Raw genomic sequence first — 72,089 nt, 5'->3', positions numbered from 1 at the left:
ATAGGGTGCATTAATAACTCATTTTTTTTGTTGTTGTTACTGAGTTGTAGTTCATTGTACGAGTATACCACAGTTTGTTCATTCACTGAACTGATGGCTGTTAGGGTTGTTTCCAATTTACAAATACTAGATATTCATATACAAGCTTTTATATAGACATGCTCTTTCATTTCTCTTGAAAATATTTGGGAACTGAATGGCTGAATTACATGGAAGATGCAGATACATTTATTTATTTTTTAGGAAATAGCCAAACTGTTTTCTGGAACGGCTGTATCCTTTTACACTTCTATCAGCACGCTTATGCTTAAGTGGTTCAGTTGCTTTATATCTTTGTACTCACAATGGTCAGTCTTCTTGGCCACAATTTGAGGCATGTGGGATCTTAGTTCCCTGACAAGGGACCAAACCTTGGCCCAGGTGGTGAAAGGTCTGAGCGCTTACCATTGGACCACCAGGGAATTTCATGATCAATCTTTTTAATTTTAGTTATAATAACAGATGTGTAGTGGGATCTCATTTGTATAAAATTTGCATTTCCCTAATGGCTGAACATCTTTTTATGTGCTTGTTCATTCTTGATGAAATGTCTATGCTTTTTTGTCTATTTTATAATTGAGTTATTTGTTTTCTTATTCTGGTATGTGATTTGCTTGACTTTAATAAACCATATTCTTTTTTGTTGGCATTTGCTTCTTTTATTCTTCCTCTATACACTCTAAAAGAGTGAAATTAAGATATCATTTAAAAATAAATTTAAATTGAATCCACTTGGGGCTGATCAAATTTAGTACAAGTTTTAGCCAACAAGCAGATGCCTACCAATTTATTGTGGGAGGAGTATTCGTTTAGAAAACAGAGTGTGGCACTCCTGGTTTTAAGGGCTGAATGTTTTTATCTAGGACTCTTCAAATGCCCTTGATGAAGGGCTGTGTTGAAAGGTCTTCTCAGATAGATCTTGGGTTTGGATCAGGTGAGATAACTAGGTTTGCAGTTGCCCCTGGGGAGCCCGAGGAAGCGCAGCATCAGGTCTGAACTTGTGTGTGATCAGCAGATAGTAACTGCAACGACCCCACCTGCTTGACGTGGCAGAAAGTTCATGCTCTTGACTCCTCTGTAATGTCAGGCAGTTCCCAGGTGATTCATCTCCTTTTGGGCTATGTGCAGATTTGTGGGTCAAAGCACAATTGGCCAATGCGTCTATCATTCCTTATCAAACACTCCCTTCTTTTTTTCCTGTTTGTTTGACGTGGGAATTCTGGAATGTTTGTCAACCTCTTCTCAGACACAGTTTATCTAGTATGGATAATTCTAAGATGTAATTAATGCCACCTAATGTTTTATAGGGCTTCCCAGGTGGTGCTAGTGGTAAAGAACCCACCTGCCAATACAGGAGACATAAGAGATGCAGGTTTGATCCCTGGGTCAGGAAGATTCCCTGGAGGAGGGTATGGAAACCCACTCCAGTATTCTTGTCTGGAGAATCCCATGGATGGAGGAGCCTACAGTCCATTGGGTCATAAAGAGTCAGACATGACTGAAGCGACTTAGCATGCAAGCACACAATGCTTTATAAATATCATCTTATGCATATTCAAGTTTAAAACATGGTACAATTTGAATTATTAGAAAAAAAAATTAGGCACATCTGGGATTAAGGGCTTTCTGTGTGGATTCTAGTGCCCTCTTTGAACAACTGAGCAAACCAGACCAGACCTCAACCCAACATCCTCCACCTCCCAATCCCTTTCAGTCCCCCACTCCACCCTTTCCTGACTCCACCAAAAATGGCCCTGTCCTGAAAAACATGTTCTGGACCAAGAGACAGCACATTCACAGGTAAATTTCATCATTTAAAAGACAATGTTAGGGTCATATGGCTTCCCAGATGGTGCTAGTGGTAAAGAACCTGCCTGCCAATGCGGGAGACGTAAGAGACATGGGTTGGATCCCTAGATTTTTTTTTACAAAGCAGTAACAGTGAACAGATTTTTGGAAGTGTGTTATGAAGGTTGAGTAATTGCTGGAGGACTACAGGAAATGAGCTTTCAAGTTGGGTTTATCCTGTAAAACCTGGATTAAATGACTTCTGAAAATCATGTTACTTTGTGTTCATTAGCTGTTTCCCTGAATGCAAAGCTGAGGCTTTAAATAACCCCAGAATTTTGCTTCTGAATTTTAAAAAGACTGGACTATGAAAAACACGCTGTTTTATAAAAGGAGGTTTGGGGTCAAGCATGGCCTTTGCTAGTTACTATCTATGTAACTTGGTCTCCCTGAAATTTAGTTTTGTTCATCTATAAAAAAGAAACATTATTCCTCACATAAGATATTTGTAAGAGTTTTGTAACAGTTTTGTAAAGAAAATGCTAGTTATTATACACAGGGATTTTTTTTTAGTAGCTAGGGATGCCTTTTTTAAAATTTTAAATCATGACTTAAGGAAATGTATTTTATTCTAAACCCCTTGGAGTAACTTGGGCTTTGGAGTGAGCTCCATAGTATAGAACTGTTTGCTCAGTCTTGAAGTTAACACTTCCTCATGTTTGCTATCTCCAGTTTGGTCTCCTTACCCTGAAGGAGACATAGGTTAAGGAAGGCAGATCTTTGCCCCCTTTTAGTGCTAAGTTTCTCTGGTGTTTCAGACAGTAATGAATCTGTCAACAATGCAGGAGACCCGGATTCCATCCCTGGGTTGGGAAGATCCCCTGGAGAAGGGAATGGCAACCCACTCCAGTATTCTTGTCTGGAGAATTCCATGCATGAGGAGCTTGGCGGGCTACAGTCCATGGGGGGTCCCAAAGAGTTGGGCAAGACTGATCCACTAACACTTTCACTTTCACAGCAAAGAAGAAATGAAGGCATAATTGTTAAGTCACCTGACCACTGGAGAATCAAACTTCTTTTTACTCTAAATATCAGCTCTTGAGGCTTCAGCATTCAATTCTGTGCTTTTCCATTTGACCTCCTTAGTGTCTAATCTGGCTACACTCCAGAACCACACAACAAACCACAATGGGTAAAACCTATCTGAACATCATCTTGATTTCAGTGAAAAAATCTCTTTTGTTAAATCAGCATTTTAAACATCAATGTGTTTTATAATCTTAGCTACAATACTAGCAGAAGAAAAAAAATTCGGTGCACCCCACTCCAGTACTCTTGCCTGGAAAATCCGTGGATGGAGGAGCCTGGAAGGCTGCAGTCCATGAGGTCGCTAGGAGTCGGACACGACTGAGCGACTTCACTTTCACTTTTCACTTTCATGCATTGGAGAAGGAAATGACAACCCACTCCAGTGTTCTTGCCTGGAGAATCCCAGGGACGGGGGAGCCTCGCGGGCTGCGGTCTATGGGGTCGCACAGAGTCGGAGATAACTGAAGCGACTTAGCATAGCATAGCATAGCAATGCAATTTTATTTTATTTTTGCCAGTGCATGTATGGTAACTAATGCACTGACCCAACTTTTCGAGTTTAAGTTTGGACTTTTATGTCACACAGAATATTTTTCCATTTGTGAAGTACTTTCATATAAGCTGTCATTGTTTGATTCCTTCCTGAAGTGAGGGAGATGATTACTCTGTTTTAGAGATTTGGAACTGAGAATATGAATTGCTTAAGCTCTCACAGGCACTGAGATAGACTGAGACTAAAAAGAAAAAAAAATTATGCCAAATTTCCATCAAACTTCATTGTTTCAAGTGGCTGGGTAATGATAATGAAAGGGTCTCAGAATGACCCACTTATGATGTGAGATGAGAGGGAAGGATGGCCAGGCCCCCCTGCAGCAACTTGGCTCTTCTGGGTCACAGTAACACCCTGAAGTCATTGCAACTGAGGGTCAGTTCACTAAGGAAGATTGCCATGGTTTTCCACTTTATAGAGGGGAATCAGCACAGAAGGTTAAGAGAATGGATTTTTAAGTCACCATGCTCTTGTCCTATTAGCTCTGCACCTATTAGCTAATGTGCCTTGGGGAAGTCTAGTCTATCAAAGTCTGTGCTTCTGAAAAATGTTGAGGAGATTCAGAAGCAGTAATTACCAAAACAAACAAAACCTGACCTGGGTGTGCTGTAGAGTTCTTTTTTTTTAAACTTTTTAATTTTATATTGGAATATAGCCTATTAACAACGTTGTGATAATTTTAGGCTAACAGCAAAAGGACTCAGCCATACATATGCATGTATCCATTCTCTCCCAAACTTCCCTCCCATCCAGGCTGCCACATAAAGTTGAGCCGAGTTCCGTGTGCTATACAGTAGGTCCTTTTTGGTTATCCATTTTAAATACAGCACTGTGTACATGACCTTCCCAAACTCCCCAGCTACCCCTTCCCCCATCCTTCCCTGATGTAGAAATGGGAGGTGGGATGGAAGAAATGTGCAGCATTGTGGAGGTGTAGCGGATGGTTTGGGTTTGCAAAGTTGTGCCCTTTGGCTGAACACAAGCCACAGGTGTGCTTTATTTAGCTGATGGGGGGATGATCCATCTAGTATCTAGGATTTAAAACAACTTTTCTGAGGCAAATAAAATAAAGCCACGAATTCCTTGATTTCTGATTGAAAGATGGTGTGTTTTTATTTTTTTTTATTTTTTTATTTTTTAGTTTGTTAGTATGAGACTTAATTCCAGCATATTCTCGGAAGTTTGGAGGGGTGGTAGGTCTCTCTAAATTCTGTCCTGTCAGCACAAGAAAAGTATGAGAGAAATAGAAACAGGAGAAGACAGTGGAATAATTATGCCATATTAGTTATATCTTCTTTCTTTCAGTTGTTATTCTTTTTTTTTATCACCATAGTTTTTAGTGAAGAAACTTGTTTAAAATCATAAACAAACAAAAAAAAAGAAAATAGTGATGGGACAGAAAAATCTTAGCAGCAAATTGGTTAAGTAAACTGAAAATATTAATGCAGAAACATTAACATATTAAAGCATATACGTTGCACATTAAATGCAGTACAAAACCAGGAGTTGCACTATACTGATTAGTGCTCAACAGAAGAAATGATTTCATTTGTTCTTCCCTGAAGTATATACACAGCTCATTTTCACTGCATTTTCCTACCTAACCAGCAAGTTATTTTCTTCTTCTTCACACCTGCTCAAGCATGAATTATAAACGCAGCACTTACAACTATGAAAATTCAGTCACAAGGAAAACCAGTATTTTCTTTTTACCAATAAAAAGCAATTTTGAAAGTTAACAGTCTCTTCTAGGAAACCAAGTTTAGCTGAAAACTTCAGGGATGAAGATCATCTGGTATAACAGCATCCAAATGTATAAACAGTAAAAATAAGACTTAAAACTGCTGCTACAGTGTCATGTTATGGACTTGGTTCATCCAATTGATTTTTAGCACAAAGCTAGAAATAATTTCTTCTTCATAACATCTATAGTTATCAATAGATTTATCTTCTTTTCAACGTGCAATAACACTTCAAGATGATCTATATGCATAATGTTGTCAGTTCAAGCTGTCATACAAATGCTCTCCTAAAAAAAAGCATTTTTACAGTTATTTGTTATTCTTTATTGTCAGTCTTTGTGTCATTGTACAAGAAGCAAACAACATTACTACAGCTGTAGATAAATACAGCTGAGGGTATGATGAGAAAATATTTTGTCAGGAAAATATTTTTATGATTTTTTTTTCTCTCAAAACAAATTCAAGGAAAAAAAGATTGTAACTTGGCTGGGAATGAGGACGGAGGGAAGTAAAGAGCAAATATATAAACAGAGTGTATAATTTTTCCATATGGTGATGTCTGAAGGTCACATTCCTACCAAGAATTGCTTGTACCACCAAGGAATCCTTTCCACTTGTGAACTTTGGCTCAGTGCTTCAGAAATTAAATTTCTTCGTCCTGGACCAGACTACAGAGGTTTATCATCTCACACCACAGACAAATTATAACCTTTTAGGGTATACAGTGGTATGAACCTCTCCCCAGGGTAGGTAGGAGTAGTGTTGTAATACATACCCAGCCTTTCTTTAGCCCACAGGAACAAAGAATCAGATGCTAAATTTAGTCTATATTACTAGGCAAGAATTATTTTTGAGTGGTCTCAGGAAACAGCTTCCCTGGTGACACAAACGGTAAAGAATCTGCCTGCAATGCGGGAGACTAGGACTTGATCCCTGGTTGGGAAGATCCCTTGGAGAAGGAAATGATAACCCACTCCAGTATTCTTGCCTGGGAAATCTCATGGATAGAGGAGCCTGGCAGGCTACAGTCCATGAAGTTACAAAGAGCTGGACATGATTGAGCTTTCAGGAAAGGGTAGGTCAAGGATTCCCCCCTGCCTTTATTATAATTGTAGAAAGCTAACAACATGGATCTAAATGTGCTCAGTCATGTCCAACTCTTTCGCAGCCCCATGGACTTTAGCATGCCAGGCTCCTCTGTCCATGGAATTCTCCAGATGGTATTCTTATACTGGAGTGAGTTGCCGTGTCCTACTTCAGGGGCTTCCTGACCCAGGGATCGAACTCGCATCTTTTGAGTCTCCTGCATTGGTAGGCAGATTCTTTTTTTTTTTTCATGTATTTATTTTTAATTGAAGGATAGTTGCTTTATAGTGTTGTGTTGGTTTCTGCCAAACATCAACATGGCAGGCAGATTCTTTACCACTAGCACCACCTACCACCTGGGAAGCCCACTAGATGGTAAGAGAAAGAAGCTACCTGGCAAGGCAAGTGAGGAAAGAGCTCCTTTTGGCCACATGACTGTTGATCCCATTTGAACTTGACCTCTTATCATCCTGGTCAAGGAAAAGGAAATGGGTCCTAGACCCATGAATGAAAAGAATTGAGCACAAGGTCTATCTTGGTTGACCCATGCATGGATCAGCAGAGTTCCCAAGACACCACTCTATAGGGGGCATAAAACATCGCTGGGAATATTATAGGATGGAAAATATTTCATCCTTGGAATTCCTTCCAGGGAGAGAATTGTTAAAGGTTGAGAGGAACTGGGAGTGGGTGAGGGTGAGACTCCCAGAGGAAATGCTCCAGGATCAAGATATAATTACCAACCTTCTCTCTAAGGAGAAAGGTTGGCTTCAGCCACCATCTGCATACTGCCAAGTAGAGCATGCAAGTTTGGAACCAGATAAAAATTGTAAGGACGTTAGGGAGACTCCTCTTACCACCAAATGTCCTATTCCTTTGCCTTCCCCTGGAAGCACTCACTCAACCTCTGTCCACTGAAGTGCCAGGAATACCTTGGTCATGTGATCCCCAAGGGTAGCTGGCTGAGTCTCGGTCAGCCATGGCCATGGTTGCCTTGGTTGAAAGCAGTCATGCAACCTGGAAGGAGGTGTGAGCAGAAGGCCCAGTGTCTCTGTACTGCAGGGAGAATGAAGAAGGTGACCACCAGGAAATGGGGACCTGGTTTTCCCAACTTTCACTGTTGAACTTTCTAGAGCTGCAAGTAACTCCAAACGCTAGTTGCTGAAGTTGGCAGAACTTTTATCTATTTACCATGTATCCTCCTGGTGTTTGCTGGGGAGACTCCCCTCTCACACGTATTGCCTCCATTCCCACTGTGTGAGGAGGGCTGGGAGGGATGTGCCCTCATGTGCCCTTATGGCTACTTCTTTTTCTTCTTTCTGGGGGAGAATTCTGGCATGCTCCCTCCTTTCAGATCATGGGGCAGAGTGGCAGGGGCACGCCAAGGAAACCAGTTCTCTATTTGCCAATAGTGCCGTTCACGCAATGCTCATGTCTATTTGGCCTAGAGGGGAACTTGGGCAATAGTGGGTTATGTGCTCCAATGGCCTCTCACCCACCCGGCTTCTCAGACAACCATCGCTGAGTGTCCCATACTGACCTGGCTCCTCCATAGGCCTCCTGCCCATGCAGATCCTTTGGTAGGTTACTAGGATATTGTCTTCAGGCTTCAGAACTGAAAGCAGAGAGCAAGAAATGTTTATCTTATTAGGTCTGTATGAGATTTTAAAACAAAATTTAAATGGTTTAGAATCAATCATTTTTCCTTCTTTTTTTTTTTTTTAAGAATAGGGGAACAGGTCTTTTATTTTCCTTCCTATTATCTGAAGCTTATTTCATTTTTAAAAAATTTATTGGAACATAGTTGATTTAAAATGTGTTAGTTTCAGGTGTACAGCAAAGTGAATCAGTTAATCATATGGGAAGAAATTTTTCATTTATTTATTTTATTTGCCATGCCATGTGGTTTGAGGATCTTCCCAACCAGGGATTGAACCCGGGGCTACCTCAGTGAAAGTACCAAGTCCTAACTATTGAACTACCAGGAAATTCCCCAGCCATTTTTTCTTATAACAAATGTTTTATTTTATCATTTGACTAATAAAAGACTTGTTGTAGAAAACAAAATGGAAAAATATAATCTTATTCTTGAAAAATAAAAAATTAACATGTTTAATACAGATGTCAGCCAGGACCTCCTTGTAGTTTGAGAAAACACTTCAAGAACTGATTTCAGACTGAACTGAAACATTGGGTTGGCCAAAAAGTTTGTTTGGGTTTTTCCATAAGATGTTAGGAAAAAGCCAAATGAAGTTTTTGACCAACCCAATAATCGCTACTTTTATAGTTTTCTTTTGGACAGATAATCTAACTTCACAATAATGTGATATGATGCTTAACTTGGGGAACCACATTTTAAGAAAACCTATGAAAATTTGAGGCATATTCAGAGGAGGTGATCTGAATATGAAAATGATCAAGGGATACAAAACCACATTAAAGAAAGTTCAGGAATTAGATACCTCCTTCTAAAGGAAATCAACCCTGAATATTCAGTGGAAGAGCTGATGCTGAAGCTGAAGCTCCAATACTTCAGCCACCCGAAGCTCTTCTCTTCCATGAGAAGAGCTGACTCATTGGAAAAGACCTTGTTGCTGGGAAAGATTGAAGGCAGGAGGAGAAGGGGATGACAGAGGACAAGATGGTTGGAAGACATCACCAACTCAATGGAATGAATTTGAGCAAGCTCCAGGAGATGGTGAAGGACAGGGAAGCCTGGTGTGCTATAGTCCAAGGGATTGCAGAGAGTCAGACATGACAGTGACTGAACTGAATGGAACTTCCTAAAGAAATAACAAATGCTCCTGGGGGAAATGTTAGCTGTCTTATTTGAAAGAAAACTAGATTTATTTTGTCCATATTAGGAAAGCCTAATTATATCTAACAGACAGGGGTTAAAGAAAAGCGAGTTTGACTCAGTGTAAGGAAGACCATTACAGCAACTGGCATTTTTCAGAAATGAAATGCAGTGCCTAAGAAAAGAGTAAGTTTCCCTTCTTTAAAATAAAATCTTTCAATCAATCAACAAGTATTTTTTTGAATGACTAAGTTCCAGGTACTGTTTTAACTGTGATATAACCATGAATAAATACAAGAAAGGGCAGATAGCTTTTCTAGGATGTTGTAGGAGGCTTTTGTGTCTGAAGAGGAAAGTTATGTTATTTCTATGGGATTTTTTTTTTTTTACCCTACTCTCAAATTTGATGCTACTCACTTGAAGAAAATAGCGGCAGTAACAAAGTCTTATTCATTGTTTACCCTTAGATCTAGTCCTTTCTGGTTAATGACTATTGTCTTATTATTTCTCCCCAGTGCTGCATACTGTATAAAAATAAGTGCTTAGTTAGCTCTGGATGCTAGTCCTAGCAAATCCGAGGGAAAAGTAGCAATAGTAATGAGTTTTCTTTTTTTTTTTTTTAATGCAAATCTCATTTATTTTTCAGTTCTCTGTGCTGGTTGTAAAAATACCCTCCAGGCACAAGTACAATCAACTAGCAGTAGTTCAAAATTGTTTAAAAGAAACAATTTTGGGGTTGTGCATGGCCAGACAGGCATTATTACAATACCAGTTTGCTGCTGTGTTCCTCTTTTCTGTCCATTTCCTGGCCTAGTCTGTGTGTTTCCCACTTTCCCTGACCAGCACCACTTCTCTGCTTTTTTGATACAAGCTGGAAAAAAGAAAAACATTGGAGATGCCAATGAGTTGTTTTCAAACTGTAGATTTGAACCAAAGAGTGCTAAGTCCTCATAGACATGAGTTCTGTGTTATATAGTAACAAAGGGAAAGCAAGGTTCTATTTAGCATCTGTGCTAGATTGTGAGTCATTTTAGAGACTGAGACCTATGAATTGCTCTTATGGTAGTGTGTGAATAAGGATGTTACGCAGGTTTATACAAGCAGTTTATGCAAGAAAAAAAGGGGGGGCGAGATGATGCCTAAGGATATGGCGGGTGTCAAATATACACAGTGCCAAATGTCTTCAGATTTATACATTCTTTCACGCACAGACAGATGTATGTGAATTTCTTAGGGGATTCAGAACACTTGAAGTTAAATGTTGTATAAGGAGGTTATTTCCAATGGCCAAAGCATCAGCGATAACTCTCAAGAGAAAGTATTAAAGAAATATGTTCTTAAAATATATGTTCTGTTCCATGCTGTCCGGATGTCACATGGTCTCTTAAAGTGCTGTTTGTCCAACTAAGCAAGTTTTGTTACTGTTGTCATTTTAACAGCCTATTTTCCTGGGCTGGGAAGGTTATAATTGTTATTTTATGCTATATTATTTGGTTTGTTAGGGTTTGATTTTTCTTTTTTTTCTGCTGCTGTTTCTTTTAAACAATTTTGAACTACTGCTAGTAATGAGTTTTCTATCGAAGTAGCCCAGCAAGTCTGTCCTTTTACAATTGTTTCTGTCAATCAAGATGTTTTAAATCTAACCTTTCCTTTCAAACACAGTAACTTTGACCCTAAACTTTGAGCATCGGTACTTTTGATAACACGCCTTCCATATCTTCATTCAGAACACAGTAGATAAAAAAAAGTGTTCCTGCTGGCTTTCATCAAACTACTAATCCATGTTACTGTGCAAGCAGGAATGAAACTTGCTAACTGCAGAATTATGTACACAATTTAAAAAATCTTATTGACAGAGATATTATGAAAGATTTGGAGAAATGACTTAAAAAATATCAAGGCACTGCGTTTTATCATGGTTTGTTCTGGCTTATTAAAAACTATGATTTGTTTTTTAAATACCATGATCTCAAGATCACCATTTCATTTCCTACATATTCACAAATTGTATTTAAGAATTAATTTTAGCAATTTCCCTCAATCCAAATTTATTTATTTAAAAAAAAATTAGAACATCTAAAATCTTTGGTCACTCAAGCTAACTTTCTCCACTAGTGTCTCTAGAATTGAAATTATTTTCCTAAATACTCTTGATTTTGTTCCATGTCTTCTTTTCCATTAAAAAAATTCTATTAAGAATATATTTTAAAAATTATTCCAAACTGGAATTTAATAGAATAGCTATATTTTAAATATAGTATAAGATGTTGCATTAACTGAATTGATACTAAGTAATAAAGAATACTTATAGAAATAAAAATAATATTTGATAAGTCTCCTAAAGATATTAAAGAGTTAAAATCCTTAAAAGATGGAGAACTAGTTTATGACACTAAATACTTTCCATCATTACTATGAAAGTTTTATCAGTGACTGAATAAATTTTCACTTTAAAACTAGGTTTCCATTTTCAAGTGTTTATTATTAATTGAAAAAGAAAAACTGGAACCATTTGTCTAGAATTAGGACTTCGCATTTTAAAAACTTCCCAAAATTATTAAAATCAAATTTTCCAAAATCTGGGATTATTGTCCAACTTTTATGTTTATTGATTCACTCCCCAGCCATCAGAATGTCAGCTTTCTGAGGGGGTGGGACTTTGTCTTACTTATCCCATGCAGCTAGACTCTAGAACAATATCTGACAGAGAATAGCGGACAAATAAGAGCTTCCCAGGTGGTGCTAACAGTAAAGAACTTGCCTGCCAAAGCAGGAAACATAAGACAATCTCTGGATTAAGAAGATCCCCTGGAGTAAGAAATGGTAACCCACTTCAGTATTCTTGCCTGGAGAATCCCCATAGACAGAGGAGCCTGGCAGGCTACAGTCCCAAGTGTTGCAGAGAGTCGGACACCACTGAGCATAAGCACAAATGTATTTGGACTACCTAACTGACTCATAGTTAAATTCTCTGACTATTTTAAAAATTCAGACCATGTGGTCATTGTTTCCCAAGGAACACATGACTCCCTCTTTAGCCCACAATTTTCCCTCAGTCAGAAATGAGGCTGAATTTCCTCATTGCTTTTTAAAATATTTTGAGAGTGGAATTTGTCATCCAAGAAAATTCATAGAAAGAAAAATATAAAAGTGTTTGCCCTGACCTCATGCCACCTCAGACTCTGTAGGGGAGTTCAGACTGTGAGCCTGGACCAATTTGTCTGAGATCGTGGCCCTAGACTGGTTCTTCTTTTCAGCCCTGGGGGTTTGGTTAGGCTGAGTGCCTGACGATAGTAAATGGCGAAGGAGCCATCAAAAAGTCGATTACTTTTTCAGGCCCTGAACAAGTAGAAAGTGGCCACTGGAAAAAATGATGTTCCATCTTATTACTGGGAGACAAGCATAGCATGGGATTTCAATGATGTCAGCACATCGTAATGGGAGGAGCATGGGCTTCGATTCAAATCCTAACTCTACTATTAAGTACTGTGTGCCCTGAGAACACTACCTTGATCTCCAGTTCTTGGGTTCTCCATTTTATCCTTTTTGTGACGGATGACATAAGATTGTACGATATGTGCAAGGTATCTAGAGCAGTGTTGTGAACACAGTAGGCCTTCAAAAGTCGATTCCATTGTTGTAACATCCTCTCAGAGAATCCAGTCAGTGGTGTGTAGCTAAGCCAACACCCCCTTGGCATCTTCTTTGCTGTCCTCAGTAAGTTTAGAGGATGGCATTTGAGAGATCGCAGTGAACAAAACACAGAAAAAGGAAAATCACTGTCCTCTGTGGTACTTAACCGTAGCTTGGTCTCCACAATTCTTAACTTTTTCACAAATCACGCTTTTCTTTATCACACTGTCATCACCCTAGTTCCAAGCATTTTCTTATTTTGTTCCACAACTTTCTAACATGTCTCCTTTCATCTAGTCTCCAATTCCTCTCCCCACAGAAGCCTGCATGAATTCATTAAACTCCTAATCTGATCAAATGACTCCAGTTCAAGTCTCTTTAACAGTTTCCAATTGCCTAAGGATAGAACGTAATTTCCTTAGAATCATGCCTTGTGATCTAACCCTTGCTTCCTTTCCCGTTTGGTGTTGTAATGCACTCCCACCTTGGTACGACCTGTTCCTATGTTCTGAATGTCTTCCAATTGCCTTAAGGGGCCTTGCTCTCTTCCTCACACCAGAGAATTTGTCATTGTTCTCGCTGCCAGGAATCTCTCTCCCCACTCTCTACTGCTCTTGCTATTCCCATTCAGTCTTTGGGTACTGCTTACATGTCATCTTCTCAGGGAAGCCCTTCCTGAATCCTATAGATTGGTCAAGTGTTTCTGGGCTGAGCGACCCCGGTACCTCACCTCAAACTCCTCCTGATGCTTACCACACAGTACCTCTGGTGTTTGTTTGCTTGTCTGTGCTCCATCCCGTGTTGTACGAGCTGTATCACAGCTTGTTCGCCTTGTTCTCTGTTGTATCCTAGGACTCAACACATGAAAGGCCCAGAATAGACACTCATATATTTGCTACATGAATGAATGAATAAATACATAGAAAGTGAATAAAATGAACGTCTCGAACGGCAGTCCCCACACACTAGCTGAGACTATAAGGAGACAGGCAACTAGAAAACTAGGGACATAGAAATGATTCGATGAGATGGGAAGTGTTTGGGGTTTTTTTCCCCTCTTTTATCCAGAGTTGAACTATAAAGAAAGCTGAACGCCGAAGAATTGATGCTTTTGAACTGTGGTTTGGAGAAGACTCTTGAGAGTCCCTTGGACTGCAAGATCAAACCAATCAATCCTAAAGGAAATCAGTCCTGAATATTCATTGGAAGGACTGATGCGGAGGCTGAAGCTCCAATACTTTGGCCACCTGATGTGAAGAACTGACTCCTTAGAAAACACCCTGATGCTGGGAAAGATTGAAGGCAGGAGGAGAAGGGGTCGACAGAGGATAAGATGGTTGGATGGCATCACTGACTCGATGGACATGAGTCTGAGCAAGCTCCTGGAGTTGGTGATGGACAGGGAGGCCTGAAGTGCTGCAGTCCATGGGGTCGCAAAGAGTCAGACACGACTAAGTGACTGAACTGAACTGATCCAGAATGTTTAGAATAATCATAGGGAGGGGGAAAAAAAGAATAATTTAGTTGCATAATGAATGTTTATTTTATATAGTTCTTAGGACTGAAATGGTAGATTAATTTCATCTGCTTTATGGAAGAGGCCAGAAGTTCCCTTAACTTTGAACATACCTCTCCAAAATACTTCACCTTAATTTTCTGATTCTCGAATATTGAGATTCTCCAAAAGAATGATAGTAAGAGAACACATTGACTGTCATAGACTGAATTGTGCAACACACCCCAAAATTTGTATGTTGAAGTTCTAACCATCAGTAACCTCAGAATGTGGTTATATTTGGAGATACGGCCTTTAAAGAAGTAGTTAAAGCTAAATGAGGTCATATGGTGGATCCTCATCAAATATGACCTGTGTCCTTGTAAGAAGAGGGAGGGACACCAAGGCTGCTGACACACAGAGAAGAGGCCGTGTGAAGACACACAGGAAGACCACCATCTGCAAGCCAGCTAGGGAGTTCTCAGGAGAAACCAAGACTGCTGACACTTTAATCTCGGACTTCTAGCTAACAGAACCTCAAGAAAATTAATTTCTGTGGTTTGAGCTGCTTACCCTGTGGTATTTTGTTACAATAGTCCTAGCAAATTAATACAGTGACCTCAATTTATAATAGGGAAACATGGCTCCATAAGTTGAAAATCTTCAAATTGATTAAGGGATTGGAGCATCACTTCATTCTTGTATTGGATTATTTTGTCTTAAAAAAAAAAAAAAATGCCGTGTTAGGACAGAAAAGCCTGGTAGGCTGCAGTCCATGGGATTGCGAAGAGTCGGACATGACCGAGCAACTTCATTTTCACTTTTCACTTTCATGCATTGGAAAAGGAAATGGCAACCCACTCCAGTGTTCTTGCCTGGAGAATCCCAGGGACGGGGGAGCCTGGTGGGCTGCCGTCTGTGGGGTCACACAGAGTCGGACACGACTGAAGCGACTTAGCAGCAGCAGCAGCAGTTCTAATAAAGTGTAGAAAAGAGATGGATGAAGTACACTAAGTGTGTGTTTATCCCTCACCACACAACGGCCACAATTGGTTATTCTGTTCATGTTATAACATCGGCCCAAAGATCCCAGTATCTTCATGAAGTTTCCCAAGATTTCATGTTTTCAAAAGCACTCAGGCTTAAAATCTATGAATAATTTTGACTCATTTTTTTTTTTCTTTACTACCTACATATAGTCAATGACCAATTCTTGTTGATTCTTATTTCAAAATATATCTTTCATATACCCCATTGTTTTTCTTCTCTCAGTCATCAGGAAGACCCAGACTCTCATGATCTTACAGATAAGTTATTGCCAACCCTCCCACCTAGCTTTCTTTCTCTAATCTTTCCCTGCCATTCTACAACTACCAACACTAAATGTCATCTTATCAGTGACCTGCTGAGGAACTTCAGGGTGTCTTCTTTGTTAGAAATTAAAGAGTAAATGTTTGCTTCTGTAGTTGAAAGGACTCCTCAGTCTGGTCCCAAGCGAACTCAGCTTTCTTTCCCAGGATTCCATAGTATTACTCAACATTTCAGTAGGAGGGACAGTTTCCTCACCATTTCTTGCTTTTTTCCATGTTGCTGCAAATGATATTATTTTATTCTTTTTTTATTGTTGTTGTTGTTAAGTTGCTAAGTTGTGTCCAACCCTTTGCAACCCCATAGAAGGCAGCACACCAGGCTTCTTTGTCCTTCACCATCTCCCAGAGTTTGCTCAAACCCATGTCCATTGAGTTGGTGATGCCATCCAACCGTCTCATCCTTGTCATCCCCTTCTCCTCCTGCCATCAGTCTTGTCCAGCATAAGGGTCTTTTCCTATCAGGTGGTCAAAGTTTTGGAGCTTCAGCATCGGTCCTTCCAATGAATATTCAGGGTTAATTTCCTTTAGGATTCACTGGTTTGATCTCCTTGCTGTCCAAGTGATTTTCAAGAGTCTTCTCCAGCACCACAGTTCAAAAGCATCAATTCCTCAGCACTCAGCCTTCTTTATGGTCCAACTCTCACATTTGTACATGACTCCTGGAAAAACCATAACTTTGACTATATGAATCTTTGTTAATAAAGTGATGTCTCTGTTTTTGAATATGCTGTCTAGGTTTGTCATAGCTTTTCTTTTCTTTTTTGTGGACAAATAATATTCACTGTATATATATACCACATCTTCTTTAACCATTCAGCTATCCATGCATATTTAGGTTGCTTCCATGACTTTGTTATTCTAAATAGTGCTCCTATGAACATTGGGGTTCATGTATCTTTTCAAATTAGAGTTTTTATATTTTCCAGGTATATACTCAGGAGTGAGATGGCTGGATCATATGGTAACTCTACTTTTATTGTTTAAGGAAACTCCCTACTGTTTTCCATAGTGGCTACACCAATTCCCACTGTTGGTGGGGATGTAATTTACATTTCCTTTTAATTGGAGAGTTTCTTTTTAAACCCAGTAATATCAAGACCAACACGACTCTCTGAGGATTAGACTCAAGTAACAGTCTTTGAGTTCCCCAGGTGATTCTTTAAAAAATTCTCTTTATTTACTTTATTTATTGGCTGTTATTGGTCTTCGTTGCTGTGCTTGGCTTTTCTCTAGTTACAGGGCATGGACTTCTCATTGCTATGCCTTTTCTTGTTATGGACCGTAATCTCTAGGCATGTGGGCTTCAGTAGTTATAGCTCATGGGCTTAGTTGCCCCACAGCATGTGGGAACTTCCCAAATCAGGATCCAAACCTGTGACCCCTACATTGGCAGGTGGATTCTCAACCACTGGACCATCAAGGAAGTTCCTCTCCAGGTAAGTCTAATGAAAACTATTACCATAGCCCATTAGATAAACATGTGGAATGAGTACATAGCAACGGCTTGATCTTCTGTACCCAGAAAGGGATATTTGATGTTATTATAGCAGAGTGTCTTGGTATCTCTATCTTTGTCCAGTTGCAACCAAGTACTTCAGATTCGAACTCAAACAGAGCCTAAACCTAGTTTGGTGTTAACCCATGGTCTTTGAATCAGAATAATTCACATGGTGCCTGGACTTATTGAGGCTCAGGTTCTTCATGCCTCAATGCAGAAGAAATTCAGTGAGAGGCAAAGTGATAGGCAAGAAATAGATTTATTAATATAGGATGCTTTGAGAGATGCAAATGGTCAGGTGAGGGGCCTCTGCATCAAGGATTAAGTGAGCTACAATTTTATAATCAAAGGAAAGTGAGGGAGGGGAAAAGACTGCCTTCTTTGAGTAGACAGCAAGTTTACATCACTAGCTACTCTGTCGTATCCGACAAGAGAGTGTCTGACCCTATGAAGTCAAACTAGGACTATCATAGCATTTATTCAAATCAGTAGAAGGGTGGTGATATTTTTCTTTCACCTAATGACCTGGGGCATATCTAGTACTTTTATTTATGGCTTTATAGTTAAGCAAACCTGCTTCATTCCACAAAGTTATGAGACTTCTCTTGAGTAATCATGAACTTCCAGTGGTCTCCCAAAGTTTCCCAGGTTTCCCTCTCTACCTGAAATCCCCTACTGGAACTTCCACAACTAACTGGCTAACTATCCTATTCCATCCTAATCACAATGGGGGATCCACTTTCAACTCAGACACTATTTACTTACTCAAAAGGAAAATATTCATCCTCACAATCAGATACAGAGTTGTGTGGCTACACAATTAAAAGCTTAAGCTCTTTTAGGGGTCAGTTCAGTTCAGTCAGTTCAGTTGCTCAGTCGTGTCCGACTCTTTGCAAGCCCATGAATCGCAGCACACCAGGCCTCCCTGTCCATCACCAACTCCCGGAGTTCACCCAGACTCACGTCCATCGAGTCAGTGATGCCATCCAGCCATCTCATCCTCTGTCGTCCTCTTCTCCTCCTGCCCCCAATCCCTCCCAGCATCAGAGTCTTTTCCAATGAGTCAACTCTTTGCATGAGGTGGCCAAAGTATTGGAGTTTCAGCTTTAGCATCATTCCTTCCAAAGAAATCCCAGGGCTGATCTCCTTCAGAATGGACTGGTTGGATCTCCTTGCAGTCCAAGGGACTCTCAAGAGTCTTCTCCAACACCACAGGTCAAAAGCATCAATTCTTCAGCACTCAGCCTTCTTCACAGTCCAACTCTCACATCCATACATGACCACTGGAAAAACCATAGCCTTGACTAGACGGACCTTAGTTGGCAAAGTAATGTCTCTGCTTTTGAATATGCTGTCTAGGTTGGTCATAACTTTCCTTCCAAGGAGTAAGTGTCTTTTAATTTCATGGCTGCAGTCACCATCTGCAGTGATTTTGGAGCACAAAAAAATAAAGTCTGACACTGTTTCCAGTTTCCCCATCTATTTGCCGTGAAGTGATGGGACCAGATGCTATGATCTTCGTTTTCTGAATATTTCATATTAAATAACTTATAATTTTGAAGGGAAAAAAATGTTATTTCTAGCATAGATAGAGGCTCAGTGAACTGAGAAACTGCTCAACTAGAACCTGGTAGAATTTTCTATAAGTAAAAACCCAGGTACCTGTGCTTGGCACTGACTCTGATGATTCAGGTTAAGTGAGTTCTACTGTCATTTCTATGTGTGCCTTTTATTAACTGCACCTATAGCCAGAGTTTACATTGATCTGTATGATTTTTGAAATGTTTTCTGTTTAATCCCTATTGCATTGAAAGCTCTGGGAAGATCCCCCAGGTGGCTTTTGTGTCTTCACTCAACCTTTCCATAGTATGGATTGAAACATATTTTCTAAGTGAAAGGGAGGGGAGAGAGGGAGGAAAAGAGCCTATCTCCTGGAGAAGTAGTTTATGCCTATTGGAATCTCCATTCATGGTAGTTCTGCTCCATGAATTTTCTAGAAATCCGGCATGGGCAAAGAAAACTTCCAACACATTTTGCTTAGCTAATATGTCAGTATGCTTTATGACGTTTCCCCTTATTTCTTGCACTAAGTATAATTTTATGAGATTATAATGAGACCAAGATTGTGACCTTTGTCTTGTTGAACACTGTACTATATCCTCAATGCCCATCACAGTGTAGAGTTTAGGGTAGGTATTCAATATATGTTTATTTCATGAGTGATGAATGGAATGAAAGACTCTATAAAGGAATGAAGTGGCATCTCAGCACAAAGGGTAAAATAACAGAGAGAGAACTGACAAATTTAAACAAATTAATAAGGACATCAATACTGGTCTAGAGCTAAGAAAATTTAACTATTTTACAAACCTAAACAAGAGTATGATAAATACAGATGATTTCAACATTTTAAAGCAAATACAAGCAGTATCTTCTCCCATCCTTCCAATGGCATTAGAGACACAAGACAGGTATGAGCAGGAGTCTTTGAAAACAAAGTTAGAAAGGTAGGCTATAAAATTCCTTTTTGTTATTCAGTCACTAAGTCATGTCAGACTCTTTGTGATCCCATGGACTGCAACAAGCCAGGCTTCCCTTTCCTTCACTGCCTCCTGGAGTTTGCTCAAACTCATGTCCATGGAGTCAGTGATGTTTCTGAACACCCGCTCCTCTTTCTGTGGTGTCAGTTTAAATAGAAAAGGGATTAATCTGTACTGTATACTGATCTTTGTACCTGAGTACCAACAGCAAAACCTGTACTCTGAAGGCTCATCTGGTTTATCTGAAAACTTATATATCCCCCAACAAGGTAAAGTTCAAACTCTAACTTGTTCATGAAGGTCTTCCTTCAATGTATTGTGTTATCTTTCTAACTTCTCCTTCCATATTAATCAGGGTTTCCAAAGAGACAGAACTAGCAGTGTGTGTGTGTTCATGTGCCTCTCTCTATCTGTCTATCATTTATCTATCTACACCTATTTCAAAGGCTTTCTGCTAGCAGAACTCCTCCTTACTTGGGGAAGGTCATCATGATTCAGAACATCAAAGACCACTCATATTATCTACTTAACCCAAAGCCTACCCATTTATATGTTCATATCATCCAAAAATACCTTCACAGACTCATTTAGAATAACTCTTGACCAATTATCTAGGCAACATGCCCCAGCCACATGGACACATAAAATTAGCCATATCTTTTTCTTTCCTAATGGTGTGTATTTCCTTAACATCACCACCCTCCTCCATATGTGTCATACTTACTCTAGCCTCTATTTATCCCCCAGTAACAACCACTTTTCACCTGCCAATGTTGTTGTTGTTCAGTTGATAAGTTGGGTCCAATTCTTTGTGACCCCATGGACTGGCAGCATGTCAGACTTCTGTCCTTCACTATCTCCTGGAGTTTGCTCAAATTCATGTCCATTGAGTCAGTGATGCCATCCGATCATCTCATCCTATGTCATTCCCTTCTCTTTTGCCTTCAATCTTTCCCAGAATCAAGGTCTTTTCCAACGAGTCAGCTCTTGGCATCAGGTGGACAAAGTATTGGAGCTTCAGCTTCAGCTTCAGCATCAGTTCTTCCAATGAATATTCAGGGTTGATTTTCTTTAGGATTGACTAGTTTGATCTCCTTACTGTCCAAGGGGCTCTCAAGGGTCTTCTTCAGCAGCATAATTTCAATTCAGTGCCAAGTATCAATTCTTGAGCATTCAGCCTTCTTTATGGTCCAACTCTCACATCCGTACATGACTACTGGAAAGTCCTCCCAGTTTCCACCTTCTTAGTCTAATGATTCTAAATGGTGTTAAGACAGAAGAGAAGGGAGCATGGCACAAACTTTAAAAGAATCACACAGCCTGAAGACATTATATAAAATGATTAGAACCAAATAGGTTCTAGAACCATTAGGTCCAAGATGGCAGATGAGTCAATTTCCACCAGACTTCGCGCCTCAGTATACTCTCATTGTAACATATTAACAGGCTATGTGACACACCCGCCAGTACCACGACAGTTCTGAGGCCACCATCAAAGACCAAAAAGTGGGCAGTGGCCCAATTCCTGGGAATCTCTGCTCCTTCCCCAAAACAGTTGGAATAATCCTTCCACTCATTAATCTATGAGATTACCCAGCCCATAATAACTAACCACATCATATTTCAAGGCTGCTCTTGCCTTTCCGTGATGGTCCACACTCTGTCTATGGAGTGTGTTTCTTTCTAAATAATCCACTTCTTACCTATAACTTTGCCTCTCACTGAACTCTTTCTGCAGTTAGACACCAAGAACCTGAGCTTCACTGAGTCCTGAAACCAGGTGTGTGATCTCAGTTAAAAGACCATAGGTTCAAGTCCCATCTGAGTTGCACCATTTCTGTGTTGCCTATCAGAATCACTAGAAGCAGGCAAAGAATAGAATGGCTCAAACTTGTGGAAGTAAGATAACCTTGAGTATATGCACTTTACTGAATTTCACAGATTGTTTTGTTACACACCCAAGTTTGAGAACTGGACTAGAGTTTTGACTCTAGGCAAAAGCATACACTGCCTTCAAGTGCTTTTTTCTTTACTCCCTTCATTTGAGAAATTATACTTCCATGAACCCATGGGTATTAGTTTGCTAGGCTACCCTAAAAAATTCCACAGGCTGGGTGTCTTAAACAATGGAAATTAATTTTCTCCATAGTTCTGGAGGCCAGATGTCCAAGATCAAGGTGTCTGCAGAGTTGATTTCTCCAGATCAGTTCAGTTCAGTTCAGTTGCTCAGTCGTGTCCAGAGGCCTCTCTTATTGGCTTGTGGATGGCTGCTTTCTTGCTGTGTCCTTGCATGGTCTCACCTCTGTGTTTGTATCTCTGTTTCTCTGTGTGCCCAAATGTCTTCTTTTTATAAAGACACTATTCAGATTGGACTAGAGTCCACCCTAATGACCTCATTTTAACTTAATTACCTCATTAAAAGCCCTATCTCCCAATACACCCACATTCTCAGATAGTGGGGTTTGAATTTTAAAATATGAGTTGGGGGGGTGCAATTTTGTGCATAACACCATCCCAACTCTAAAAGTAATTGTGTCTTTCATGAATTCCTTTACTTTAAATATGTATGATGCAATTTTAAATTTGCTTATGCATTACCTCAAAATTGTTTTCCAAGTGAGTTATATTTTTATGCATTTATCTGTAACTTCTGTACAGTGTACATTTTTTGAGGGTGGTGACCTCGTATTCAGCATAAGCTAATAAATGAAAGATTCTCCATACTGGACTCACTCTTGAAATACTTGGTGAATTTTAAAGTATTTAAACTTGGGTTTTACTTCCAGAAATTACCAGGAGTAGACATTGGTTGCAGAGAGTCATATATGGCTGAGCCACTAACCCCCACACAGACACACACACACAGACACTGGTGCAGGTGTGTTTTAGAAGCTCTCCAGATGATCCTAGTGTGTTCTCAACCAGGGTTGAAGGCCACTGTTACAGTGGAAAGTGGTAGCAGGGAAGGACTTTTGTCTGTTTTGTATCATGATATATCCCAGGTAGTGCCAGACACTTGGTAAGTGGTACATAAATCTTTGATGGAAAAGGTGAATCTGGTTTTCATCACCTTTTAGCTGTATGAGCTCTGTGAAAGCTCTTTTATTTCTCTAAATGTGTTTGCCATCTTTAGAAAATGGGGATAATAATAACCATGGTTTTAGAGAATAAATTAAATGACAAAGTAAGTTATTGGGCCCAGAATAGCTGCTTGTCAATCAACGGTTAACGTTCTTCTCTTGAAAAGTTTGTGTTCTCACCTTGTTTCTGACACTGGCAGAAATGCTACGAGCACAAGAACACAGTGCATGTGAAATATGTATTCAGTGAATGAGTGACACGTGGAAAACCAAATGACAGATACAGTACTGAGCGATTTAAACAGGGTCTCATTTAAAATGAGTCATGATGTCTCATTTTAGTTGTCCCACTCTGGGCAGAGATAAAATAGTAAGTGTTAATATCAGTATGTGTTGCAATTATTTATGCTCACTACTAAGTCACTTCAGTCGTGTACAGCTCTTGGTGACCCCATGGACTGTCAGGCTCCTCTGTAAATGGGATTCTCCAGGCAAGAATAACGGAGCGGGTTACTATGCCCTTCCCCAGGGGATCTTCCTGACCCAGGGATTGAATCCAGGTCTCTTTTGTCTCCTGCAGGTAGGTTTTTTACCACTAGCACCACCATACTGTATTATTTCTGCTGAATGGAAAAATAGAGCAGTTATAATTTATGTGTATTTCCTCTCATTATAATTTATCCATAGTAATTAGGAAACTGGAATGTGATCAAATGAACTCATCTGTTCTGAAACCTTACTTGCAACAACATGTTTGATTTTCACTGAATCCCAGTGATCTTTGAGGTCACTGTGTAGTGGGAAGGCTGATGGAGGACAGGAGAAAGGAGGGAGGGGAGAGAGAAACACTTTCTTATCTGGTGGACATGGATTTTTTTTTTTAATTGAGGTATGGTTGATTTACAAATTTATGTAAGTTTCAGGAATACAACACAATGGTTTACAATTTTTAAAGGTTATATTCCATTTAAAGTTATTATAAAATATTGGCTGTATTCCCTGTGCTGTACAATATATCCTTGCATCATTTATTTTACACATAGGTAGTTTGCACTTCTTAAATTGTCCCTTCAGCGATCTATGGTGTGTATATGTGTGTGAGTGTGCATGCATGTTCACACACACACAACATACACACACACGCTTTGGTAACATGCTCTTCCCTGTTCACCAAGTTAAATTAGACCTGGTCCAGGAATCAGGACTTTGTGAGCCAGCAAAGGATGCCTTCTTTTCTAAATTGTTGCTAATTTTTCAAAGTCCACTTTTCTTCTCTCTAAATAGAAAGCATGGGAAGCCTGATTGTTTTTTTCCTCTCCACATTTCTCAGCAAATCCGCCTAAAGGGAACAAGTGAGGTTTTGCAGATCACTCTTGTAAATCTGCTTGAGCAAGTAAAAATAGCGTCTAGAAAACGGCTGTATTCCAAAGGCCTCACTTCAAAAGAAATCTGAGCGTTCTGTGAGTCAATGAGGGCATGTGAAGACAGGCGGCAGTCCCTGTTAGGCTGATCTGGTTCAGTAAGAGCTAAGAAGTGGAAGCAAATCACAGAGAAGAAAATATGTAAAGTTTACTTGTTGAAATTTTCTCATAGAAGTTAGCTTAGATGAAAAATCTGAGCTGGATTTTTGATACAAGAAAATCTGTGTACAGTGCCACTATATACATTACGCCTTAAGCTTTAGCCCTACTGGGAAATTTGTTTCAAGTTGTTAAAATTCAAGAACTCTTCTTGTGAGGAGAGTTTTTTCCCTGGATTACTTTGACATTTTATTTAAAATTTCCACTATAGATAGAAATGATTCTAGTTTGCTGGAAAATTGTCTCCCCCCCCGCCAAAACACACACTCAAACACACACACACACACACCTCTGATCTGTGTATACTTTCTCTTGACAGGAGAGCAAGTTGATGTTGAATTCCTCAAATGCAGCTTTCACCCTGGACTCATTATAAGTGCAAAATGACATATCAAAAACATTAGGTCTTGAACTCAGAAATACCTGGTTCTGAGGTTTATCAAACCTGAGAAAGGTAAGATGAGACATGTTGTATTATGGGAACAATATCTTATAATCAAATCCAGTGTTTCTTCAGCAAAATGTGTTTATTCACTGTAAAGTGTGAATATTAAAAATGTCCTCCTGTTACTGAAGCGACTTAGCAGCAGCAGCAGCAGCATGTTAACCCAGGTTGGGCTCACCACCAAGTGACGTGCACCAGACTGTTGAGATTTGAAATCTCACGTGAGGGATTGTGAACTCTGTTTTCCCATGTCCCTTCTCGGCTTTCACTTCCTTTCAGCAGTGTTGCTCCTCGTCCATGTTCCCAAGCTGACGAGCCCAGAGATCATCATTGCTTCTGGCCTCTACTACGGTCCTCTTCCCTGTATCCCACATGTTGCCCATTCCCACTGCTGTCCTGCTTTTTTATTTATTTATTTATTTATTTTTTGCCACACCACGCAGCATCTGGGATCCTAGTTCCCAGACTAAGAATTGAACTTGTGCCCCCCCTATTGGAAACACAGAGTCTTAACCACTGGATCATCAGGGAAGTCCTTCTAACCTTTATCTTTGGAAACCTGTGCTCAAAGTGGATCAATCTAAAGGCACAGAGCCCTAGGTGATTCTTTAAATTCTATGGTAACTAGCAGTCTTTTTTCTTTCCCCACACTGGACTCCCTTTAATGTTCCAGCTCTTGATTAGAGAGGGACACAAAAGTAAGGATAAAAGTCTGTGCACAGTCTCAGCACAAACTCTTGTTTACTCAGGCCATACCCTCTAGGGTCATCCAAACTTTCTTTCTCTAAACACTCCATAAGAACTTCCCAGCCTCCAAGCCACTGGTCATGAAGCCTCTTTCTGGAATTAAGCCTCCTCCTCAGCATTTTTTTTTTTTTTTTTGGCCAGTTTCCATTTACACTCTTTGATTCTACAGAAAATTGCTTTTACCTCTAACTGGGCCTCCATCACTTTGAACATTTTTCTATTGTAGCACATAAACAGTGCAATCCAATTATTCTGAGAACACGCTGCTTTCCCACTGGCCTTCATAAAGTCTGGGATTGGACCTCATTCATCTTTGTATTTACACTGGAGAAGACAGTGCCAAATGTATTTGGGGAAAGGTGTGTTACACAAAATTAAGCAGGTTTTTTTTTTTTTTCCCCTAAGTGTAGGACTTATTGACTGACTCATACAAACAGATCCTTTTCCCCATAGTTTTTTTTTTTTTTTAATTCATTTTGCTGAAGTATAGTAAGTCCCCTACAGATGAATGTGTTCCATTTAGAGAGCTCGTTTGTAAGTTCAGTGTTTGTAAGTCCAACAAACTTAGCTGAGGTAAATAACTAAAATAATCAGCTGTGTAATACTGTATTCTAATAGGCTTACAGTATTTCTCACACAAATAAAACACAAAAAATAAAGAAGACAATTTCTTTTAATCTTATGATATAGTATCTTGGAAAGTACAGTAGTTCAGTATGACAGCTGGAATACAGTGAGTGGGTAAGGGGCATCTAGTGAACAGGTAAGAGTTACCAACTGGAGGCGGGAGAGGAGGTGGGAGATGGTAGAGCTGAAGGGTCATTAGTAATAGGAGATGGAGGGCAAGCAGAGATTTCACTCATGCCTGACACTGATGGCACTGGTTCTGGGTCCCTGCTAGATTTAATTCTACCTACCTTAGAAATATCAATAACCTCAGATATGCAGATGACACCACCCTTATGGCAGAAAGTGAAGAGGAACTCAAAAGCCTCTTGATGAAAGTGAAAGTGGAGAGTGAAAAAGTTGGCTTAAAGCTCAACATTCAGAAAATGAAGATCATGGCATCTGGTCCCATCACTTCATGGCAAATAGATGGGGAAACAGTGGAAACAGTGACAGACTTTATCTTTTAGGGCTCCAAAATCACTGCAGATGGTGACTGAAGCCATGAAATTAAAAGATGCTTACTCCTTGGAAGAAAAGCTATGACCAACCTAGATAGCATATTCAAAAGCAGAGACATTACTTGGCCAGGAAAGGTCCATCTAGTCAAGGCTATGGTTTTTCCTGTGGTCATGTATGGATGTGAGAGTTGGACTGTGAAGAAAGCTGAGCACCAGAGAATTGATGCTTTTGGACTGTGGTGTTGGAGAAGACTCTTGAGAGTCCCTTGGACTGCAAGGAGATCCAACCAGTCCATTCTAAAGGAGATCAGCCCTGGGATTTCTTTGGAAGGAATGATGCTGAAGCTGAAACTCCAGTACTTTGAGAAGTACTGGCCATCTCATGAGAAGAGTTGACTCATTGGAAAAGACTCTGATGCTGGGAGGGATTGGGGGCAGGAGGAGAAGGGGATGATAGAGGATAAGATGGCTGGATGGCATCACTGACTCGATGGACGTTGAGTCTGAGTGAACTCCGGGAGTTGGTGATGGACAGGGAGGCCTGGTGTGCTGCGATTCATGGGGTCGCAAAGAGTCAGACATGACTGAGCTACTGAACTGACTGACCCTCCTGAAAACATGATCCAGTGATGTCTGGGTAGTAGCTCTTCTGTCATAGATGATGCAGTAACACTGAATTGCCTTCTGAATGGCTGCTGCAACCTTTGTGTACTGTTTTACATTCAGGTTCTATGCTTCAAAAATTAACAACAATGAACGATGGTACTCAGTCGCTCAGTCGTTTCTTTTTGAGATCCCATGGACTGTAGCCCACCCGGTTCTCTAACCGTGGGATTTCCCAGGCAAGAATACTGCAGTGGGTTGCCATTTCCTTCTCCATGGGATCTTCCCAACCCTGAGATTGAGCCCATGTCTCTTGTGTATCCTACATTGGCAGGAGAATTCTTTAAACAGTGCCTCCTCAAATAAAGAAAATCCCCTTGCCATTGCCTGCATCATGAATCGCTTTGCTTCTTCAGCTACTTCTTCTTGTCTCTCTTTGTCCTTTCTCTGGGCATGCTCACATCTTTGAAAGCTCTAAACCTGAAAGTTCATATATACGGACTGTAGGGAAAGAGCAAACCAGCAAAGATGGTATGGTCAGGCTTTCTTGCCCCACGGCCTCTTACCCCATGTTTTATAATGATTATGTAACAGCTGAGATCACTTACAGCACTGGGCATGCGCCTCATGAGGTACTTGTTTCATTACAGGCTACTTTGTGCAGTATGCCTATATAAGCACCATCTGAGGCTTTGCGGTGACCCTGAGGTTGTGTTATGATCACTGCTATGGCTGCTGCACCAGCCAGAAGAGAATAAATGTGTCTGCAGTTTCTATGGCTCCTTGAGGTTTCCTCTACCCTCTTAGCTTACACCTTGTCTACCATGGTTTCAGCGAATAGTCCACACAATGAGGAACAGCGAGACAATTGGTGCTATGAGCAGGAATCTGCCAGATAGTGACTTACTGTGTAGTTAATTTGCGATGTGTTCATTTCTGCTGTACAACAAAGTGATTCAGTTTTATATATCTACATATATATATATATATATACATATTATTCTTCATATTCTTTTCCACTGTGGTTTGTCATCACAGGGCACTGAATATAGTTACTGTGCTATAAAGTAGGCCTGTTGTTTATCTACTCTAAATACAATAGTTTTCATCTGCTAATCTCTAAATCCCAACTCATCCTTCCCCACCCCCAAAGTTCTTATAATTTCCTGACCTTATTCATATAGTGGGTTGAATGGTAACTCCCCAAAAGATATCCACATCCTAACCCCTGGAACCAGGGGATGTAATATTATGTGGTAAAGGGGATTTTGCACATATAGTCAGGAATTTTTTGAGGTGAGATCAGCCTAGCTTATGAAGGTGAGCTCTAGATTAATGACAAATTTCCTTTGAAGAGATAGAAGAGGAAAAGGCACACACAGAGAAGAAAAGGCAGTGTGAAGACAGAGGCAGAGATTGGAGTGACGCAGTCACTGGAGTGATGCAGTCACAAGTCACGAAATGCATAGAGACACCAGGAGTTTGAAGAAACAAGGAGTTTTTGCCAGAACCATTGGAGGGAGCATGTTCCAGCGACACCTGGATTTCAGATTTCAGGCCTTTAGAACTACGAGAGAATACATTTCTGTTGTTATAAGCTGCCTAGTTTGTGGTAATTTGTTACGGCAGCCCTAAGAAATAAGTACACTCCCTTTTTCTCAGTTACCCCACACACTGGTTGTTGTTACATGTTCATTTTTCATCTAGCCTGCATTTATCTTATTTTTTGTTCTAATCTAGGGTGAAAGTTACCCCACCCACTTCAGATCACTGCGTTTTCTTTTTTTTCTTTCTAATCCAGATCTTTATGTCCTTTGCTCTAGATCTGTGTATCCAACTTTCTAAGGCAAACTTTAGACTGGTTTAGACACTGGCTCCTTAAGTTGAATTCATATCTTGTATCTCTTTTTCTTCTGCAAAACTGCTTCCCTTCCCGTACGCCCAACTTCTTGCATGGTGCCAGCATCAGGCAGGCACTTTGGGCTCATTTCTGACCTTAACTCCCATATCTTGACAGTGTCCCAAGTCCTTGTTGAATATACTTCATTTAAACATTTTAATCTTTTCATCATTGTTATTTTACATATGGTCCTGTATTGTATTGTTCATTTTTTAAAAATGGTTTTATTTTTGACTACACTGCGTCTCCATTGCTGCACAATGTCTTTCTATAGCTGTGGTGAGCCAGGGCCACTCTTCCTTGTGGTATGTGGGCTTCTCGTTGCTGTAGCATCTCTTGTTGCAGAGCACAGGCTTCCACAGTTGCAGACCATGGGCTTAGCTGCCCTGAGGCATGTGGGATCTTCCCCTGCCCCCTGTACTGGCAGGAGGATTCCTACCCTCTGGACCACTAGGGAGGTCCTGTACTATTCATTTTACTTTTTTTTTTAAGTTAAAAATTTTTAAGTAAAATTAAAATTTACCATTTTAATGGTAAATTAGACATGTTTAAGTGTAATGGTAATTTATACATGTTTAAGTGTATAGGTCAGTGGTGTTTTGTATATTAACACTGCTGTGCACAGATCTCTAGATCTTTCTATCTTTGATGTTATGACACTGAAACTACCCCCTTCCCCTCCCCACAGCCCCTGAAAACTACCTTCCTACTTCCTGTTTCCATGATTTGACCACTTCAGATACTTCATATAAGTAGAATTATATATTATTATTCATATCATCATATCATGTAATCATATCTTTATTTGTCCTTTTGTTCTGTAATTTTTGAAAGGAATTTATTCTTTTAATTATTGAACAATTTCAGACAAACTGATATTATTGAGAAATGGGAAGAAATAGGTTAATTCCCATTGTCCCATCATTGAAGACACTCACTTTTAACTTAGTGCATCTCATTCCAGACATTTTACTATGATTTTTTTCTCATGCTTTTGATCAGAATGTAAATAACTTTGTATATCTACAGATGAATGAATGGATCTCATTGCTTTTCAAAATTATTGGTGTTTTTTTTAAACATCCCTGAAGCTAATTTCTCACCTGTTATCAACAAAACCCTAAATTAATTTCAATATAGTATCTGCTTTTCAGCTTCACTTTGACTTCAGACACAGCCCAGAAACTAAACTCATTTTCCCCCTTATGGTCCTTCCCAGTGGAGCCATCATCATTAAAATAGCGTGAGATGATGTATTCCCTTATGACAGCCACTCTAAGTTGCCTGAACTTGCTGAAGAAGAATCATATGCAATTGTCCTTGGAATGTCATCATTCACTTTAGATTTTACAGGTGATATTAATGTGAGAAGAAAAAAATGACTCACATACTGCCTAGCCTACAGCTAATTGGTTTTGTAATGCAACTTAGGATCCCAAAGCCAAAGGAGTAAACCTCCTACCTTCTATGACAATGTTTTTTCTTATTGGGTGTTTCATTGCAATTCTTAGATTCCAAGTGTCAAAATTTTAAACTTGAATATCTTAAAAAAAAAAAAAAAAATAACTTGAATATCTTAAATGGAGATGATGTTAAATTGTTCCAAAAGAGTGGAATTTCTTCCTAACATTGATACGGAAGTCCACACTGTTCATCTCAGGGTGAGTTTGCCTCCTCCACTGCAGCCAGGGGTCAATGCCCTCAGGTAGCCTGGCTCCTTTCTTCCCCAGCTCTCCTGTTTCTCTGGATTGTGAAACTACTCTAGTCACTTATATTATGAAAGATAATACAAGTCTCCTGTCTATCCTGATCAAAATGTGAGAAAAATCTCTTCTCCCCTTAGTTGTTCAGCAGCAAGATTAGAGTTTTTCAAATGTTTAAATTAAAAGAAATTACACAAAAAGATTGGAAATCGGTGCATTTGTGGGGTGGGATGTGTTGGTTCAAATGGGTATCTCCAGGTCACTGCAAACTGAGCACACTCAGTGCACCAGAGAGTTGCAAACTGGATACTCATGAACTATCTACCCCTGCCGACACATGGGCACTCCCACCCCAATCCAGAGCTCTTCCACTGCTCAGACAGGTGTGGAATCCCATGAGCCTCTCCCATGTCCCATTCACCAGGTTGGTTCTAACTTTAAGGTCATTGCATGGTAGCCTCATCTGCTCTCAAGTCACTTGGCTACTGGTGCAACTCTTCCCTGAAGAGTTGGTCCAATTCACACAATATTTCCTGAGGATGATGCTTGCCAAGATGCCCCAAGACAGGGGCCCAGTGTTTCCCTGCAAAAACAAGAAGCCTGGTCTTCTTCTGGGTAGACTGGGCCAGGCATCTTTTCAAGGAGTCATTTCTCTTAACTTTTAAACTTCAGGAATTCACTGCAATCCTTTCCTCCAAGAGAAGAAAGTTAATGCTAACATGTTCAGGAAAAGTGTCCATGCTCACCATTCTGGCTGGATTTTACAATATCCATAAAAGCAAACTATCTTTATAAAATCAGTAGGTTCTTATTTCTGAGATTCAATGACACCAAAAGAAAAAATCTGGACACAGAGAAAATTGTTTACCTCTCCGGTTTCATTCCTAGGCCTCTAGCTTTTATCTCAAATCCCAGATCCTGTTGAACCCAGTTTTAAACATTGGAATTTCTGGAAATCTTCCTCTTTTTGTTGAGCTATTTGATGGAGAAGCAAGCTCTGCACATGCCATCCTATCTCTAGATATTTACAGGCCTGGTTGAATCTGCAAATAGAGTATAACATCTGATTTTTTAGTGACAATAAGTGCAAATCCCAGTGCTATCAGCTCAAGAGGTGCATGGAACACTATGACCGGGTGCTTCGAGGAGGCAGCACCTAAAATACGAGCCATGTCAGCAAGAGGGAAGTCTGTAGCAGGCCCCAGGCAGGCTTAGGGATCAAAGGCAAGACTCCCACCTTTTAAGGAAGGAAATATCTCATAAATAAAAGGTAGGATCTGAGCCTTTGGGGAATGTTATAACACATAAGGACTGAGCCCCAAGGAGTAACACAGAGCTTATTGATCTCAATCAGGTTGAAACAGAGCTTGGGTTTTAATAAATAGGCAGTGGCTCAAAATAGAAACTAGTATGTGTTTCAAGCTCAGACAAGGTTGAGCTGATGCTAAATCCCAGGCTTGTGGTAAAGAGCAGGGTTTTTCAGGTTTTACTATACATTGAATGATTGACCTGAGGATCTTCTGAAAAAAATGCACACTCTGATTCAGCCAGTCTGGAATGGGTTCTGATCATCTTCACTACTAACAAGCTTTCAAGTGGTGTAGATGCTGCTGATCTGTGGACCACACTTTTTTCCTCTATTTTTATGTTTTTGTTGACTTTTAAAAATATTTTTTGGCATACTCTTAGATTTACAGAGAAGTTCCAAAACATGCAAAGCGTTCCCATATACTGTTCATCCCATTTCCTTAATGTCAGTATCTTACTTCATGGGATACATTTGTCAAAATTAAGAAATGAATGCTGGTGCAATACTAGTAACTAAACTTCAGACCTTATTCACATTTTTCTCCACTTTTCCCACTATTGTCCTTTTCTGTTCCAGGATGCAATTCAGGATCCTACATTGTATTCAATTGTCATGTCTCCTTAGTTTTCTCCAGTCTGACAGTTTCTCAGTTTTTCCTTGCTATTCAAGACCTTGATAGTCTTGAAGAGTATTTTGTAGAATATTCTTCAGTGTTTCTTCACATGTCTGGTCTTTCCTGATGATTAGATTTGGATTATGGTTCTGTAGGAAGAAGACCACGAGGGTGAAGGACATCATATCAGGAGGCACATGACACCAGCAAGATTTAACACAAAGGGTGTTAAACCTGGTCACCTGATTAAAGTGATGCTCACCAGGTTTTCGGAATTACTATTTTCCCCTTATCCAGACTTGGTTCTTTGGAAGTGAGTCTAAGTATGAGCAATGGTTCTCAAATTTGAGCCCTCATAGGAATCACCTGAAAGGCTTGTTAAACCACAGATAATTGGACTCCCTTCCCATTTCTGATTCAGCAAGCCTGAGATGGGGCCCAGGAATTTGCATTTCTAACAAGTTCCCGAGGGATGGTGATGATGCTGATTCAGGGACCACACTTAGAGAACTACTGGTCTAGCTTGTTTGTCCATCATCACTGAGTCATGCACTGGCATAGAATCACCTGGAGGAACTCTAAATTCATATTGCCAGGTCTGGGCCCTGATAATTTGGATTGAGAAAATCTAGAGCAACACACATGAGTTGGCATTTTTACAAATGCATCTGAAGCTTGAGAACCACTGGGGTTTAGGCTGCTTTACGGGTGAATGTGGAACTGTGGCCTCAGGGCAATGCTAAGGCAGCAGGTGGGGTTCAAACAGCTCTGACTGTGGGAAGAGAAGGGCAGGAGAGCCTGGGAACCCAGCAGGATCTGAATCATAGGCCTTCTGCCTGCCTGGTTCTGACCTGTCTCAATTCATCTCCACAGGAAGACTCTCCAGTGTTTTGATTTGTCCAACTCACATGATCACTCTGAAGTGGACAGCACTCAACCCAAAGTTAGCAGTCTGCTAAAATTCTGACAAAGGATAGTAACAACATAGTTCTGTTTTCTAAGATCAAGTAACTTATTTTGTTGTCTAAATCTTTTTAGACAACATGACCTTTTCCTCTGTCTCTGCATCTCAAATCTCTCTCTCTTTCCATTATGAAGACATCTGTCATTGGATTTAGGGTACACCCCAAATCCAGAATGATCTCATCTTGAAATCTTTAGTTTAAGGTTTAGATTTATTGTTTAAATCTTAAATCTTTCAGTGTTCCCCAAAAGAAGTCTTATGCTTCTGAATATTTCAAAAGAAAACTGGCAGGAGAGGGGAAGAGGATAAAAGACTAGAGAAATAAGAAAAATGTTTTGCTTCAGTTGAGTTGAGTTCAGTAGCTCAGTCGTGTCTGACTCTTTGCGACCCCGTGAATCGCAGCATGCCAGGCCTCCCTGTCCATCGCCAACTCCTGGAGTTCACTCAAACTCATGTCCATTGAGTCGGTGATACCATCCACCCATCTCATCCTCTGTTATCCCCTTCTCCTCCTGCCCCCAATCCCTCCCAGCATCAGAGTCTTTTCCAATGAGTCAACTCTTCTCATGATGTGGCCAAAGTACTGGAGTTTCAGCTTTAGCATCATTCCTTCCAAAGAATACCCAGGACTGATCTCCTTTAGAATGGACTGGTTGGATCTCCTTGCAGTCCAGGGGACTCTCAAGAGTCTTCTCCAACACCACAGTTCAAAAGCATCAATTCTTCGGCGCCCAGCTTTCTTCCCAGTCCAACTCTCACATCCATACATGACCACTGGAAAAACCATAGCCTTGACTAGACGGACCTTTGTTGGCAAAGTAATGTCTCTGCTTTTCAGTATCTATGTTGGTCATAACTTTCCTTCCAAGGAGTAAATGTCTTTTAATTTCATGGCTGCAATCACCATCTGCAGTGATTTTGGAGCCCCAAAAAATAAAGTCTGACACTTTCCACTGTTTCCCCATCTATTTCCCATGAAGTGATGGGACCAGATGCCAGGATCTTCATTTTCTGAATGTTGAGCTTTTTTTTTTTTTTTTTTAATATTAGTCTACCCCCAGGCATCCCTTTAATTTTAACTTTCCTTTCTAGATCTAATGTCTTTTTTTTTTTTTTTTTACATGTGTTCCCCATCCTGAACCCTCCTCCGTCCTCCCTCCCCATACCATCCCTCTGGGTTGTCCCAGTGCACCAGCCCCAAGCATCCAGCATCGTGCATTGAACCTGGACTGGCATCTCGTTTCATACATGACATTTCACATGTTTCAATGCCATTCTCCCAAATCTTCCCACCCTCTCCCTCTCCCACAGAGTCCATGAGCCTGTTCTATACATCAGTGTCTCTTTTGCTGTCTCGTATACAGGGTTATCGTTACCATCTTTCTAAATTCCATATATATGCATTAGTATACTGTATTGGTGTTTTTCCTTCTGGCTTACTTCACTCTGTATAATAGGCTCCAGTTTCATCCACCTCATTAGAACTGATTCAAATGTATTCTTTTTAATGGCTGAGTAATACTCCATTGTGTATATGTACCACAGCTTTCTTATCCATTCATCTGCTGATGGACATCTAGGTTGCTTCCATGTCCTGGTTATTATAAACAGTGCTGCAATGAACATTGGGGTACACGTGTCTCTTTCCCTTCTGGTTTCCTCAGTGTGTATGCCCAGCAGTGGGATTTAAGCCAACTTTTTCACTCTCCACTTTCACTTTCATCAAGAGGCTTTTTAGTTCCTCTTCACTTTCTGCCATAAGGGTGGTGTCATCTGTATATCTGAGGTTATTGATATTTCTCCCAGAAATCTTGATTACTTGAACTTAAAAGAAATAATTTATATAATTTTATTATATAATTATACCATTATTAATTACTTGTATTTAGCCTTTTATTCTATTTCAAAATTACACATGTGCTCAGTCTCGCAGTCATATCCAATACTTTTGTGACCCCATGGACTGTAGTCTTTTAGGCTCCTCTGTCCTTGGGATTTTCCAGGCAAGAATACTGGAGTGGGTTGCCATTTCCTTCTTCAGGAGATCTTCCCATCCCGGGGATCAAACCCATGTCTCCCTGTATTGTAGGTGGCTTCTTTACCACTGAGCCATCAGGGAAGCCCCTATTTCAAAATTACCTAATAGTTATTATTATTTATATAAACTGACATCTCTCCTTGGTAAATATAACTTTAAATTGACCGAAAACAAAATCCAATGAGATAGAGACAATTACTAATAATTTTAAATGTCTAATTTAAAATTAATTAATTTAATTTTAAATGAAATCCTTATTTTAAACATAAAGCATCTAAGACCTTTAAAAATTAGTTTCTCCCTTTACTAGTGTCCTGGGCTGCCATAACAAATCCTCACAAGCTGGTGGCTTAAAATGACAGAAATTTATTCTCTTACAGTTTTGAAGACCAGAAGTATGAAGTTAAGGGATTGACAGCATCCAGAGGCCCTAAGGAAGAATCCGCACCAGACCTCTCTCCCAGCTTCCTGTGGCTCCTCTGGGTAGTGCTCGGCTCATGGCTGTCTTCCAATTTCTGCCTCAGTTGATCTTTCCCCTGTCTCTGGGTCTCAAATCTATCTCTTCTTCCTTTATAAAGACATGTGTCCTTGGATTTAGGGCACACCCAAAACCTCAGCATGATCTCATCTTGAAGTCCTTAGTTTAAATGCAACGGCAAAGACCCTATTTTTAAACAAGTTCACATTCACAAGTACCAGGGTTAGGACTTAGACACACCTTTTTTTGGCAGGGGGGTGGGGGGGGGTACTTAATTCAACTCACTACACTTCTCAACCCTACTAAAAAATATTCTTCAGTGTGTGAAGAATCCTGGCATGGAAGGGTGCCATTTGATTGCTTTCTTGGGTGTCCATGTGCTTTATTCCATTCAGTTCTGTCTGCTAGTCACTTTCATCTACTCTTCTGTACAGTAGGAACATGAAGAAACACCTTTCTTCTTCTGTTGTCCTTGAGTAGTACACACTGAGGGGGTGACCAAAGAGGGCTGTGTTCCTGAGTTCCATTCAGTTCAGTTCAATTCAGTCGCTCAGTCGTGTCCAACTCTTTGCGACCCCATGAATTGCAGCACACCAGGCCTCCCTGTCCATCACCAACTCCCGGAGTTCACCCAAATTCATATGCATTGAGTCAACACCCCAATAAAGCCCAACTAATATGGAAATACAACTCTTTAGATCACCACTTTCTGTTTGCCACAAAACCTAAACTTTTGAAACAGACTTTCCCTATTGTCAATACGTTCTTCTTTGAAAATTATTAAAGATATTTTTCTTATTATACAGTTTTAACCTAAGGATCTTAGAAATGCATGAAAAATCTGAAGTCTCAACATTACTAAGGTCACTAAAAGGGTGGGGTATTCAGGGTTATTTCTGCAGAAAGCTTTCAAATTTAACAAAACCTTAGTTACTTCAGGTTAGACTTGGGGAGGCAGACAGCAGGAGTTTTTTATACTGTTATTTTTTCCTAATCAAAGAATTTTAAATACGTGTGTCCTTCTGTCCCATACCATTCAAAGCAATTTTTAAAATATTTTATTTGTATTTACTGATAACCATCTCTGTGTCACATGACTTTTGTAAAATGCCAGAGCTTGAATTCTTATATTAAATTGTCTATTGGCCTTATCTGTGACATAGTTATAAAAATGTGTTTTCTTGATGAAAAGGCTGTGGAAGGCAAATATTATCCACTATTCTTGTATCTCAAGCAATGAAATCTTCAGTCAGTTCAGTAGCTCAGTTGCAACTGACTCTTTGAGACCCCATGGACTGTAGCATGCCAGGCTTCCCTGTCCATCACCAACTCCCTGAGCTTGCTCAAACTCATGTCCATTGAGTTGATGATGCCATTCAAACATCTCATCCTTTATTCCTTTCTTCTCCTGCCTTCAATCTTTCCCAGCATCAGGCTCTTTTCTAAGGAGTCAGTCTTCACATCAGGTGGCCAAAGTATTGGAGTTTCAACTTCAGCATCTGTCCTTCCAATGAATATTCACTACTGATTTGTTTTAGGATTGACTGGTTGGATCTCCTTGCAGTCCAAGGGACTCTCAAGAGTCTTCTCCAATACCACAGTTCAAAAGTATCAATGCTTCGGTACTCAGCTTTCTTTATAGTCCAACCTTCACATCCATACATGACTATTGGAAAAAGCATAGCTTTGACTAAATGGACCTTTGTTGGCAAACTAATGTCTCTGCTTTTTAATATGCTGTCTAGGTTGGTCATAGTTTCTCTGCCAAGGAGTAGCATCTTTTAATTTCATGGCTGCAATCACCATCTGTAGTGATTTTTCAGCCCCCCAAAATAGTGTTTCACAGTTTCCATTGTTCCACTATCTATTTGCCATGAAGTGATGGGACCAGACACCATGATCTTCATTTTTGAATGTTGAGTTTTAAGCCCACTTTTTCACTCTCCTCTTTCACTTTCATCAAGAGGCTCTTTAGTTCTTCTTCACTTTCTGCCATAAGGGTGGTATCATCTGCATATCTGAGGTTATTGATATTTCTCCTGGCAATGCTGATTCCAGCTTGTTTCATCCAGCCTGGGATTTCACATGACATACTCTGCATATAAGTTAAATAAGCAGGATGACAATATACAGCCTTGACATATTCCTTTCCCAAGTTAGAACCAGTCTCTTGTTCCCTGTCTGGTTCTAACTATTCCTTCTTGACCTGCATACAGATTTCTCAGGAGGTACATACAATGGTCTGGTGTTCCCATCTCTTGAAGAATTTCCCACAGTTTGTTGTGATAAAAACAGCCAAAGGCTTTCACATCGTCAATAAAACAGAAATAGATATTTTCTGGAACTCTCTTGCTTTTTGATGATCCAACTGATGTTGGCAATTTGATCTCTGGTTCCTCTGCCTTTTCTAAAGCCAGCTTGAACATCTGGAAGTTTATGGTTCACATATTGCTGAAGCCTGGCTTGGAGAATTTTGAGCATTACTTTGCTAACGTGTGAGATGAGTGCAACTGTGCGGTAGTTTGAGCATTCTTTGGCATTGCCTTTCTTTGGGATTGGAATGAAAACGGACTTTTTCCAGTCCTGTGGCCACTGCTGAGTTTTCCAAATTGGCTGGTATATTGAGTGAAGCACTTTCACAGCATCATCTTTCAGGATTTGAAATAGCTCAACTGGAATTCCATCACCTCCACTAGCTGTATTTGTAGTGATGCTTCCTAAGGCCCACTTGACTTCACATTCCAGGTAGTCTGGCTATAGGTGAGTGATCACACCATCGTGGTTATCTGGGTCATGAAGATCTTTTTTGTACAAGTCTGTGTATTCTTTCCACCTCTTCTTAATATCTTCTCCTTCTGTTAGATCTATACCATTTCTGTCCTTTATTACACCCATCTTTGCAAGATATGTTCCCTTGGTATCTCTAATTTCTTGAAGAGATCTCTAGTCTTTCCCATTCTATTGTTTTCCTCTATTTCTTTGCATTGATCACTGAGGAAGATTTTCTTATCTCTCCTTGCTAATCTTTGGAACTCTGCATTCAAATGGGTATATCTTTCCTTTTCTCCTTTGCTTTTCACTTCTCTTCTTTTCACAGCTGTTTGTAAGGCCTCCTCAGACAGCCATTTTGCTTTTTTGCATTTCTTTTTCTTGGGAATGATCTTGATCACTGCCTCCTGTACAATGTCATGAACCTCTGTCCATAGTTCTTTAGGTACTCTGTCTATCAGATCTAATCCCTTGAATCTATTTGTCACTTCCACTGTATAATCATAAAGGATTTGATTAGGTCATACCTGAATGGTCTAGTGGTTTTCCCTACTTTCTTCAATTTAAGTCTGAATTCGGCAATAAGGAGTTCATGATCTGAGCCACAGTCAGCTCCCGGTCTTGTTTTTGCTGACTGTATAGAGCTTCTCCATTTTGGCTGCAAAGAATATAATCAATCTGATTTCGGTGTTGACCATCTGGTGATGTCCATGTGTAGAGTCTTCTCTTGTGTTGTTGGAAGAGGGTGTTTGCTATGACCAGTGCGTTCTCTTGGCAAAACTCTGTTAGCCTTTGCCTTGCTTCATTCTGCACTCCAAGGCCAAATTTGCCTGTTACTCCAGGTATCTCTTGACTTCCTACTTTTGCATTCCAGTCTCCTATAATGAAAAGGACATCTTTTTTGGGTGTTAGTTCTAAGAACTCTTGTGGGTCTTCATAGAACAATTCAACTTCAGCTTCTTCAGCATTACTAGTTGGGTATAGACTTGGATTACTGTGATATTGAATGGCTTGCCTTGAAAATGAACAGAGATCATTTTTGAAACTGCACCCAAGTAATGCATTTCAGACTCTTTTGTTGTCTATGAGGGCTGCTCCATTTCTTCTAAGGGATTCTTGCCCACAATAGTAGATATAATGGTCATCTTAATTAAATTCACCCATTCAGTCCATTTTAGTTCGCTGATTCCTAGAATGTCGATGTTCACTCTTTCCATCTCCTGTTTAATCACTTCTAATTTACCTTGATTCATGGACCTAACATTCCAGGTTCCTATGCAATATTGCTCTTTAAGCATTGAACTTTACTTCCATCACCAGTCACATCCATGATGGGGTGTTGTTTTCACTTTGGCTCCATCTCTTCATTCTTTCTGGAGTTATTTTTCCACTCTTCTCCAGTAGCATATTGGGTACATACCTACCTGGGGAGTTCATTTTTCAATGTCATATATTTTGCCTTTTCATACTGTTCATGGGGTTCTCCAGGCAAGAATACTTTAGTGGTTTGCCATTCCCTTCTCCAGTGGACCACGTTTTGTCAGAACTCTCCACCATGACCCATCCATCTTAGGTGACCCTACATGGCATGGCTCATAGTTTCATTGAGTTAGACAAAGCTGTGGTCCATGTGGTCAGTTTGATTAGTGTCATGCGAGTGTATGTTCCTCGATTCTTTGTCTCATCACAACAAAGATTTGGAGCGACAGACATTAAAGCCCTCAGTGTGTCACAGCTCTCAGGTCTTGGACAAACCGTGTTATAGCTCTTAGGCAAATCAGTGTTACAGCTCTATTTTATTTAGAAGATAGCAGGAGAGAGAGAGTGAGTGAGAAAGAGAGAGAGAGTGCACGCACATGGGAGAGAGAGAGTCCGTCAGAAAGCACTTTGGCTCCTCCTTTTGTATGTTTTTTCCTCCACCTGGGCCTGCCCTATGCAAATTGGGCTTAGCCAGGAGTGTTGTTTGTTCTGCCTGAAGTCTTCACTCTGGTCCTCGGGCCTTCCTTTGACCTTCTTGTCTTTTAGCCACCGCCATTTTGGACTCCTTTTCCCTATTCTACCTACCTAACATTCCCCCCTCAAGAGATGGGAGGCCCAATTCTTTGGGAATAGGGGCGTCGAGGTCTTTCTGGCTACTTCCTGCTGAACTGGGATGGCGAGGGGTATTGGGCCTCCCCCTTTTGCTAGTCTCAATCCTCAGAGTCCTTATAGTGGTGTCCAAGGGTGTGTGACAATTTCCTTGGTCGGCTGTAGTTTTATATCTTTGTTGAACTGGCACTGCATGTTGTAGCTGGTTGACCTGGGCAGAGACAAAACAGATTAGATAATTGACAGTACATGGAATAATCATAAGCATCATCAATGTAGCATAACAAGGACTAAAAGGGACATTGGTCAATTTTAAATTCACATGGCCAGGATGGCTCAAGTCCCTCCTTGTTCAGGGATCAGAAGATCTATTTCCTGTCTGTCTTGGAGTACAGTCTCTGTCAAGCTGTGTTGGCTCCTTAGAGTTATCCTGAGAAATCTTATCCCCAGAAACCAGATTTTGGGGGTGTTCATTAGAATGGCACTCATTGGTAGTTCTGAATAGGTATCTGAGATCTCCCAGGGGCTCACAGGTATATCGAGTGTCCTCTTCTGTTTTCTTCCACAGCTTGACTCGTGAGTAGTGAATCCAGGAGTCATGTCCTGGTACCTTGACTGCTCTGGGGGTAGAAAGTATTACAGGGTAGGGGCCCTTCCATGTGGGCTGGAGTTGAGCCTTTGGGGACCCATTTTTCCAGACTTTAATTAGGACTTGAGTCCCTGGAGCATATCGTGATGACTCTTTAGAATCTTTTGGGTCCTGGTTCATACCCCACAAGCATATATCCTTTGGAATTGCCCAATGGCCATGGTATAAGACTGGAGGGTCTGAACCTCTGGATCTAGGAAGAGGTCATTGACATAAACAAAAGGTCTCCCATATAGCATCTCATAAGGACTAAGACCAACCTGTTCCTTAGGGGCAATGCAGGTGCGGAGGAGAGCTCTTGGTAAAGCCTCCTTCCATCCCAGGGAGGTCTCCTGGGTTATCTTTTTATTGCTGATTTTAATAATTGATTGGCTCTTTCTACTTTTCCTGAAGATTGAGGCCTCCAGGCACAATGGAGATAATAAGTAATGCCCAGTGCTTTCGGGACCCCTTGGGTGACCTTAGAAGTAAATGATGTCCCATTGTCACTTTGTAATGACCTGGCCAGACCAAATCTTGGAATGATTTCATGGAGCAGTTTTTTTACCACCTCCTCAGCCTTCTCAGTCCAGGTGGGAAAGCCTTCAATCCATCCTGTGAATGTATCTATCATAACTAATAAGTATTTATACCCATGAGAAACTGGCATCTGGGTGAAGTCCATCTGCCAGTCCTCTCCTGGGTAGGCTCCACGCCGTTGGACGGGCTGGGCCAGCTGGGGTCTTCGAGCTCCTTGGGGGTTGTTTCATTGGCAAGTGGGACAAGAGGAGACCACCTGTCTTATAGTTGTTTGGAAGCCTGTTCCTCTGAAGGACCTTTCTAGTAATCTTTGGAGGGCCTTTTCTCCTAAATGAGTAGTGGCACGTAAGGAGTTAACCAGCTTCCATTGGAGGTTCCCAGGCAGAAAAAGGAGCCCCTCCCTTTGGAACCACCCCATATGATCTTCTTGAAAACCCTCACTCTTAGCTTTAAGAGTCTCACCTTCAGTATATGAAGGAGTTTCTGGCAAATTAGTCTGTGGAACTAAGGTGGCAATCCCTATTATGTTATGGTTCTGTAATGCTGCTCTCTTAGCTGCCTGATCAGCTGCTTGGTTCCCTTGTGCCACTTCCGTGTTCCCTTTTTGGTGTCCTTTACAGTGGGAGACTGAAACCTCAGTAGGCAGATGGACTGCCTCCAAGAGTCAAAGAATCTGATCACCGTATTTGACTGGGGACCCTCGGGTGGTCAAGTGGCCCCTTTCTTTCCAAACAGCCACATGTGCATGTAGCACCAGAAAGGCATACTTGGAGTCAGTGTAAATGGCTATTCTTTTTCCTTTTCCCAGCTCTACAGCTCGAGTCAGGGCTATGAGCTCAGCTAATTGGGCTGAAGCACCTGGTGGCAGAGGCTTAGCCTCTATGGTCTCAAAATTGGAGACTACTGCATACCCGGCTCTTCTTTTTCCATCCAAGGCAAAGCTGCTTCCATCAGTGTACCAGATTTCCTCAGGATTGGTCAGAGGATCTTCTGACAATCCCTCTCGGGGTTTTGTCCAGTGGTCCAAGGATTCTAGACAAGAGTGAAAGGGGAGAGAGCCCTCGGGGGTAGGTAGGAGGGTGGCTGGGTTAAGAACCTCACAAGGGGATATAGTGAGGCCTGGATTTTCCATCAGCATTACTTGATGTCTGAGGATTCTTTGATCAGACATCCATAAATGGCCTCTCCCATTTAGGAGTTGTTTTACTTGGTGGCTGGTAAAAATAGTTTGCTTCCAAAGGAGAGTTTTAAAGCATCTTCTATCATGACTGCAATAGCTGCAAGATTTCAAAGGCAGGGGGGCCAACCTTGGGTAGTTGGATCGAGCCTCTTGGATAAGTAAGCTACAGGCTAGGGCTCAGATCCCAACCTTTGAGTTAACACTCCCAAGGCTATTCCCTCTCTTTCATGGACATAAAGTTGGAATGCTTTTTATGGGTCTGGCAACCTCAAGGCAGGTGCCTGAGTTAAGGCCTGTTTTAGTGTAGCCTCTTCCTTCTTTTGAGGAGTTCCCCACATCAGTGGGATTGAATCATCTCGTCCCTTTAAGCTTTCATATAAAGGCTGGGCAATTAGACCATAACTGGGTATCCAGATTCTACAATAACCAGTTAGCCCCAGGAAAGCTCGCAATTGTTTTTGAGTTGTGGGGGAGGGCAACTGGAGAATTCCTTGTACCTGATCAGAGGACAGCCTCCTGGACCCATGTGTAATTTGAACTCCCAGGTAAGTGACCTTTGTCTCAACCATCTAAGCCTTAGCACTGGAGACTTTATATCCCCTTTCTGCCAAGAAGTTTAGAACCTGAATTGCATGTTGTTGGGCACTTATCTCATCTGGAGAGCAGGTTAGTAGGTCATCTACATATTGTAATATTTTCCCATTAGGTCCCAGGTCCAGATCTAGGAGATCCTGGCTAAGGGCCTGTCCAAACAGGTGGGGGCTATCTCTGAACCCCTGAGATAATACTGTCCAAGTCATCTGTTGGTGTTTTTCTCCTGGGGCCTCCCACTCAAAGGCAAAAAGGTATTGGGATTCTTTAGCCAGTGGTATGCAAAAAAATGCATCTTTGAGATCCAAGACGTAAACCACTTGGCACTGGGTGGGATTTCTCCCAAGATTACATAGGGATTGGGTACTGTGGGATGGAGGGGGACTACAGCTTCATTTATGATCTAGAGATCTTGAACCATTCACCAGGTTCCGTCTTTTTTCTTTACAGAGAGGATTAGGGTGTTACATGGCGAACTGGTGGGGACCAATAGTCCACAAGCAAGGAATTTATTTATTAAAGGCTGTAGTCCCTCCCGAGCCTCTCTTTTGAGAGGGTATTGTTTCCGGTTAGGAAACCGAGTGGGATCTCGGAGGACAATGATGACCGGTTCAGCTTGGTGGGCTCATCCAGGGATCCCCTGGTCCCACACCTGGGGGTTAATTTTGTCTTCCCACAGTTTTTGGTCCTTCTCTATTGAAGGTGTAATGGGTTCTTCAGTAGTAATCAGGAGCTGTAGAGCTCTAGGGGCTGAAAAACTTCCCATCACAAGGGTGGTCCCCAGTTTAGTGAGTATATCTCTCCCCAATAAGGGAGTAGGACACTCAGGGACGACCAGAAACTGGTGGGAAAATATTTGTCCATCCCAGCAACAAAGAAGTGCTCGGGTGAATCTTTTAGTAGTTGCTTTTCCTGTAGCACCCAAAATGGTACAGGTTTGGGAGGAGAAGGCTCTGGACTAGGAGATTAAGACAGAGTAGGTAGCCCCTGTGTCAACCAAGAAATTCTTGGACCTACCTGCCACATCCAGTTGCACCCTTGGCTCCAGCCCCGTGATGGTTATCCATGACAGGAGGGCTGGCTGGAGCGGGCCGCTTCAGTCCTCTTGAACCATTGTGAGGATAGGCTTGGCGCTTGACCTTGAGGCTCTTGGGTCCCAAGGGCAGAGTGCCGCCCAATGTCCCAGTTGATGGCATTTGTGGCAAGCCGTTCTAGGAGACTTGTCACGGTTTGGACTCTCTTTGGCCCAATGCCCCGCCTGTTTACAGATCAGGCATTTGTCTGGTGCCTTGTCCTTCAAGGACTTGGGGTTTGCCATAGGGCTTCTCTGGAGGGCGGCCAGCATCTGGGCATGCCTTGTCTCTTTCTTTCTCACCTTCTCCTGGGCCTTGGCCTCCTTCTCCTGTTCTCTGTTATAAAAGGTATTGGTGGCTGTCTGGACCATTTCATCTAAAGAGGCAGCAGGGTCCTGCTGTTGTAGCTGCTGTAACTTAATTCTGATATCTGATGCACATTGGGACAGGAATTTGTCCTTTAAAATCACCCATCCCTCATAAGAGTCTAAGTCCAGGTTGGTAAACTTTTGGAATGCTTCTTTTAGCCTCTCCAGAAAGGCAATGGGGTTCTCATTGGGCTCCTGAGTTATTGCTGAGACTGGGCACAGTCCCACAAATAATAGGCTTCTTTATGTTTCCATGGGTGGACTTCCTTAGGGGTGATTCTTTCTGAAGCTTATCCTACCCAGAACTGTTGCAACCTGAGAGCCAGGCGTCCCCAGGTCAGGGTGCAGATCCCCAGGCAGGTCAAAGCATGACGGCCTCCTGAGAATTGGGTCCCTGGGCAGGTTGAGGTGTGACGACCTCCTGGGACCCCTGGGACTGGAGTTTGGGCATCCCTAAGATCTCCAGTGTGACCAGTGCTGGGTATAATTAAAAGGTTTGTAACTCATTGCTAGTTTGCCCACTGTGGACGGGAATAGATATGATGTAAGTTCATCCTACCTAGTACTGTTGCAACCTGAGAGCCAGGCGTCCCTGGGTCAGGGTGCAGATCCACAGGCAGCCTGAGGCATGACAGCTTCCTAGAGATCGAATCCCCGGGCAGGTCGAGGCATGACGGCCTCCCAAGAATTGGGTCCCTGGGCAGGTAGAGGCGTGACGACCTCCTGGGACCCCTGGGACTAGAGGATCCCCGAGCAGGTTGAGGTGTGACAACCTTTTGAAGACCAATCCCTAGGCAGGTCAAGGCGTGATGACCTCCTGGGACTCCCCAGACTGGAGTTTGGGCATCCCCAAGATCTCTAGTGTGACCAGTATTGGGTAGGATTAGGGGGTTGGATATTATAGAGTATTTCCCTCCCAAGGCCAGCTATTTTCTGGTTGTCTCTCCAGAAGATTGTACAGGCAATTGTGGGTCTGGATGGGGCTCAGGAAAAGAGCATGAAACAGGAGGGAAGGGGGCAGAGCACAACCTTTGAAAGAATGACATAGCACAATGGTATAATGTAAACCAATTAAAATCAGTTGGGTCCAAGATGATTCAAGTAAACCTTAATCCCCAGTCTATAAGCCAACAGACACACCCAGAGGTGGCAGGACAGCTCCAAGGCACAAGGTCAGAAGAGGGAGGAGTGGGTGGTTCCCCAATGGCTGGGATGATCCTCTCACTCATTAGCATATGAATTCCACCCCCTCATAAAACCTATCCGGGCCTAATACCATGGCCCCAGCACACCCTGACGAGTGGCTTCTCTCTGGATCCTAACAAATCCACCTCTTATCGCTTTGTCTCTCAGTGAATTTTTGCAATGAGACATCAGAGCCTGAGTTTCATTAGTTTTGGCGGGGCTTGAGTCCCGGGAGAGAGTTGAAGGACAGGAGGGAAAAGCAGTGGGGAAAACGTGCCAAGGAATCACCTTCATAGCCCGCCAGAAAATTTGCTAAATATCTGACCGGTGCTCACAGTTTCATTGGTCTGATCTTTGGCACAGAGAAGAGAAAGGACAGAAGAACTCCCACTGGCTTGTGTAACAGCTACTGGGGCTCAGCAGATAGCGCCTCTGGGACATGCTGAGGAGTAGCCTCTCCAGAGTCCCTCAGTTGTGCCCCTGCCACCCGCCTGTTCGCGGGAGGTTCGAGGAAACAAGAAACGAGAGATTGTAAAGGTCCCTCCAGCCATAGGAGCGAGGACCTCTTACCTTAACCGGAGGTCTTCTGGAATCTGAGACTGGGCCACATGAGCTTTCTGCTGAGTTCATTTTTCGCTGTCCCGTTTTCCAGCATGATGGGCCTTCCCCTGCGTTGGGTTTCTTTGCCTTCTGCTTCTAGCACGGGAGCTTCACTGAGTTGGGCTCCTGCTGTGCTTGGCCTCTTCCGTGCGGAGGTTGTTTCAGCCAGGTTAAATCCGAGTCACAGCACCATAGATGTCATGCGAGTGTATGTTCCTTGGTTCTTTGTCTCATCACAACAAAGATTTGGAGTGACGGACATTAAAGCCCTCAGCGTGTCACAGCTCTCGGGTCTTGGACAAACCGTGTTATAGTTCTTGAGCAAATCAGTGTTCAGTCAGTTCAGTTCAGTTCAGTCGCTCAGTTGTGTCTGACTCTTTGCGACCCCATGAATCGCAGCACGCCAGGCCTCCCTGTCCATCACCAACTCCCAGAGTTCACTCAGACTTAACGTCCATTGAGTCAGTGATGCCATCCAGCCATCTCATCCTCTGTCGTCCCCTTCTCCTTCTGCCCCCAATCCCTCCCAGCATCAGAGTCTTTTCCAATGAGTCAACTCTTCCCATGAGGTGGCCAAAGTACTGGAGTTTCAGCTTTAGCATCATTCCTTCCAAAGAAATCCCAGGGCTGATCTCCTTCAGGATGGACTGGTTGGATCTCCTTGCAGTCCAGGGGACTCTCAAGAGTCTTCTCCAACACCACAGTTCAAAAGCATCAATTCTTTGGCGCTCAGCCTTTTTCACAGTCCAACTCTCACATCCATACATGACCACTGGAAAAACCATAGCCTTGACTAGCCAGATCTTTATTGGCAAAGTAATGTCTCTGCTTTTGAATATGCTATCTAGGTTGGACATAACTTTCCTTCCAAGGAGTAAGCGTCTTTTAATTTCATGGCTGCAGTCACCATCTGCAGTGATTTTGGAGCCCCCAAAAATAAAGTCTGACACTGTTTCCAATGTTTCCCCATCTATTTCCCATGAAGTGATGGGACCGGATGCCATGATCTTCGTTTTCTGAATCAGTGTTACAACTCTATTTTATTTAGAAGATAGCAGGAGAGAGAGAGTGAGTGAGAGAGAGAGAGCGCACACACACAGGAGAAAGAGAGTCCATCAGAAAGCACTTTGGCTCCTCCTTTTATATATTTTTTCCTCCACCTGGGCCTGCCCTATGAAAATTGGGCTTAGCCAGGAGTGCTGTTTGTTCTGCCTGAAGTCTTCACTCTGGTCCTCGGGCCTTCCTTTGACCTTCCTTGTCTTTTAGCCACTGCTATTTTGGACTCCTTTTGCCTATTCCACCTACCTAACAAAAGTGAAAAGTGAGAGTGAAAGTCGCTCAGTCCTGTCTGGTTCTTTGTGACCCCATGGACTATATATAGTCCATGGAATTCTCCATGCCAGAATACTGGAGTGAATAGTTTTGCCCTTCTTCAGGTGATCTGCCCAACCCAGGGATTGAACCCAGATCTCCCACATTGCAGGCAAATTCTTTACCAGCTGAGCCACCATGGAAGCCCAATAATACTGGAGTGGATAGTCTATACCTTTTCCAGTGGGTCTTCCTGACCCAGGAATCAAACGGGGGTCTCCTGCATTGCAGGTAGATTCTTTACCGACTGAGTTATCAGGGAAGCCCCAACTGTGCTGGAGGTAATGAAAATAATGGACCTCCTTCAAAAGGCCTGATGCAGGCACTGCCGTACTCAGTGCCCTGACCCTGCATCAGGCCACTGCTGACCCACACCTCTGACGAACACCCCTGGACACTCACAGGCAAGTCTAGGTCAGTCTCTTGTGGAGTTACTGCTCCTTTCTCCTGGGTCCTGGTACACACAGGTTTTGTTTGTGCCCTCCAATAGTCTGGTTCCCCAGTCCTGTGTAAGTTCTGTAATCAAATCCCACTGGCCTCCAAAGTCAAATTCCCCAGGGGTTCTCAGTCCCTTTGCCAAATCCCCAGGTTGGGAAATCTGTTGTGGGTCCTAGAACTTTATAAACAGTGAAGGAATTTCTTTGGTATAATTGTTCTGAAGTTTATGGGTGGGTCGTCTGCTCAGCAGCTCTATGGTGGGGTTAAAGGTGACCTCCTCCAAGATGGCTTATGCCACAGGCTATGTGACCAGGTCTCCTGCACTCAGAGCTTCTGCCCCAGTTGCAGGCCACTGCAGATCAGTACCTCCACAGGAGACACTCAAACACAGTTCTGGCTCAGTCTTTTTTGGGTCTCTTGGTCCTGGTGCGCACAAAGTTTTGTTTGAGCCCTCTGAGCATCTCTGATGCATATGAGGTTTGATTCTAAAAAGTGAAAATCTCTGTCATGTCCAACTCTTTGCGACCCCATGGACTCTATAGTCTGAATTCTTCAGGCCAGAATACTGGAGTAGGTAACTGTTTCCTTCTCCAGTAGATCGTTCCAACCCAAGGATCGACCCCAGGTCTCCCGCACAGCAGGCAGATTCTTTACCAGTTGAGCCACAAGGAAAGCCCAAAGAAAGCCCACACACACAGTAATTGTTATGATCCCGAGTTTTAAATATTAATTTAAGTCAGATCTAAGATTCTAAAGGGCTTCCCTGGTGACTCAGATGGTAAAGAATACGCCTACAATGCGGGAGATCCCTGGTGGCGAAGATCCCCTGGAAGAGGAAATGAAAGCCCTCTCTATTATTCTACAATTCCATGGACAAAGGAGCCTGATGGGCTACTGTCCGTGGCGTTGCAACAAGCTGGACACGACTGAGCAACTATCACGTAGATACATACAAGACTCTAAAATGGGGATTGGCAAGCATTTTTCTGTAAAGGGCCAGACAGTAAATATTTGAGGCTTTGCAAGCCATGTGGTGTCTGTCCCAAATACCCTGTTCTTCTACTGTAGCCTGAAAGCAGCCACAGATAATAAGTGTGGCTGTGTTCTAATAAATCTTTACCTATAGGTGGTAGCTGGATTTAGGACGTAGATCATAGCTTGCCAATCTTTGCTCTAAAAAAGGAATTGTTTCTCCCTGCTTATATTGTACAGATAGATCTCCATATGGAAACATTGAGGAATTTAGCATCATTTCATATTCTCTTTCATAATATTGGAAACATTTTGCACATCTCTTTCATTCATCATTATACACCTCATGCCCAGCACTGGGGTCTTTCATTTAACAGGGACTCAAAGTTTATTTTGAGAGTCTTTTGGACAACAAGGGAATCAAACCAGTTGATCCTAAAGGAAATCAACCCCAAATATTCATTACAAGGACTGGTACTGAAAAGCTCCAATACTTTGGCCACTTGATGAGAAGAGGTGCCTCATTGGGAAAAAAAAAAAACCCTGATGCTGGGAAAGATTGAAGGCAAAAGGAGAAGGGGATGACAGAGGATAAGATGATTAGATAGAATCACCAACTCAATGGACATACATTTGAGCAAACTCTGGGAGATGGTGAAGGACAGAGGAGCCTGGCATGCTGCAGTCCATCAGGTTGCAGAGTCAGACACGACTTAGTGACTAAATAAAAGAAACAACAGCAACAAAGATTTATTGAATGAATAGCAAATGAGTGAAGCCTGAGTTTTCCTAGCATGCCAGTCTCTGCGGAGTATGCACAATGCCTTGTCCAGCTCCAATGCACTTCAAATTGCTTAGCTGAAATAACTCAAGTTCAATATACCAAAGCACTGGCAACTCTTATATTGTGGGGCTCTCATCTCTCCTTCTCTACAGGAAAATAAAAAGAGCTGTACTTCTGGTATGGATCAATATAGTTATTATACCTTTCTTTAAAAAGAGAAAAAGATATTTATAGCTATATGTGTATCCATATTAATTCCATATCAATCAGTCAGTTTGCTCATTGATAGCAATAGGGAAATGGGAAGCAATAGGGACTGGGTGGCAGCACTTTCCTGCCAGAAGCCAGGGGGTTGTAGCTAAAAGGGCTTGACCTGGAGGGAATTGTGGAGATGCTTAATAGAACATGGCACCCCTAGAGGCAAAGTAGATGAATAACTAATGGGGATACTGCTTAATCAATACAATCAAAAGACAAGAATGTATGAGCAGCAGGCTAAGGGTCATCATGCCAATAGAAATTCATGATCCTTTGCCCAGATCTCAAACTTCAGGCAGTTTTCAAACCCGGAAAACAGTGGCTAAAGAGGTTACCAAGTCCACAAGAGGAAGAATCTTAAAATGCCATGGGGAAAATACAGTGTATTTACCTCCTCCATTTTCCTCAAAAGAGATAAACTGTAATTCAGCTGAGAAAATAAATTCTGGGAAAAGAGGGATATCCAAATATTATAAGGGTAGTGGATCTGAATTAACATTGACTCACAGAGTTCCAAAGCAGCATGTTAGAGAGGAGATGTACTAGAGCCAGGTAATAATCAACATTCTGGTTCTCAATGTATCCAGTAAGTCTGTGGACCCAACCAGTGATGACGTCCCCTGTCCTTGACTATATAACTGGGACTGATATAGGTGGCCATTGGAGTAGCCTCCATCTTGAATTCTTCCCATTCCAACCAAATGAGCTATCGTAGTGAGAAGGCGATATGGAATCTTTTGAAACTGTACTTCTACATTCCGTTCTCCTCTCTATCCCAGCCCCTGGTCAATCCTGGCGAAGATGGTGAATCTAACAATACTGCATTTGGAAGTGGTGATGAAGAGGAATGGTAGAAATTAATGCTACTCTAAACAATATTGAGAATGCAGGGGACAGAGGTTCATATCATAGCTCCATTTAATTCACCAGTCTGGTCCCTGTAGAAACCAGTGAATCAGAGAATGACTGTAGGCCACAGCCAGCTCAAATAATAGCCCCGATTGCGGCTGCTGCGCTATGTGTTACTTTTGCAAGAGCAGATGAATATGGCCTCAGGTACACAGTGTCCATGTGATTTGGCACTTTTTTTTCTCCCAATCTGGAAAGATCAGAAACTGCTTGCATTTACATGAAACGGATGACTATATACATGTACAGGTCTGTTTGAGGCTTCATTATCTTCTATTCTCTGTCATAATACACATTCAGATAAGATCTGGGTTGTCTGGACATCCTACACAACATTGCATTGATCAGGAGGGTGAGCAAGAAGTGGCTCGCATGCTGGAGGCACTGGTAAGACACAGGCATGGCAAAGCATGAGTGTTAAAGTGGGTGACAACTAGGAAACTTCTAGGGTTATAAAGTGTTTAGTGATCCGGGTGGGTCAAGGGAAGGTGAAGACATCTCTAAGACAATTTGCTACATCTTACCTTTCTACTTGAAAGAAGGAAACAGACTCCACATCCATAAACATGTTCCAGCCCATATACTGGGTGACAAGTGAATATCTCTGCCCTGAGTGAGGCCTGAAGCAGGAAGTCAGGGCTGCAATACAAGTAGCTCTGCTACTTGGGTCAGATGATCTGGTAAACTCTATGCTGTTGGAGGTGTTAGTGTTGGGAAAAGACCCAGCATAACACATAGGTAAAGCAGGGTAGGAGCTACACAACACAGACCTCCGACACTGGGGAACAAGGCCACGCCATCTGCAATGGGAACTTATATGCTTTTTGCAAAGAGTTCTTGTTGTGTTACAGGGACTGAGCATAGACGGAATTCTTGATTAGAGGATGCCAAGTAACCATGTGTCTGGAACTGTCCATTATGAGCTGGATTCTGTCAGACCCACAGAGTCATAAACTCAGGCAGCCCCAGCAGCAGGCCCAAGTAAAATCAAAGTTGTGCATCTGGGATCAAGGCTGGGTAAGACCAGGAGATGTGAGGTAACTGTGAGCAGGTAGCCCAGACCATGTCCCCACTGCTTGAGTACCCACCCCCTCAGATCATTCCTAGGACTATGGGTGGGTCCTAGTGATCAGCCGAAGGAGTAGAAGAAGCCTGGACATGAGTTGTGGAGAGGTCAGCTCAGTGTATGGATGTGGGTTGAATGAGCAGTGGTTTAATTACACTCAGGGTAGTAGGACAGTGACTGCAGCCATGAAATTAAAAGATGCTTGCTCCTTGGATGAAAAGCTATGACAAACCTAAATAGTGTATTAAAAAGCAGAGGCATTACTTTGTTGACAAAGATCCATGTAGTCAAAGCTATGGTTATTCTAGTAGTCACAGATGTGAGAGTTGGATTGTAAAGAAGACTGAATGCTGAAGAACTGATGCTTTCAAATTGTGGGGCTGGAGAAGACTCTTGAGAGTCCCTTGCATAAAAACAAGATCAAACAAGTCAACCCTAAATCAACTGGAATATTCACTGGAAAGATTTCATCATAGTTGCTGTATTTCCTTCCTTTTCTTTATGCTCCATTCTCTTGCTCAATATGTACATGACTTAAAATGGTTGTTCTAGCACTGACTAAACTTAACATTTTGGTTCAAATGCCATCTATGGAGTCTCTCTGGTTTTTAGTTCAAAGTATCAATAGATGGGGAAACAGTGGAAACAGTGGCTGACTTTATTTTTGGGGGCTCCTAAATCACTGTAGATGGTGATTGCAGCCATGAAATTAAAATACACGTACTCCTTGGAAGGAAAGTTATGACCAACCTAGACAGCATATTAAAAAGCAGAGACATTACTTTGCCAGCAAAGGTCCATCTAGTCAAGGCTATGGTTTTTCCAGTGGTCATGTATGGATGTGACAGTTGGACTATAAAGAAAGCTGAGCGCTGAAGAACTGATGCTTTTGAACTGTGGTGCTGGAGAAGACTCTTGAGAGTCCCTTGGACTGCAAGGAGATCCAACCAGTCCATCCTAAAGGAGACCAGTCCTGAGTGTTCATTGGAAAGACTGATGCTGATGCTGAAACTCCAGTACTTTGGCCACCTGATGCAAAGAGCTGACTCATCTGAAAAGTCCCTGATGCTGGGAAAGATTGAAGGCAGGAGGAGAAGGGGACGACAGAGGATGAGATGGTTGGATGGCATCACTGACTCAATGGACACGAGTCTGGGTAAACTCTGGGAGTTGGTGATGGACAGGGAGGCCTGGCAAGCTGTAGTCCATGGGGTCGCAAAGAGTCGGGCATGACTGAACTACTGAATTGAACTGAACTGATCAAAAATGAAAATATTACAAGCTCTCTATACAGCTAAGACATTGGCTTTTTTTCTAGATCATCCTTGACTAGAGAAACAGAGAGAGAGACCTGGAATTTAGACATAAGACACAGCTGTCTCAGTTTGCACTTGCTTCACTCATTGCTGTGTGTAGCGTTCTTATGGAAGGAAACAGAAAAGAATTTGTAACATTAGTTTTGACCCTAAATTAGAGTTGGAAAAATTACATCTAGTCCTGCTAAAATCTGTACCATGTTCCATTTTCATCTTGACTTCCTTACATTTGAGAGAGCTTTCCTGCTTTGGGTGGTTTGATGGGACAATGACAAAGATTAGAGTACCTTATTATTTTTTTTTCCCTGACTCTTCTGCACTATCAACCAGAATTGTATTGAAAACAGGTTCCAACATATTTCAAGGAACATACTTATTTATATGATGCAATTTTTCCTTAAAGTCAACTTAGGCAGAATGGTTGATCTGTTCCAGGGAACATGGAAATCCATTTCTTGTGAAAATTTTGAAGAATATATGAAAGAACTGGGTGAGCCATATTTACTTGCATATCACAGCCAGTAAAAGTGGGAGCTTTGACAGCACAGAACTTGCTCTGTGTGAACCTCTTCCTTCAGTTTTTCACATAGAAACAATAAATATTGATTTAGCACCTAGATACAGTTCTGTGCAAAACTAGTTGAAGTTGACATAATCCCTGCTCTCACGTAATTTACCCTTGATTTGCACATGTGCCATATACTAAATAGTAAATGATTTCAATAAATGATTTAAAACAAAAAAATCACATTTAAAAATTAATTAATTTTTAATTGGTGTATATATACTCCAATATAAAATTGGAGTATTACTTTTAATTGGAGTATAAACTTTGTGTTAGTTTTTGCTGTACAACAGTGTGAATCAGCTATATGTACCCATATATGCCCTCCATCTTGGGCCTCCCTCCCACCTCCCCTAACTCACGCCTCTAGGTCATCGCAGAGCGCTGAGGTAAACTTCCTTTGCTATATGGCAGTTTCCCACCACCTATCTATTTTACACGTGGTAGTGTATATATTGGGCTTCCCAGGTGGTGCTACTGGTAGAGAACCTGACTGCCAATGCAGGAGATGCAAGAGACACGTTCAACCCTCGAGTCAGAAAGATCCCCTGGAGAAGGCATGACAATCCACTCCATTTTTGCCTGGAAATCCCATGGACAGAGGAGCCTAGCAGGCTACAGTCCATCGAGTCGCAAAGAGTCAGATACGACTGAGAGATTGTATATACATCAATGCTACTCTCTCAGTTTGTCCCACCCTCTCCTTCCCGACCTGTGTCCACAAATCCGTTCATTATTATCTTGAAAAATGCTCATTTTGCAAACATTTGCTCTGTGCCTTTTGAGGATCGATCTTGTGTTCCAGCTTCTGACGACTGCTGGCATTCCTTAGCATGTGGCCATGGCACATCACTCTTTGCTCCTAAGTCACATTTTCTCCTAGAGTCTAATATCCCTCTTCCTCTTCTTATAAGGAAAATTTCTTCGACATTTCATGTGGACATTTGTGACTATATTTGGGGTCCACCTGGATAACCCAGGATACTCTCCCTATTTCAAGATCCTTAAATTAGGCATCAATAGGGCATAAATAACTAAATATCAGAATGCACATACTATGAAATATTATGTAGCTATGACAAAATCTGTGCTTATATGTACTGACATGGAAACTCTCCAAAACATACAGATATAGGGGAAAATCAAGTTGAATAACAATCGTTATAACAAAACATTTGTATTTTTAAAAATTCTATATATAGTGGTGATGGTTGCATAACATTGTTTATGTACTTACTGACACTTAATTGTACTTAAATTGCACTTACATGTACTGCCATTTAAAATGGTTAAAATGATAAATTTTATGTTATGTATATTTCACAACAGTAAAAATACATAATAGATAAAAACAAACCCTATACATGTGAACATAAAAGAATGTAAGAGAATGAATAAAGATCTGGAAGAATTCATGCCAAAGGGTTTAGTCTCTATGTAAATGAGTGCATTTTTAAAATAAGAAGAAGGTTGATATCTTTAAGAAAATTTTCAGAAGGGTCCATGAAACAATAGGATTAATAGCTACTGGACCAGAAAACATGACAGCTGTTAGATCAAAACTGGAGATAGATTTTTTTTTTTTTTTCTGTAAAAAATACCCTATTTTAACATATAATGGTGGTGCTACTAGCTTAGAAGTTTGAATTCAAGCAGAGTCAAATCTGTTTAGCTCTAAAACCTCCTAATTAGCATATACAGCTAACGAGAGTCTTGGGAGACAACAACAGATTTAATCACTGTGTCCTTTTATCTGTTTTCCAGGAATAGGAAGAGCCAGCAGGAAACTAGGCTGTCTGGCAAAGCCCACTGTGACCATCATGACAAAGGAAGATCTGATCACTATAAAAACCAAAAGCATCTTTAAAAATAATGACATCTCCTTTAAACTGGGAGAAGAATTTGAGGAAACCACACCAGGTGGCCATAAAACCAAGGTGAGGCCTTCAACATTTTCAGATAAATTTAATTACGAATGTTAATTTTGAAATCTTCCCAGGTAAGTAAGCAATTATGGTGAACATATCTAAAGTGTGTTAGATAAACTTTTGTCTTAAGCCTTGGTCTGAGGAACTCAAATTTTAATATACATACAAATCTCACGGCATGTTAGTAAAAAATGCCTACTTCCAGATTCCATCACCAGAGGCTGTGGTATCTGGGACCAGAACTGAAAATGGTGTTTTTAACAATTCTTACGCAAATATTGAACAGAAAACACTTTCAGAATCATTTTTAGACCTCAGAAACAAAACTCTGCCTTTCCATTTTGTAGCAGTTTTCCATACATGGATTTACAATGAATAAAAAACTTGTGTTAGTTGGCATGCATGCGTGTGTATGTGTGTGCATGCTCAGTCAAGTCTGACTCTTTGCAACTCCGTGGACTGTAGCCCACCAGGCTCCTGTGTTCATGGGATTCTCCAGGCAAGAATACTGGATTGGGTTGCCATTTCCTTCTTCAGGGGATCTTCCCGACCCATAGATTAAATCCATCAAATCCAAGTCTCTTGCGTCTTTTGCATTAGCAGGCAGATTCTTTACCACTGTGCCACATGGGAAGCCCATTAGCAGGTATGGGTGAGGTTATGTCACAGTAACAAATTATCCACAAGCTCTCAGTGCTTACACAATCGGAGTTCTAACTCATAGTACATATTCAGTGTTATGGTGGAGTTGGAGAAGTTTCTTTGTGGAGGAGGAGGCTGGAGATGGGGGCGTAGAGTATCTGTCCCTCTTAATTTCTCCAGGGACCAGGCTAAAGGAGATTCAACTAACCTGTAGCTGGACCATCTGAAGTTTGTGATCTAAGTCAACAAAATAGGGAAAGAGACACTAGGCTTTTTATTGTCTACACCTGGAGTTGAAACACACTTTCACTCATGGGCTTCAACTTCAATATACAATTTACCTATATTACACAATTTATTTATATTTTTTGTTTATTGACTGTTCCTCCACACTAGAATATAAGCTCTTCCAAGAAAGGATGTCTTGTCTGTTCTGTTTCACAGAACCTAGTGATATTACATAATACTAATATTTGCTCAATAAATATGTATCATTTGAATGAAAGCACTCAATAGATTGTTAAACAATATGGATAGTGAAGTCCTAATAAAAGGAACTGAATACCACATTATCAGATTTCTGTTAAATAATATGAGACTTCACATTCCTGTATAATATCAAATGGAAGAATTTTGACCAAAAATGTTTAATAAAGATGTCTATACTAAATTAAAAAAAAAAAAAACTACCAAAACAAAAAGACTGGAAAGTATAGAAGTGCAGAAAGGAAATTTGGTAACTATCATTATCTCTATCACAGGACAGACTGTAAATAATTCTGGTAGAAAACCCAGCTCAGTGGATGCATAAACTCTGAGGTGTAAGCTTTTCCAGTAGCCATGTATGGCTGTGATAGTCAGACCATAAAGAAAGCTGGGTGTCAAAGAATGGATGCTTTTGAACTGTGGTCTTGGAAAAGACTCTTGAGAGTGTCTTGGACAGCAAGGAGATCAAATCAGTCAATGCTAAAGGAAATCAGTCCTGAATATTCACTGGAAGGACTGATATTGAAGACGAAGCACCAATACTTTGGCCACCTGATACGAAGAACTGACTCATTGGAAAAGACCCTGATGCTGGGAAAGATTGAAGGCAGGAGGAGAAGGGGATGACAGAGGATGAGATGGTTGGATGGCATCACCAACTCAATGGACATGAGTTTGAGCAAGCTCTGGAAGTTGGTGATGGACAGGGAAGGCTGGCATGCTGCAAGCTATCCATGGGGTCGCAAAGAGTTGGACACAACTGAGCAACTGAACTGAACTGCAATAGAGTTTAACAGGGTTATCTCTAAACTTTGAGGAGCAGGCTGCAAACTCTGGCTCAGGATTGTGTGGGTGTAAATCCCACCTCTGCCACCAATCATTCAATCAACCGTGTGACTATGAGCAAGTCACAGACTCATGGTGACTCAGCCATTTCATTTGCAAAAGGGGATAATTATAGAGTGTGTGTGTACTCAGTCATGCCCAACTCTTTGTGACCCAGTGGACTATAGCCCTCCAGGTTCCTCTGTCCATGGGATTATCTCGGCAAGAACACTGGAGTGGGTTCTCATTTCCTCCTCTGGGGTATCTTCCCAACTCAGGAATAGAACCCGCACCTCCTGTGCCTCCTGCATTGGCAGGTGGATTCTTTATCACTGAGCCACTTGGGAAGCCCAATAATTATAGTACTTACGTCGTAAGGTTGATGTGAGAATTACATGAATATGTTAATACTCTTGAAGAATGCCTCACACACAATAAATAGTGCTACCAAAGTGCTAGCTACTGTTGTTGTTACAATTACTATCATTTCTATTTATTATTTATTTTACTATTATTATTATTGCTTTACTCTCTATTGCCATTTTATTATAAAGCATACAACTCAGGAACAACAAAAGGGAAGAAATGCATAAGACAAGGTATGTGGGAAATGGTTTGAAGTTTCCATACCCCTCCAGGTACACAACCTTCCCAGCACACTAATATGTTCATCAGGGCTTCCCTGGTGGATCGGTGGATCAGTGGTAAAGAATCCACCTGCTATTGTAGGGAACATGAGTTCAATCCCTGGTCCAGGAAGATCCCACATGCTGAGGAGCAGCTAAGTCTGTGCTCCACAGTTATTGCACCTGTGCCCTAGAGCCCAGCAACCACAACTACTGAGCCCACACACTCTAGAGCTTGTGTTCCACAACAAGAGAAGCCGGCACAGTGAGAAGCCCTCACCTCACAACTAGAGACTAATCCCTGCTTGTTGCAACTAGAGAAAAGCCTGAGCAAAGCAGTGAAGACCCAGCACAGCCAAAGATAAAGAAGTAAATAGATAAACTTATTAAAAAAAAATAATATGTTCATCAACTGGAAGCTCTACAAATCCCATCATTTTTTCACTGTAATACGTGCCACACCATTTTATATTCCCACAACACTATAATTATTTTTATATTGTTGGAGTAAGAAGAGGAAATGGGATCTTACATTGGGAGTTTGAATTAGCTTCACATATGTTTTTAAACTTGAAACTCACTTGTGATTCTTTACACAAAAAGATAATACTTGGCCTGTACAATAAATATATTTTGTAAAAACTTTACTTACTCCTGAAGGTAATATTTAGTTTTTACTCTTTTAAAACCTTTTCCCCCAGAAGAATCAGCCAACAAATTTACTGTTGATGAAGTCTCAGAATAAATGGAATTGTAAACACCATTCAAAAACTACCTGAGAATATCACAACAGCTGAAAAGAATTTGTCTCCTGATAAAATTTTAGAGTTCATATGTCACAGTCTGAGCTGAATTTGGTCTTGTCTGTGTTTCAGAGTACGGTAATCTTAGATGATGACTCCTTGGTTCAGGTTCAGGACTGGGATGGCAAAGAGATCACCATAAGGAGGAAGCTGGTGGATGAGAAAATGGTCGTGGTGAGTGAACTGTTTATCATTTTTTCTATCTAACACCTATATATTGGAGAAGGCAATGGCACCCCACTCCAGTACTCTTGCCTGGAAAATCCATGGACGGAGGAGCCTGGTAGGCTGCAGTCCATGGGGTCGCGAAGAGTCAGACACAACTGAGCGACTTCACTTTCACTTTTCTCTTTCATGCATTGGAGAAGGAAATGGCAATCCACTCCAGTATTCTTGCCTGGAGAATCCCAGGGACAGCGGAGCCTGGAGGGCTGCCATCTATGGGGTCGCACAGAGTCGGACACGACTGAAACGACTTAGCAGCAGCAACACCAAAATATGGGCTTCCCAGGTGGCTCAGTGGGTAAAGAATCCACCTGTAATGCAGGAGATGCAGGATATGCAGGTTTGATTCCTGGGTTGAGAAAATTGCCTGGATGAGGGCATGGAAACCCACTCCAGTATTCTTGCCTGGAGAATCCCAAGGAGAGAGGAGCCTGATGGACTACAGTCCATAGAGTCTCAAAGAGTTGGACATGAGTGAAGCGATTGAGCATGCACGCAATAACTGTATATAAAATCACGCAACTTGTTCTAAAACAATAGGAGTGAATGTAGTTTTTCTTTTTCCTCTTGCTTTATAAGAATGGGAGTGGGGGATATTGGCAGATAAATATATGATCATGAAGATTAGAAAATGTGCAAGGATTGAGAAACTAAAAACCTAGAGAGAATTTATAAAATTGTCTTGCCTCATATTTGGATTGGTGTGGAAGCCAAAACAAGCACGTATTTGTGCAAGAAAGATTTCAGTAGGGATTGAGAATTGTTGCTGACCCTTTGCTCCACACCAGGGTGAATTTCTCAGTTTTCCAGATCAACACCAAGTGAAAGCATGAAAAGGAAATTTAAACGAGAGAGGCAAAGCTTAAGTACTGTCTGGCTGATGTCTAGATCAATTGACACAAGTAAAAACTAACACTTAATGGCTACCATGTCCCCATGTTTTCATGTACTATTTAACCAATCTTCACAATACTCCTGTGAAATAAGATTACTTAATCCATTTAATGGGTGGGGAAACTGAGAATCAGACACTGACTTACCTGAGGATATTTGGCTGTGAAAATGTGGTGGTGCTGGGGTTAAAATCCAGGTTGGCTTAATTCCAACATCTACATTTTTTTAGTCTATCCTGTGCCTCTCAGGATGGCTTCCCCAATCATCTTTTTCGTTTGTACAGAATGGAGGGAAACATGCTCATGATTCTCCTCTTCTCAAACCCTACCTCCACTAAAATGAATAAAATGGTAGTTCTGGGCACAGTATAAAATAGTTCTTTCAAAGGAAATATAAAAAATCTATCCTCATTTCTTAATGTAAGGATATTTTTTTTCAACAATGGAGTACATCCCCTTATAAAATAGGAAGTGGAAGACTAAGGATGATTGATTTTATTGCTTTCTATAAAGACCTTAATCACTAAACAGATAGGTTTAAATAGTTCATTAGAAAAAATATTAGATTCAGAATCTGAAGACATGGATTTCCATCTCTATGTTCAGTTCTTATGTGACTTTGGAAAAGCCATTCATCCTCTCCAAGATTCAGTTTTCTTGCCTTCAAAATGTAGGAAAAAAAATTTTGGATAGAATTAAATACCATCATGTGTATATCAGTGCTCTGAAAATCATGAAATACTGTATTGATGTATATTATTATTTGAAAAATATAGAGTATCTATAAAAATGCTTCAATGTAGGCATTTGAAAATGTTTTAATAAAGATTTCAAGTTCATATAAATAAACTTTTTCTGTATATATATCTGTATATGCATATACGCATATATTTACACATTGTGTCATATATATCATATGTAATTGTGGTTTATATGTGTATGTACATATATACTCTTACTTTAAGTAGAATATTACTTTATCACAAGTGAAATATTCTGTTTTATTGGTGCCAAATCTTATATATGTATACATGGCAAAATCACTTCGTAAATAGTTTTGATTTATAGTTGTCTATAGATTTCTTTTCCGAATTTTTAAGGAATGTATGTATGCATAGCAATTAGTTTGCCTTTTTCTAAATGTCAGTTTCACCAGCAGTACTGAAATATCTTGTCCTTTGTTTGTCTTCAAGGAAAGTGTGGTGAACAATGTTACCTGCACACGAACATATGAGAGAGTACAAACAAACCCAGTCTCAAACTCTTAGGCACTCTCAAACTGTGATCCAAACTGCCAAGGCTGTTTAAATAAAAATATTATGACAACTAATATGAGAGAACCTTTGCAAAAATGCCAACAGCTTTGGATGCCATGCTGAATACGCCTGTACAATAGAGTACTTTTCATACTGTTCATGGGGTTCGCAAAGCAAGAATACTCAAGTGGTTTGCCATTCCCTTCTCCAGTGGACCATGTTTTGTCATGACCCATCCATCTTGGGTGACCCTACCCGGCATGGCTCATAGTTTCTTTGAGTTAGACAGGGCTGTGGTCCATGTGATCAGCTTGATTCATTCAGATCAGTCGCTCAGTCATGTCTGACTCTTTGCGACCCCATGAATCGCAGCATGCCAGGCCTCCCTGTCCATCACCAACTCCCGGAGTTCACTCAGACTCACATCCATCGAGTCAGTGATGCCATCTAGCCATTTTATCCTGTCGTCCCCTTCTCCTCCTGCCCCCAATCCCTCCCAGCATCAGCGTCTTTTCCAATGAGTCAACTCTACGCATGAGGTGGCCAAAGTACTGGAGTTCAGTTTGATTAGTTTTCTGTAATTGTGGTTTTCATTCTGTCCTGCTCTCTGATGGATAAGGATAAGAAGTTTATGGAAGCTTCCTGATGGGAGAGACTGACTGTGAGGGAAACTGGGTTTAGTTCTGATGGGCTGGGCCATGCTCAGGAAATCTTTAATCCAATTTTCTGTCAATGGGTGGGGCTGTGTTCCCTCCCTGTTGATTGGCCTGAGACCAAATTATGGTGGAGGTAATGAAGATAATGGTGACCTCCTTCAAAAGGTCTCATGCACACACTGCTGCATTCAGTGCCCTCGATCCTGCAGCAAGCCACTGACAACCCACATCTCTGGTGGGGACTCTTGGATACTCACAGGCAAGTCTGGGTCAGCCTCTTGTTGGATCACTGCTCCTTCCTCCTGGGTCCTGGTGAGCACAGGTTTTGTTTGAAAGAAAAAAAGGTTTTGTTTAAAGAAAGGTGAGCACCAAAGAATTGATGCTTTTGAACTGTGGTGTTGGAGAAGACTCTCGAGAATCCCTTGGACTGCAAGGAAATCAAACCAGTCCATCCTAAAGGAAATCAGTCCTGAATATTCACTGGAAGGCCTGATGCTAAAGCTAAAACTCCAATACTTTGGCCACCTGATATGAAGAACTGACTCCTTGGAAAAGACCCTGATACTGGGAAAGATTGAAGGCTGGAGGAGAAGGGGATGACAGAGGATGAGAAGGTTGGATGGCATCACCGACTTGATGGACATGAGTTTGAGCAAGCTCTGGGAGTTAGCGATGGACAGGGAAGTCTGGCATGCTGCAGTCCATGGAGTCGCAAAGAGTCGGACATGCCTGAGCGACTGAACTAAACTGATAGAGTACCTTGGCATTGGCTTCTATAAGAAACTGGAACGATACATCCTGTTTAAGTCAGAATTGCTATAATATATTCGGGGAGGCGGATTCATGTTAACTTTTCTCTTGTGGGCATATTGTGTCCATCTTTTAATTTCAACATGAACATGAACTGCAAAATATTGGGAAAATAATTCAAATTTTAAATAAACTAATCGGGACAGAGAATAACTCACAGGTTATATCTCAGCTGTATGTGAGAGGGAAATAAATAGGTTTGGAAGGAGTGCAATAGCTGATCATCTAAGTTATCACTGAAAACCAATACAAAGGAAAATACATTGTTTTATTTGCATCAAATGTGGACTCATCACTTTATCTTGTAGGTCAGATCAGCAAACAGGTCAAGACTGGCAAACTGTACATGTCAATATCACCCCAATGGTTTCAGGAAGAATTGGAAACTGGAATCCATATTTCCTAATTATTTACCCCACAGTCGTAACAAAGGGAATCTAGGTAGAAACAGGTTCACAGTATATAGCATGAATCAAATATAACACTACATCAAACTAAGGAACACACAAGCTTTTCTTCATCTTAAAACATGTGGTGGGGCGCTACAACTTTGTCCAGGTGAGAACATGGAGTTTGACCATTTGAACTCATGGCATGTCATTGCTTATTTGCCTGCATTGGTCTATAAGGGGTCTTGGCGCTCCAGAGAAGTGAGAGGAGTGCTTGCTTTGGGCATATTGGAACAATGCAGAAGACAATGGAAGGCATAGGAAAACATCCTCTGGACTTCTTGGAGTTGACAGAGGAAAGAGTCTAGGCAGAGGCTGAAGGAGCAGTTTCTCTGGGACCTGGTGTAGGCTGTAGATGTGGGAGGCTCTGCAGCAGAGCCCAGGTAACAGCTTGCTGCATCGAGACAGAAAAGACCCTTCTCCCGCATTGGAACTGAACCCAGCACCGTTTTGACACCACACGGGTCAGTGGCTGTGGGACCTTCCCTAACAGTGCTTCTGTCTTTGGTATGAGGGGTTCTTGTCTGCATTGGTAAGGGGTAGTCTTGTGGGCCGGAGAAGGCAATGGCACCCCACCCCAGTACTCTTTCTTGGAAACTCCCATGGACAGAGGAGCCTGGTAGGCTGCAGTCCATGGGGTCGCAAAGAGTCAGACATGACTGAGCGACTTCACTTTCACTTTTCACTTTCATGCATTGGAGAAGGAAATGGCAACCCACTCCAGTGTTCTTGCCTGGAGAATCCCAGGGACGGGGGAGCCTGGTGGGCTGCCGTCTATGGGGTCGCACAGAGTCAGACACGACTGAAGCAACTTAGCAGCAGCAGCAGCAGCAGTCTTGTGGGCAGTGGGAGCCAGTGCAGGAAGCCTTGTGGTAAAGGGATAGGTATCAGTTCCAGCAGAACACAGGACCCCCCGATGACTCCTGGGCGTTTGAATATTGATGTTAATATGATTTTGTCAACAATCTGATCAAGTCTAGAGACTTTAGAGTATTCCAAAACATACACTCACAAATACAACTGCAGCAAGCAAAAGTTTTCCAAGAGGGAGAGTGAACAGCTTACCTTCTTCTCACCCCTTCACCTGATTGAAAATTACTAAAGTAAAAGGTCACCCACTCTGGCTGATGGATGTGGAATATCCCTCAAGTATCCATTTAAAATTGGCAATCCATCTATAACCAAATCCATCAAGACTACCACTGCTTTAAAGTGATGCTGTGATTCAGGATTCACTGTACATTCAATATGTACCAGGTGCCGTGTGAGAACTGGCGATGGAAGGAGAGCTAAGTTGTGTTCACTGTCCTGGATTGACTCAGAAGAGAAGGGATCATTTGGAAAGTACCACATCAGTATGCTAATCTCAAGGAATCTATAAATACAGACAAGACCCAACATATGACAGTTCCAAGCAAGATTTTCCACCTTTGCACTGGTGTAAATGAGATACGTATTCAGTAGAAACATACTTCAAATTTTGAATTTTGATCTGTTTCCCCAGTCTAGTGGTGGTGGTCTAGTCGCTAAGCCATGTCTGACTCTTGTGATCCCATAGACTATAGCCTGCCAGGCTCCTCTGTCTGTGGAATCTTCCAGGCAAGAATATTGGAGTAGGTTGTCATTTCCTGCTTCAGTATTCTTGCCATATATTTCCTAAAATATATACATATACTTATAAAATTATAAAATATATAAAAAGTATATATAATTATAAAATGGGCTTTGTGTTAGATGATTTTGCCTGTCTGTAGGCTAATATAAGTGTTCTGAGCACATTTAAGGTAGGTTAGGCTAAGCTATAATGTTTGGTAGGGTAGATGTTTTCAACGCATGTTTTGACATGATGTTTTTGACTTAGGATGAGTTTATCAGCGTGTAACCCCATTGTGAGTCGAGGAAGATCTGTAGCAGATTTTAAAACAAATGTTTCCACCTGGAAAGGAAGGTCTAATACCACTTTCTTGGTGAATAACTGTCTAGCTCAGGAGGAAAGAATATTAACAATCAGGGTGGCGGGAGCAGCAAGGATGAGGACAGCAGTCATGGCGGCAGGAGAACAGGTGGACCCTGTGTCCTTCCCATCTGTCCTAGGGACGCAGCCTCTGGGCTGCAGCCTCCATGTGGACTGCACCAACACAGTTCAAGTCAATGATCATCATTCAGGATACTTAGGGAACGTGGAGGCATTCCTAGAAAGACATGACCTGACCTGTATTTCCTAAGCTGGGAAAGTTTTTGACTTCTCTGGTGGTCCAGTGGCTAAGACTCCCTGGTCCCAAAGCAGGGAGTTCAATTCCTGGTCGGGGAACTATTAACAGATCCCACATGCCCAATGCTGCAACTACCGCAACAAAGTTGAAGATTCCATATGCTTCAACTAAGATCTGGCACGGTCAAAATATAAATATTAAAAATGTTTAAAGTATTTTTATTGTTTTTTAAAAATTATATTCTTTGATTCAGATTTGGCCAAAGTATTACTAGAATAAAAATCAGAAAACCACTGACTACAGAAAGGAAGGATATTTGGGTTTTATTAAACAGTGGAATTAAAAATGCTGAGCATTTTCTTTCTGGTAAACACATTTGGAAAAATGATGTTCCATTTGAGTAATTCAGTTGACAATTTGAGGTGGAAAATAAAATAATAATATTAATAGCAGACTGCTTTTTGAGTAGTTATTAAGGGCCAGGCACTGTGTTTACCACTGTTTGTGCAAACTTTATCTTCTTTCTCTTCTGTAAAGTTTTAACAAAGGTATAAACTAAAACCCAGGGAGGTTAATTTTTTTTGCTTGAAGTTCCTCAGGTCATCAATATCATGGTCAATGTTCATAGCAAGGTCTCTGTGATTCCAAGTCTATATTCTTTAACCCTGATGCCAGAATGCCTCTCCCAAAAATCAAGATTAGAGTTTCTTTGAGAGTCTTTCTGTGTAATAATAATACAAATAAATGCATAGTTAAAACCATTAATCTGAACGTGTAAAGCCTGAGAAACCTGCCCTACCTAAACTCTCATGCCCTAAACTGTTCAGAAAGATCACCTGAAGATTTAAGAAGCAAAAGCAGCCAACCAATGACTAATCTATCCTTGTGTGAGACAGATTTGTCAGGAAATCCTTGCTTAGTGTACAAACAAAAGGAATAAAATCTAAGATTCAGGGACTGGAGGAGCTGACTAAGAGAAACAGAAAGTCAAGTAAGTTTTAGCTTAGCATTTGTAGATGAGAATTATGTATAAGAATCAGTGGAAGAATACAGTTGCATGCTATGAATCTGGGGAATTTTTACCTTGACACAGATTTCCTGGTGGCTCAGATGGTAAAGAGACTACCTGCAATGCAGGAGACCCAGGTTCAATCCTTGGGTTGGAAAGATCCCCTGAAGAAGGAAATGGCAACCCACTCCAGTATTCTTGCCTGTAGAATCCCATAGACAGAAGAGCCTGGAGGGCTATAGCCCATAGCGTCACAAAGAGTCGGACATGACTGAGCAACTTCACTTTTGCTTTCTTTCTGTGTGGAGAAGACACAGAAAGATACTGTTAGCACGAGACAGGGCTCTGAGGCTCATAAAATAGAATTTCTCATTCAAGAGGTTGGAGAACTGAGGTGCCCTTGAGGACGAAGGTGCGAGGTCTTGTCTGTGGTTGTCCAAGTTCTGACTGCTCTCTGGCGTCTAGTGTAGATCTGTTCTTGGCAATTGCTAGAGACCATTTGGAATCCTATAGACAAAACGAAAGGAAAACTAAAGCCACTAGTCTAAACCTAGTTTGAGCAGAATTGTTGATGATCTTTGACATTTAACAAAATGAATATACTGAATCCAGTCTAGCACCAGATACATACATGACTTTAGCTGATAGAAACAGACTCATTTAAGCCTTATGGCAAAGAATTACACATGCCTTATTTTGTGATCTAAGCACTTCTTTGCATAAGCTGCAAAACTTATTGACCTGATTTTGGTCACAGGCAGTTTTCAACATCTTTTTTTTTCAATTAATTGACAGTTGTGCCAAATAAATTATATGCAGAGCCTTAATGTATAAAACAGATGAATGCAGAACGCTTCTGTTTGTGCAGGAGGTCCCAAAATCCCATGCATGATTCCATCGGCTTTTCCCATGTTCTAGCAAGGTTCTAGAGCAGGAGTCTCCAATACCCAGCAGAGGACCAGTACTGGTCTCAGCCTGTTAGGAACCAGAATGTACAACAGGAGGTGAGCAGGCGGCAAGAGAGCAAAGTTTCCCCTGCCTCTCCTCATTGTTCCCTATTGCTCACACTGGTATTAGCACCTGAACCACCCTTTCCCATCCCTGCACCCCACCTCCACTGCCCATCTGTGGAAAAATTGTCTTCCATGAAACCGGTCCCTGTTGCCAAAGATGTTGGGGACCCGTGTTCTATAGGACACCTTTTACTCACTTCCCGTCTGCTGAGAGCGACCTTCATGAGAGACCGGTGGGGTTGAGACCCAGATTTCTGAGAAGGAGACTCCATATGAGTGGGGCTGGTTCCTCTGCTGGGATGCCATGATTCTGAGAGAGTTGGAAAACTAAACTGAAATCAAATGCAGCTACTGCAACCTACTGAAGACCTGCTGGCAGTCTGAAGTATTGCTGGGTCATGCTGGTAGGAACAAAGAATATGACATTTGAGTAAAGCTAGGAGCGAGTTCCCAGGTGGCACTAGGGTGAAGAATCCACCTGCCAATTTAAGAGATGTAAGAGATAGTTTCAGTCCCTGGATTGGGAAGAGCCCCTGGAACAGCATGTAGAAACCCACTCCAGTATTCTTGCCATAGACAGAGGAGCCTGGTGGGCTACAGTCCATAGCGTCACAAAGAGTCAGACATGACTGAAGCGACGTGGCACATAAGGGAGTTGGGGAATGAGCCTGTCATTTAAGCAGATCAATCAGGAAGTTGAAACAATAATCCAGGTATGTTGATGATGTGACTTGCAATAGAGATGGCAGTGGGGATAGCAAGAGGTCATGGAATTTGGAATACAGTTCTAAATTAGAGTTAACAGAATTTACAGATAGATTGAATTTGAAAGAAGGAGAGTGCTAAGCATGATTTAAAATGTTTGGTCTTAGATTTTAGAGAGTTGTGTTATTAAGTAACTTTGCCTCAAAGCTATGCCATATAATGTCTGATTTCATAAGTTCACTGGAAAACTAAACAGGACATGAAAACCAGCTAAACTGATTGCCCAAAGTGGCTAATTTATTTACTTAGAAAATACTAGAGAGTTGCTTCCTGGCCATGATCCAGTAGTAGGGGTCAAATTTACTTCCCACCTGAAACAACAGAAAAACACACCCATTCTATGAAACACTGGTTTGTAAGACACAGGACTTCAGAAAAATTAGAACAGGAATCCCTGAGAGAAGGGAAACAAATGAGATAAGCTCATTCACTAACCCAGTCTCTTCATATACTCAGGGGATACCAGCACCAGCTTGGCAGTGTGCCTTCTACTCTAAAGTCTGAGTCCCAGCATATGGGAGGCTTTCTCCAAGCTATTAAAGTCTAAAACCCCATTCCTCTTCCTTTGCTCCTGCAACCCATAGTGTTAGTAGCTGAATTCTACTGCTTACTCTCTCTCTCTGTTATCTCTGTGACATTTTTAGTTCTCTAATACCAGCTTCAACAATTTCTTATATTAAAAACTCTTTGCTGTGTGGTTTCTACTTATTCTGACTGGTATAGACTGTCTACTGTGTGTTAAGACATGTACTAGGTCACTGAAGTTAAATAATACCCAAGATTATGGAGATACTAATGACACATCCAGGATCCCAGGCTATCACATTATAAAGCTTTTGCCCTCAGTCACTAAGTAACATTGCAGTCAGGTAGAAGGCTTTGAAAGAAAAGTAGGTCTTTCAGCTTTATTTCTGAGATTATGCTTAAAGCCAGGATTATTTCTAATTGTGTGTTACATTTTACTTTAAAAGATATTGAAGGCTAGCAAAGGATAGAGAAGGAATGGAAGAGTAATTTAATCTCCAGAATTCTATTACTATTATTTCAGTGCCTATAGTAAAGTATGGCTGTCCTTGGTGGCTCAGATGATAAAGAATTTGCCTGCAATGTGGGAGACCTGGGTTCGATCCCTGGTTTGGAAAGATGCCCTGGAGGAGGGCATGGCAACCCACTCCAGTATTCTTGCCTGGAGAATCCTCATGGACAAAGGAGCCTGGTGGGCTACAGTCCATGGGTTCACAAAGAGTCAGACATGACTGAGCGACTAAGCACACACATGGTAAAGTATTGGGACTTTGTGTTTATTTTTTGGTAATAGTGACCCATGAATACCAAGCACAGATTTATCACATGTGAAACATAGGAATGCAAGATGTAACATCTTGTGTTTGGCAATCTTTATTTTGTCTTTTCCCTTGAGGAGAGTCTAAAATGTGTTTCAAAATTATAAAGTCCTGGAAAGCCCACAGTTTGCAATAGAACAGTTCAGGTCAGCATAGTCTTCAATCTAGATTCCAGTTCCTTTCTTCTCTTGTAGTACTACACTTCATTTTTTGTTTGTTTGTTTGTTTCCCTAGAGAGTTACCATCTCCTGAACAGATGTAGGCATTCAAAGAGGCAGTATGTTGTACTGATGGGTATTAACCTCTCAAGTCTCTATTGTCAGCACCCACCTCCATTCCCACTACTGCATTAAGGATGGGCAAAAAGGAAAAGCTATGTCTTCTCCTGCACTAGGACTTCAGATACATGTTTCTAATGAATTCTAATCTCATAAAGCTGGCTACATGCTTTACTGAAGTGAGCATCTATACTCATTAGTATAAGCGTGCATGTGTGCTAAGTGGCTTCAGTTGTGTCTGATTCTTGGCGACCCTATGGACTGTAGCCCATCAGGCTTCTCTGTCCATGGGATTCTCCAGGATACTGGAGTGGGTTTCCATGTCCTTACTCACACTGTATTGCAAGCGCAGATGAAATCAAAAGAAAATTTGATCTAGCCATAATATACTGAAGAGGATTTGGACTTACCTATGCACCAAAAATGGCTAGGATGCTGGACAAAGTATATGAAGCAGGCATTTTTAGATAATGAATTTACAGGAAGTATAGGGTCATGATGTTTCAGAGAAGGGAAACATTTGAGGGGAAACCTCACCATTGTCCCAGCTTTCTGCCTGGGGACACCTGCCTAGTGGGAGTGCACAGAGGCGAATCACAAGAAGATACTAGGCTCACTGAGTTGAGAAGACAGAGATTAAAAGGGAGAGAGTTTGAGTCAGCTGAAAGATGCAGGGCAGGGCTCTGGTGAGGAAAGATTTACAGAAGAAAGAGCTCTAGAAAACTCTTAAAGGTCTTCCTCCATCTTAGCAAAATCCTCAGCTTATATTAGAATAAAACTTCAGAGACCATGGAGAGAATGACCAAAGGGCCGTAAACTGAACAACTCACAGTGCTCATACAGGGCAGCACCCACCTCCATTCCCACTACTCCATGAAGGATGGGCAAAGAGGAAAAGCTGTGTCTTCTCCTGCACTAGGACTTTGTGGAGCCCTTTGACATTCAATGACAGCA

General features: G+C 41.4%; 1 protein-coding gene and 1 long non-coding RNA gene across 6 annotated transcripts; one reads left to right on the top strand and one right to left on the bottom strand.

The window, feature by feature from the left end:
- Positions 1–40,760: 40,760 nt before the first annotated feature.
- Positions 40,761–52,836, bottom strand: LOC132342209 (uncharacterized). Of its 2 annotated transcripts, XR_009490512.1 has the most exons (3): positions 52,493–52,836; positions 43,151–48,541; positions 40,761–41,282 (listed from the first exon to the last, which is right to left on the bottom strand). It is a non-coding gene; the product is annotated as an uncharacterized lncRNA (long non-coding RNA). The 2 variants fall into 2 exon arrangements; XR_009490513.1 differs by having other exon boundaries at positions 40,761–48,541.
- Positions 52,837–52,908: 72 nt separating this feature from the next.
- On the top strand, positions 52,909–62,673 carry FABP12 (fatty acid binding protein 12). 4 transcript variants are annotated; one of them, XM_015474487.3, is made up of 5 exons: positions 52,909–52,985; positions 54,754–54,840; positions 56,680–56,852; positions 60,298–60,399; positions 62,537–62,673. In XM_015474487.3, exons 2-5 carry the CDS (start codon positions 54,768–54,770, stop codon positions 62,609–62,611), a joined length of 423 nt encoding a protein of 140 aa, XP_015329973.1. In that variant the 5' UTR covers positions 52,909–52,985; positions 54,754–54,767; the 3' UTR covers positions 62,612–62,673. The 4 variants fall into 4 exon arrangements, with proteins under 4 accessions (XP_015329973.1, XP_059730441.1, XP_059730440.1 ...); XM_059874458.1 differs by having other exon boundaries at positions 52,920–53,005; positions 54,786–54,840; XM_059874457.1 differs by having other exon boundaries at positions 52,922–53,005.
- The last annotated feature ends 9,416 nt before the right edge of the window (positions 62,674–72,089 follow it).

The sequence above is a fragment of the Bos taurus genome, chromosome 14 (assembly GCF_002263795.3).
Source record: "Bos taurus isolate L1 Dominette 01449 registration number 42190680 breed Hereford chromosome 14, ARS-UCD2.0, whole genome shotgun sequence".
Lineage (NCBI taxonomy): Eukaryota > Metazoa > Chordata > Mammalia > Artiodactyla > Bovidae > Bos > Bos taurus.
The sequence above is the reverse complement of the archived record's forward strand: the minus strand, read 5'-3'. Positions and strand labels throughout refer to the sequence as shown.

Coding starts and splice junctions, on each gene's coding strand:
- FABP12 (XM_059874456.1), top strand. CDS start 54,031: ATGCTGATGCTGAAACTCCAGTACTTTGGCCACCTGATGCAAAGAGCT. Junction 54,191..56,679: donor CTCAATGGACACGAGTCTGG/GTAAACTCTGGG, acceptor TCTGTTTTCCAG/GAATAGGAAGAGCCAGCAGG. Junction 60,400..62,536: donor TGGATGAGAAAATGGTCGTG/GTGAGTGAACTG, acceptor TTTGTCTTCAAG/GAAAGTGTGGTGAACAATGT.